Source organism: Macrotis lagotis, chromosome 2 (assembly GCF_037893015.1).
Source record: "Macrotis lagotis isolate mMagLag1 chromosome 2, bilby.v1.9.chrom.fasta, whole genome shotgun sequence".
In the NCBI taxonomy this organism is placed as follows: domain Eukaryota; kingdom Metazoa; phylum Chordata; class Mammalia; order Peramelemorphia; family Peramelidae; genus Macrotis; species Macrotis lagotis.
In genome coordinates, this window is record NC_133659.1 from 258669420 (window position 1) to 258739504 (window position 70085).

Genomic DNA, 70085 nt, shown 5'->3' on the forward strand with positions numbered 1-70085 from the left:
TCTTAAATCGATGAAGAAATTGAGGCTCAATTTGAGCTTGAGGCTCAAAGCTTCTCATAAACCACAGCATAGGATTTCTACTCAAGACTTGTGACCTCCAAATATAGTGTCCTGTTTGCTACCTCACAAGGGGTGGGAGTGGGAGAATTTCCAACCGCTTCCTTCTCTATCACATTAAAGCAGTGGAGAAGTAGCATTATAGGGCAGGTATCTGTTACCAGACTTCTAAATGAAAATCTTAATTTGTCAAGAATCCAGAGGAAAGACTGAGAACAGGACAGCATATGACCTTGGTTGACTTGCAGTCCTGCACCCATCATACATTTCCTTCATTCCCTAGGAACCAAAACTTAATGGGATCCTATGCTTCACTTCTTCCACATACTTAGACCTAAGTCTTTCACAGAGACTAGCATTGCTACATAAATAAAACAGACTTGGGGCAGAGCATACTTTCTTACCTTCTCACTTGCGTTGTAGCATGACCTGGTGGTCAAGGAAATATAAAGTGACCCACTGGTGTCATGGTGGTCAAGGGGAAGACATCTTTCTGGTATAGTCAGGAAGTGATGACTTTCACAAGGGTGCAGATGCATTCCTTCCCCCTCTTACCAACCTTTCTCCCTGGTGAAATCAAGAGAAACCTATTTTTCTAGCTTAGCCTTAGGGATAAGAGCCAGATGTGCTCAGAGCAGTAGATTTAGAGTCAGGAAGCATAGGTCCTCTTCTCAGCTCTGTACTGACTGGCTGTGCAGATTATGTTTGTTATGCAGAATACTTTTTTTACTGTGTTAAACTCATTGCTTCCTATGCCAATAGACAATATTATACATGCATTATTGCTTGGGTGCATATTGTTTGTTTTTATGGGCAGCTTCCTGATTTCAAATCTGGTCTCAGACACTTAATAGCAATGTGATCCTGGACAAATTGCTTCACCCTGTTTGCCTTAGTTTCCTCATTTATAAAATGAACTGGAAAGGGAAATGGCAAAACACTCTAGTGACTTTGCCAAGAAAACTCCAAATGAGGTCATAAAGAGACAGACATGACTGAAAAATAACTGAACAACAACAGCGTGCATAAGTATATGTGTGACAATTTTTATATCATTTTAATACTGTGCTGAGATTAATAATCCTAATTTAATGTCATGTTGTAGATGTCATCATTCATTATATAAATGATAAAATATATATGATATAAATATATTTATTTTATATATACATATATATATAATAGTCATCTATCAATCAGTGTTAGTTGCATACAATTCTAATTAGTGAATACCATGTATTAGGTATCTGTGTAATCATCTCCATTGGGGGTTATTCCTTCTACCAGCTTCAGGACCATATGACTATCTGTGGTTTAGTCTTCTTGGGTATAGTGGATAACTTCTTTCCGATAAGGGTGGGCTGAAAGCAGTCTAATCATAATGGCCAACACCCAGCTAACAAAACTTAAGCAGAATGCCATTCATCCAAGTTTGTTTTTTCTTTTCTACTATTTCTCTTTCTTTTTCAGAGTTAGACATTCTTTGTTTTTTAAGGTTTTTGCAAGGCAGTGGGGTTAAGTGACTTGCCCAAGATCACACAGCTTAGGCAGTTAGTTAAGTGTCTGAAATTAGATTTGAACTCAGGTCCTCCTGACTCCAGGGCTGGTACTCTATCGACTGTGCCACCTAGCTGCCCTCCCCCCCCAGACATTCTTAAGATATTCTTTGTTTTAGTGTGCAAATTAATTTGAAGCAGTGGAAAAAGTAAAAAAAAAAAATGTCAGTTCCCTATCAAATCCATCTAAAAACAATGCTAAACCAGGCTAATTATTTACTGGCAACAGGAGCCCTCCACTCCTCTATCCATCCTCTTTAAGAGTCCCAGCTATTATTGCATCTGCTTGCCACCAGGCTTAGTTGTTCACAAGGATTGTATTTGGTCCCTATGTTTCCATAGAACTTCTCTAATTATAGTGTTAACAATCCCTCTCTTTAGCTTAAGGATATTCTTCCCCCAGAGTGACACACCCCACCTCCCCACTAAGATGTGGGCAATATAATTTCTCATAGCTAAGCATTCAGCTTGCTCTTTTCCTTGGGTATCAACATCTCATACTCAATATGTCCAGAATCAGAATTCATTATCTTTCCCCCAAACATTCCTTTCTCCAAAATTTCCCATTTTCCTGATCCATTCTTGCTGCTTCAGTATCATCCTTGTCTCCTCACTCTTATTTATCCCATAATTTTAGTCTTTTGCTAAGTCTTGTCATTTCCAGTTTCATAGTATCTCTCATGAATTCCCCTCTCTCAGCTCACATCAGCCCCGACCCCACCCCTGTTCAAGTCCTTATCACCTCCCTTCTACACTATTGTAATAGCTTTCTGGTTGATCTTCCTACCTCCCTGATTCCTATCCATCCTCCAGTAAGTTGCTTAAGTGATATTACTTAAGCTTCAGGTCTGACTATGTCACTTTATAACCCAACCCTCTCTTCCACCCTGATTGAGCAAACTATAGCAGCTCCTTATTACCCTTCAGGATAAAATAGAAAATGTTTTGTCTTCCTTTCTTTCCAGCCTTCTTATATACTCTCTCTCTCTCTCTGCCTCCTGGTTCCTCTGACTTTATTCACAATTCAGTTCATATTCTACATTCTACAGAAGTTTTCGAGTTTTCGCAGTGTTTCCTGCTGCTACCTCTGAGATGGCTTTCTATCTACTCTGTGTCTTCTATAGACCTAATTGTTGCATGTGAGGTTCTTGAGGGCAGGGATCAAGTGTTTCTTTTCTTCATATCTCCAAGCTCTTAGTACAAAGCTTTCTAAATATTGAACACTTAATAATTGACTGATTTTGCTTCTCTCCAGCCTCTCCAGCCCTTACTCTTTCCTTCTCAGGTTGCTCTAGGTCTGGAGCAACAAACCGTGCTCAAATCAACTCTGCCATTTTTCCTGAATGTAGTATGTCATCCTGTTTCCCAGTCATTATCCCTATAAATTTCCTGATCAAAATGCCCTTCCTTAATTGTTATTTTCCTGTGGAAAAATTAGAAAATAAGCTTCTTGAAGGTAGCCTGTCTTTATTTTTATATTTATATGCCTAGCACTTCACTAAAATAGATAAAAATTCAATAAAAAGGGGTGGCTAGGTGGTGTAGTGGATAAAGTACTGGCCCTGGAGTCAGGAGTACCTGGGTTCAAATCTGGTCTCAGACACTTAATAATTACCTAGCTGTGTGGCCTTGGGCAAGCCACTTAACCCTATTTGCCTTGCAAAAACCTAAAAAAAAATTCAATAAAAAGTCTTTATATTTTACTTATTCTGCCCATCTAGCTCCCATTCCAGATTTATTATGTATCTCTGTCAGCTGCATCCTTCTATTGCTCTGATAACTGCATCTAGATCTTTTCAAATCTAGAATTCTATGATTCTGGAATTATGTAGAAACCTGGATCAGAGCTTCTCTGTGTTTTAGAGTTGATTGTGAGGTTCTTATTGGCATCAAAACAGCAGTTGCTTCCTATATTGGAATGGAAACTTAATTCTTGAAGAACTCAGTTTTAAATTTTGGGTTTCATATGATGAGGTCCCATAAAACTTCAGAGATCTTTCTCTATTCCATCTATTCTGTTATACATCCATATGTTTCTTGCATCAGTCCTTAATTTGAAGAGTTATTTGCCCATTTTATTTCCATTATCCAGCTATTCCTTAATTTCACTCAGTTGGAAATTTTATTTAACTATTCAGACTCTATAAGTCATAAGTGCTAAGTCAGTTAGCAAGGAGAGAAGCAGAATGGCAAGAGGGAAAGATGCTATCTTCCAGATATAAAAGTTTTGCCTTTTCCAAACTATAGGTGTTAAAGAACAATTAGTACAATATATATTTCCTGTGTTGGAGAAAAGAAATATTACTGCTGTATTCAGTGTTGTTATAAGTTCAATCTGCCTGAAAGTTTTACTAATTTAACATTTTCTAACTTGAAGCATCTCTAACTTAGAGAAATATCCAAACTGACATGGTCCTCCATCCTTTTGAACATCTTTCTACAAGACAATTTGAGGTAACGTTTATAGAAATCTTGGGTAAAGAAAAGGTCATGATAGGTTAAAATACAACTCTGAGGATAATATTCTATTGCATCTATTAGATTAATGGTCATTCAATCTTCTAAGATTTCAGTTCTTTGCAAGCTGGATTGAAAGGGCTTCCTCTCTATGGCCAGTACCATGTCTCCAGTTACTTCACAAGATGGAGAATGCAGTGACCTTAATTAGACAAAAAGTATTTTTTTGTTCTACATTTTATCACCTTTAATCCATTTTCCAGAGGCATTAGTTTTGTTTTGATTTGACCTTTAGTTTTGACCTTCTATTCTTTTTCTAAAAAGGAAAAGTCTGGGAATAGCTAAGTTGGAGAACATTTTTTTCTTAATATTATCCATCGAATTAAAAAGACTCTAAAAATATGCTTCCACACTGATGATTGATTATAATAATAGAATTTTATGAGTTGTTTTGATACCCTAACCATCACATATAATACTGTTCCTATATTTTCTAAGTTCCAAATAGTGGACATTCAGATAAACTTTTCAGTTTAGCAATGGTATGCTTTATGTGTTGCATGTGTGTGTGCATATATGCACGTTGTTTGAGTACCTACTATGTTCAAGGGCCTCTGCCAAGTACTGTTATTCAAAGATAATTTGGTTTGTCCTTGAGGAGTTCACAATCTCTTGGTGTTATCTGGTACTCACAGTAAGTAGAGTATAAAACATGTGTGATAAGTGCCATAAGTACAGTCTAGAGGAAGATCACAGTCATGAAGGAGATATCATTTAAGATGAACCTTGAAGGATGGGTGGAAGGAAGAACTTGATAAAGTTTTATAGAGAAAGCATTGGGCTTGCTTGAGAATTGCAAATAGCACCCTTTGACTGTAGCATCAGGTTTTGGCAGGGAGAGGCTGCTAAAATAGTTTGGAGCCATATTTAAGAAGACTTCAAGGCTGGCTAGGATAGGCAATGGGGAACTGGTGACAAATGGAGCTTTACAATGATTAATCCAGCAACAGGGCATAACTGACTAAATAGATAAAACTGATTTAGAATTTGTGTTGGTAGTAGTGGGAATGGTATAAATTTGGGGACTACCTAAATATAAATATGTAGGGAAAATAAAGGTTGGTTCCAAATGACAAGGAAACCACCCCCCCAGAATGTATGGATAGTATTATTTATGGTAATAATGTATGCCCAACAATTAGGGAAAGGCTGAACAAATTGTACTATATGTTTGTAATAGTCTGTAAGGAATAATTAATATAAAGAATTCAGAGAAACATGAAAAAACTTGTAAGAAGTGAAGGGGATGGGGGCAGCTGGGTGGCACAGTGGATAGAACATTGGCCCTGGAGTCAGGAGGACCTGAATTCTAATTTTGCCTCAAACACTTAATAATTACCTTAATAACTGTGTGACCTCGGGCAAGTCACTTAACCTCATTGTCTTAAGTAAATTTTTTTTTTTAAAAGAAGTGAAAATGAATAAAGGTTCACTAAAAGATCTATGACAACCATATCATAAAGACAACAAAACTTAGGTCAAATACAAGAGAAAATGTTGATGCCCAGTTAATAAAATTAGTGCACATATGCTTTCTGTTAACAGTCAGTTTAGGGGTAGGGACTGAACCCTTAATTTCATTGATACAGGGAATCCCTACTTGAAGAAAATGACAATTAAGAGTTTCTAGTTGACTGAAGGAGACTAGTACTGTTAGGGCACCTAGGATTCTAGGGCCATATGAGACTTTTTTTTTTTAGGTTTTTGCAAGGCAATGGGGTTAGGTGGCTTGCCCGAGGCCACACAACTAGGTAATTATTAAGTGTCTGAGACTGGATTTGAACCCAGGTACTCCTGACTCCAGGGCCAGTGCTCTATCCACTGCGCCACCTAGCCACCCCCATATGAGACTTGTAAAGGAGAGGTCTAATCTGGAACCGAGATTTTTTTGCAGACTTTTTGCAAAGGAATGTAGGCAGAGGTGAAGTTGGGAACTAGAGTTACTTCTGGGATGGAGAAGGTTAGTTTTCAGAAGTTCTGTGACCTAGTATGAATTCTGGAAGTCCAAGGCATAGCCAGCCAGTCATTTTTGACTCCACTTGCTCCTTTCCCTTTTTCTTTCTTACCAAGAAGACCTGACAAGAAAAGGGGGGGAACTAGAGGTGGTGATGGCAGTGCATCAGACCTCTCTAGCCTTTGAAGCTTAGATTATTTGGGCCTTTCTTTGTTGTTAGTGAATGTCTTGGAGAACAGCATGGTGGGTAGAAAAAAACTGTCTTAGAGGCAGAAATCTCTGCTCTATTTTGGTGGAGTGACCTGGGGCAAATTACTAACCCCACTCAGGCAACTTTCCAAGACTCAGACTTGGAAAACTATCAGGCTGCCTTAACAGAGGTGTTTTCCTCATCATTAGTTCCCTGTTCCAGGGAAAAATGGCAGCTTTATGGATCACCTTCTTCCCCTTCCCCTACTCCTATTTCCAAGGTACATTGATGCAAAGTCAAAGGACCCAGGAACAGAAAAGAGGTGGTGTGATCTGTTTTCCATCCAGTCATCATCTCCTAACAGTCTTGAACACTTTTATTTTTTTCAGAGCTCAATGAATCTGCCTCCAGACAAGGCCCGCCTCTTGAGACAATATGACAATGAGAAGAAGTGGGACCTCATCTGTGACCAGGTACTAGGGTCAGGGAAAGAACAGGAAAGAGAGGAAGGGGGGAATTGCATGTGCCAGGTAGGCAAGTTTGCTGCTTTAGTCCTTTGAGGAATTCATTCTTGAGATATCAGACGTTGCTTGACCTAGCTTCAGCAGGCACTTAGGATAGAGATCTAACCAAATGGCAAATTTGCTTTTCAGATTCTGGGTTTTTTGATTTCTCCAGAAAAGTACTGATCTAGGAAACAGTCTTATTAGAGGCAGAGAGTATATAGTCAGCTCTAAACAGATTGGACTTTTTTTAGCTAAAATAGCAGCATTCCGGTTTTTAATTAATACTGAGAATTCCTGGGTCAGAGACAACTCCTGAGTCTTTCTAAAAGTAGGGGATTAGTTTAGGTTCATAACTGACTCCTTAGAATTGATAGGACCTTTCAAAGGATATTTTATTCCTTACTCTGCCAGTAGACAAGTGTTATCCATGACCTGTGCTAGGTCTTATTATTAACCTCTACACTCTAGGGAGTGTTCTATGGCCTGCCCCTGTATCTTAGCACCTTCCAGGTCCAGAAATCTATGACATCTGACCCTCTGCTTTGGTTAAAAATCCATTATTTCTGCTCTGCTTTGAGAAAATGTGGAGAAACCCTGGTCAGGATTCCCTTCATTATTGAAAATGGTTATTCCTCAATGTTATTTTCTCCAGGTCAAATGAGTTCAATTCGCTTACATATTTCTCATGGTTATTTTATTCTATTGCTAATTATTTTCATTGTTCTTTCCCAGTTCTTCACATTGGATGCATTGTTAAGGATTTGACTAGTACTGACTAGAAAGAGATGATTTTGCTGTTGCCTTCTAGGAGGTGTTATTTCTCCCTAGTCATTTGGGATTATTTTGACATACATATACTATATTAAGAGCACAACACCTAGAATCAGGAGACCTGGATGTTAGGTTCCTCTAGACTAGCTGCTCAGGAAGTATTAGGTTCCTGCTGGCTAGTCTATCCTTACCCGGGGTGGAAGACATGGATGACAAGTTCTCCTAGATCTCTGTTTATTGAACCTAATACAAGTGCTTAAATATCTTCCCCAGTCCCATGGCACTCTACAATCAACCAGTAAAACAAGGCTCTAGTACTAGAGGACACCAGGTGATGAAAGTTTACAGTACTCCCACACACAACAGTCCCTCGCACCTGGATCCAAATTCTGGATCTGATATTTACTGCCTATGGGTGACTTGGAACAAATGACTTATTATTGACTTGTAGAAACCTACTGAACAGGAATGTTATATGGAAAGTACTTTCTAAGCCTTGAAGTACTACATAGAGTGAGCTATTGGATACCTAGATAGATTAGATAGGTAGATCATTTGAAACTGAGCAAAAAAGAGATGGTACTAGCAGGTAGTCCTTGGGTTCTCAAAATAAGACCAGGTTGCTAACACAGGTTTCAGAGCCTGGAAGTTTAGTTTAGGAGACAAGATTTTTGTAAACTATGCCCCACTTTTCTCTATCTCTCAGGTCTCTGACTGACCTTGAAAAATGTCAGGAATTCTTAAAAACTCTATTTTAATTCAGTCAGCAGTGTTGATTGAGTTCCCATGTGTGTAGAGAATTGTACTTTACACTTTGAACAATAAGACTGAATGTCCTGATGTTTTTGATTTGGCATCTCAATGTTAGAGGTTAAGGAAGACAAAGACTCTTCTCCTTGAATAGCATAAACATGAACAGTTTGCAATAAAGGGACATATTGATGGGGAAGGGGAAATAACATTTTGGGGAAAAATATGGTATAAGAAGAAGAGATGAAAAAGATCAGAGAATGGTATGGGTGATGTTGGGAGGACTGATTCCCATAAGGAGGACTATGACTGTTGTCCTTTCTGACATTTTCTGTGCAGGAGCGATTTCAGGTGAAAAATCCTCCCCATACTTATATCCAGAAACTACAGAGCTTCCTGGATCCCAGTGTGACTAGAAAGGTAATGTACCTTTTACTTGGGGTTTGGGGTTCTTGTTTTTGTGCCTCCCATGACCTTGCACACTTAAAAAGAACATTTTCATTTGGGCGTTTGGGGGAATTGATTTGAAGGGAGAGGATTTGAAATACTGTTACTTTTTAAGAAATACTTTAAGCCATTGTCCTGGAATGCTGTGCTTCTTGCAATATTCTTGTTCTACAAAATTGGGGTGGGTCCTTTGGGAATGACTGAGAATTTGATGTTTGTAGAAGTTCAGGAGGAGAGTCCAAGAATCGACCAAAGTGCTGAGGGAGCTAGAGATCTCTCTTCGGACTAATTACATTGGGTAAGTTGGACTGCTTCTTAATGTCTACAAATGGGACTGGCTGTTGCAGGTGGGTGAATTCACTTAGAACTGGTTCATGAATCTCTTCTCCAACCTCTGCATAGAGGAATGGGACTGTTCCTGCCATGGCTGTTTGCTCTGAACTCCTTAGTTACAGGCTGTTCATTTTCTGGTTTCTTTCCCCATAAACTCTGCCAGCTAGTGACTAGATAATACTGGCAAGCTGAGGTCTTTCCTAAGGTCTCTTCTTCCTGTATTTTTGTGTCTAAAATATTCCCACAGCAACAGAGCCTGAAGTTTGCCTGTGGGGTGTAGGCAAGGTTTGAGTCAAGAAAATCCAGAGAAGCCTCAAGGGAAGTTCATTTCCATTGAGCTAGAAGCTGGGGCCTGCTTTTAAAGGCCTAGAAACACTAGGGCTACATGTGCTCCAGGATCATTTGAGAAAGATCCTTATTTGGCAGAGCTAATCTTCCTAAAGAGAGGTAATATTTCAGGTCCAGGAAGGCTGTTCTTGCAGATCCTGGAGAGAGGGTCTGGTTTCCAGACTCTGTTCTGCTAACTCATTGAAATGGTACGTTGGCACTGAACAAGTAAGACTAGGGAGCCTGGAAGTAATGAGAATGCATAGAGTGACTGTTTTAGGTGAAGTTAACAAGGAAAAAAGCCTTTACTGTGTCAGAACTAATGAGAGGCTAGACCAGGAAGGATGTAGAACAGTTAGCCCTGAGGTAGAGCTGAACAGAGGAGATAAAGCAAAATAGCCTTAGACTAGAAAGGCCATTTGGTCTGAAGCCATTACTCTAAGGAGAATCTCTCTGTAATATCCTTAATAAAAGATTGTTGGGCCTCCTCCTTAATGACTTTCAGGAAAGAAGGAGCTCACCACTGCCCATGATTCCATTTTAGAACAACTGTTAATTGTTAGGAAGTTTTCTGTTATCAAGTTGAAATTTACCTCTTTACAACTTACACCTTTTACAGCTCCTAGTACTTCTCTCTAGGGATAAATCAAACAAGTCTAATCCTTGTTTTATATGGTAGCTTTTAAAATGCCAAAGATAACAGGTGAAATATTCCACATCCCCCAAACCTTATCTTCCCTGGGCTAAACATTCCTAGTTCTTTCACCAGATCCTCACATATGAATTCCTCTATCAATCATCCTGGTCACCTTCTTTGGATCTTTTCCTGCTTGTCAGTTTACATATATATATATATATATATATATATATATATATATATATATATATATGTATATATATATATTTATATATTATTACCAGCCTTCCAACTTGATTGGCCATCCTATTCCCTCTTTGAATGCACATTTTCTTTGCCTTTCCACAAAGCTAAAAATTCATTTCTATTAGCCTTAGTATTTGTAACAAACCTCGGATCATTCTGGACTTCTCTTCAAATATATGGGGAGAAGGGGCATGCTTTTAGGGCTTAGGTGGAGACCAGAGTAGGACTATTGCCAGCTCTGTATTCCCTGACTTCCTGTGAGTAGCAGTGGAAAACCCAGTGATGTCAGATGCCGACTGTTGGCAGGTAGCCATCCCCTCATTTATTGGCACTCCATATATGTCTGGGTGGCTAATGTTGCCCACAGTTGGCAAGAAAGGAAGCAGGCAGGACACCTGGAGGGAGTCAGCTGCCTCAGGGACAGGAAAGACCATGGAAGAGTTCCTGTTCTTGGTAGCTACAGTCCCTACCTTGGTAATTTCCAACTTACACTGTCAAAACAAATATTGAAAATAGTTTTGGGGAACTTAGTGATCTAATTTATTTGATGAATTTTTTAATGTTAGGTTGGGAAAAGGATCCAGGCAGTGAGTTTGGTGTTAATGTTCCTGATAAAGCCTAATTACCTGAAGAGATGCAGATAACTTTTACAGATCTAAGTGTCCCCTACTCACTCACACCCATGCTCATCCTGTCAAATGCTTAGAGAATTAAGTTGCTTATCACTGCTTGCATTACTCCAAAGAGCTCTTCCTTATCCATGGCTTCACTTGTAGTTCCTATGAAATTCCTATTGCACACAAAGCAAAGACCTTAGCAAGTGATTTTTTTTCCCTTTTTTGAATTCTTATACTAACAACCTTTTAAGCTAGAAAGGAGCTATGATTATCACAGGGTGGCTTTTGAGCCCTTGTGAATCCTCTGCAAGTCATCTGGACTCAGGATTTGTCAGTAGTTGGTGGAAAGGACCATATGATCCAGAAGCCTCTGGGACACTGGGCTCTGATATTAGAGCCTTCTCCTTTTCTTTTCTTTTTTTTTTTAGGTTTTTGCAAGGCAAACAGGGTTAAGTGACTTGCCCAAGGCCACACAGCTAGGTCATTATTAAGTGTCTGAGACCGGATTTGAACCCAGGTACTCTTGACTCCAGGGCCGGTGCTCTATCCACTGCGCCATCTAGCTGCCCCCAGAGCCTTCTCTTTATCCTTTTTCCAAACCATGGCCTGTTTTCTTCTCCTGCCACCAGAATGTGGTTTGCTATTTGGACTCTGGGTTCTGGCAGGTTAATTTTCATCATATTGGCTCAGAACCAGACTGTCACCCCATTTCTCAGACATTTCCAAACCAGGCAACTGTGTGTGTACTCTCCAACTCCCTTCCCCTCCTTTCTAACCCTAGCTTTACTTTATGTATTATCCTCCCCTTTTAGAATATAAATAAGCAATTTGAGGTCTAGGATTGTCTTGTTTCTCTTTGACTTCTCAGGAATTAGCATTGTGCCTAGCACATAGTAAATGTTTCTCCTTTTCAGGACACTGTTCTCTTTCTTGATTTTCTTGCTATTTTTTTTTTGACTGTTCCTTCTCAGTCTCTTTTACTAAAAGATCCTCTTCCACAACATGCCCCCTAACTGTAAATGTCCCCCAGTGCTCTGTCTTGGCACCTCTTCTCTTCTTTCTCTTGGTGACCTCATTCACTCACATGGGTTTAATTATCACCTCTGTGCTGATGATTATCTATATTTATAGCCTGTGGGGGTGGGGTAAGGGGAGACAAGGAAAGAAAAAGAAAGATTGGGGGGGGGGGAGACACTTTTCTGGCAATAGAAGGCCTCTCAGAAAGAGACTAAGCATGGTGACACTTGATATGCTGGTCTTCCCTGAGCCAGGGATGATTCATAGAACTGAAGGAAGAAATTCAAGTTAAAAAGAAGCAACCTCAAAATGTAGAAGATGCTTGTGATGCTAGATTAATCAGTCAATCTATAAACCTGTAGTAAGTGTCTACTGCATACTAGGCACTGTACAAAGGGCTAGGGATCGAGAAGTCATCAAAGATCACCCCTGCTCTCAAGGAGCTTACAATCTAATGCAGGAGACAACCTGCAAACAAATTTATACAAAGCAAACTATATATATGATAAATAGGAAATAATTAACAGAAGGAAACCATTAGAATTAAGAGGAATTGGGGAAGGTTTCCTAGAGAAGATAGGATTTTGGTTTAAGACTTAAAAGAAGCCAGGAAGTCAGAGTGAAGGAGGGAGAACTTTCCAGGCATGGGAGACAGCCAGAGAAAATGCAAAGGAGACAAGTGTCTTGTTCATGGAACAGCCAGAGACCAGAATCACCAAGGAGAAGAATACTCAGTGGAAAGTAAGGTGTAAAAAGACTGGAAAGGTAGGAGGGGGCTAAGTTATGAAGTGCTTTGAATGCTAAGCAAAATGTTTTATATTTGATCCTGGAGGTGAGAGGTCGCCATTAGAATTTATTGAGTAGAGAAGTGGGGGTGACTTGATCAGACTTGATCAGTGGGGGTGACTTGATCAGAAGCTTTAGGAAAATCACTTTAGTGATTGGATTAGAGGCGGGGAGAGACTTGAGGCAGGCAGACCCCAAGCAGGATTTCGCAATAATCCATGAGTTGAGGGGATACAAGCCTGTACTATGGTAGTGGTGATATTAGAGAAGAAAAGCCCTATATGAGAGATGTTGCCAAGATAAAATGATAAACATTAGTGACTGGTTAGATATTGGAGGTGGGAGAAAGAGAAGAATTTAGGATGACTCCTAGGCTGGGGAACTGGGAGGATGGTGGTGTCCTCTCTAGCAATAGGGAAGGGGGGGAGGTGGGAAGGACTCATGGGGAAATTTGAGTTCTGTTTTTAACATACTGAATTTTTTTTTCTTCATTTTTTTTTATGTTTTTGCAAGGCAATGTGTTTAAGTGGTTTGCCCAAGGCCACACAGCTAGGTAATTATTAAATGTCTGAGGTCAGATTTGAACTCAGGTACTCCTGACTTTATCTACTGCACCACCTAGCCACCCTGACATATTGAATTTTAAGAAGGCTACTAGCCATCTAGTTCAAAATGTCTGAAAGATATGAGATAGGAGATCAGCAGAAAAATTGGGGCAGTATTGGAGATATGTGAATCAACACAGAGATGGTAATTAAAATGATAGGAGATGATAAGATCACCAAATAAAGTAATATAGAGGGAGAAGAGAAGAGGATCCAAGACAGGAGGACCTTATGGGATAATGAGAGAGTGTGTCTGTACGTGGGGGAGTATTGAGAGGATTAAGGAGGGATGAAAAAGTTTGGAAGAGCCACCATGGAGAGTGGGATAGTGAATTGGTAAGGGAGGTGTATAGTAGGATTTCCTGGCAGCAGTCGGGGCCCAATTGAAGTTATGTAACAGAAATTTATAGTGAACCCAGTCAGGATGGTTATGTGATTTTCTTCGTCTTCATTCAGCAACACATGTCTAGGAGTGTAGGTGACAAATAGTGGGAGTAATCCAGAGCTGAGGCTTGGCTGAGTATAATCAGAAATGGTAAAGGGGGCAAGGAAGTCAAGAGAGGAGGATGGTGTAAAGTTGATTTTTTTTTCACTAAGAGGTCAAGATGGGGAAAAGAGGAGAAAGTGACTGTTGCAGGGAAGATGGCCTGGGAGAGGACTGAGAATAATAAGGGATTGGAAGTCCCAGTGAAGATAAAAAGCATAGGACTTTGTAAGGGAAGGCAGAGGGAAAGGGAGCAGTTATTGTTGGATAAGGGGATTTCAGAATTCTTGAACATGGATTTATGGGTGATGGCAACATCAATTAATATAACCATCTTTATGTATAGTTGAGGTGGTATGGAGGAGTGCTTTGTGGAAAGTGAGTAAGTTGAGGGACTGTATTGTCTGAGGGAGTCAGTAGGTATGTTGAAGTCCCCTAGAATGATTCTTTAATGATACCACATTAAATTATTGATCTTTTTTATTAAGAATTCTCAAGATGAAATAAAAGAGATGAAATTAAGAAAAACTTGCAAAATGAGATTCAAGAATTAGAATTAAAGCAACTATAAGGGGCGGCTAGGTGGTGCAGTGGATAAAGCACCCGCTCTGGAGTCAGGAGTACCTGGGTTCAAATCTGGTAATAGACACTTAATAATTACCTAGCTGTGTGGCCTTGGGCAAGCCACTTAACCCCATTTGCCTTGCAAAAGAAAAAACCTAAAAAAAAAAGCAACTATAAGAACTTATTTGTTGGGGTGGCTAGATGGCACATTGGATAGAGCACTGGCTCTGGAGTCAGGAGGACCTAAGTTGAAATCTGGCCTCAGACACTTAATAATTACTTAGCTGTGTGGCCTTGGGCAAGCCACTTAACCCCATTGCCTTGCAAAAATTAAAAAAAAAAACTTAATAAAAAAAAGAGGAACTTATTTGTTCTTATAACTCAGTTATAAGCAAAATATAACGTTGGACTTCAGATCCAGTCCTCTTGCCATAAAAGACAGCCCCTGGGATGGTTGGTGCCCAGAGGAGACTCCCTGACTAGCATTTCAGGAGTCTGAGCTGTGACCGCACATCTTGGACTAGGAAGGCATGAGATTGATTTGGTGCTGGTGAGGACAAGAGAACAAAAGCCAGAGATGGAAGGAGAGAGCCGGTGCCCAGGGAAGTGCCCTGCAGGACAGGGGGAGCTGCTGGGTTGGACAGCCAGAGAGCTCTTGAGGCCATGGGGAGGGTGCCACCAGGGACAGAAAATGGCATTTCTGGGCCTCCCTTCTTTGGTGCTCTTTAACCTCTCTTCAACATGTCAAGGGCCTGAAAATAGCAATGGGAACTCAGACAGGAAACGAGATGGGGGTGGGGAGCTGGAGAGCAGACAGACAGGAAATGGGAGGCCTGTCAGCCCCCCGAGAGGAAGCTAACCCAAGCAGCTCTGGTGTTGGCTTGAGCCAGCCGGAGGCCGCTGCCAATGCTCCCAGGCTGGCTTTTTGTAGCACGCCGGGCGTGGCCCGCCTGGTGGTGCCCGGTGTCCAACCTGTCTCCCCCACCCCACCTTCCCACCAGAGAGGAAGCTGGAGCTGGCAGAAAGTTCCACACATCCTGAACGAAGAGAAAGCCCCTAGAGGGGGGAGCTCAATGGGCGCACTGTGTGGGAGCGATTCTGTCCCTCGGCTTTGGGGGTCCAGGCCCCAGGCTTTTGAGGCCTATTAGTGACATATGGTAAGATGCTCTGCTACTGCAGCAGAGAGCATCGAGGGATTATAGACTTGCTGTTTGGGGCCACGATTAGACATTTTAAGTGTCGTGTCTTGAGCCCAGAGAGAGAGAAAGAATAGATTTTCCCATTTCCAGGATATTAAGTAGAACTGAGGGCCAGTGAAATAGGGCTTCTTCTTAAGATCTTGGCTATCAGAAGTTTCCATCATATATAGAAACCATCCCTTCTCCCAGCTGATCCTTCTGGATTGTTCTGACTAGTAAATGTCCCTAATTCAGGTTTCTATGTTGTTGTCCATCCCTGGCCTGGAGAAAGCAGCAATCTGGAGCATAGATATCTGAGTCTGACCTGAACTAAATTAAAATATAATAGGGAAATATTTGTCATAATAAATAAAAATACAGTAGAACATAGATAATGTAAATATATGGTTTTCTAAGTGGGTATGCAGCCAGCAGGGATCCTTTTGAGTTGGATATCATTTTTCTAGAGGCTTCTGGAAAAGGGGCTGGTTCCTTCACTGGGGGCAGTCTCCATGTGGTGACTTCAGGGAGATCCCTTGGAGAGGGTCCTGACTATTATCACTGATGTTCCCTACTCCACCCTCACAGTGCCCCAGCTTATGAAGAAGCACAATGCTGAGTGTCTGCATTTCCTGTCTGCAGGTGGGTCCGAGAGTTTCTGAGCGATGAGAACAAAGGGCTGGATGTGCTGGTGGATTACCTGTCCTTTGCACAATGTTCTGTCATGTGAGTATAGCATTGAAGTTAGGCCGGAGAAAAGGAGAGTCTGGGACAGACACCACCTGGCCTCGAAGTTCTCTCTGACTTAAGCAGGAGATGACTTCTGGGCCTAGAGAAAGACTGGATGGAGAAATGCTTTTGTGGTCAAATTGGGTTTTTTTTTTAAGTGGGAGGAGGAGTGCTATTACTGGAGAAACTCTGTCCTACCATTCAAATCCTAAAAGTTCTTATGGAAATTAGATTATAGAGAACTTAGCAATACAGGTAAGCAACCTTTGTTTCACTTGAAGTGACTGAGTATATAATTTGTTACTTGGACTTCAGAGATCATTGGAACAGTCCTTAGAGGGGGTTAGAAGTATCTCTGATTGAGATGAAAATAATTAATTACTTCCAACAATTGGAATCTTTCCTTTAAAGCTGGCTGGAGGTACTTTGTGACAGTGGGAGAAGAGTTGTTTGTTTTCCTTCCTCCCTATGTATTCTTTTCAGTGGTAATTGAGATAGAAAAGGGCCTGAATCTGATAGTTTATATGGAATTTGATGTTGAATATAGTGACAATTCCTAAGAAGTGAAAACCTACCTGGTAGCTGAGAGAGTATAATGAGAATAAGAATAATGATGATGATAACTAAATTTTTAATAGTACTTTAAAGTTTGAAAATTGCTGTATATGTTAACTCATTTGATCCCACAATATGAGGTAGGTATTGTTGATAGTCCCATTATACTTGAGGCCAAAGAGAGGTTTTGACTTTTAAAGGTCTTTGTTTGTCAACCTAATCTTGGACTTTTACCCTTTACATAGTCCTTCCCTTTATATATGATCAATTTTAGGGGTCTATATTCCAATGTTCCTCCTACTTATCCCTTCAACCTCTCATTTTTCCCACTCACTCTTTATTTTTATTTATTTATTTATTTTTAGGTTTTTGCAAGGCAAATAGGGTTATGTGGCTTGCCCAAGGCCACACAGCTAGGTAATTATTAAGTGTCTGAGGCTGGATTTGAACTCAGGTACTCCTGACTCCAGGGCTGGTGCTCTATCCACTGCACCACCTAGCCGCCCCCCACTCACTCTTAAGAAAAAAAAAAGAACCAGCAGATTAGTTTAACAAAGCATTTGACAGCAATTTTCAAACTAGTGGTTGTCCTTTTCCCCATGAACATTTCAGGATTCAAAAAAATTCAAACTTAATTTGCTTGACTGTCAAGCTTTAGAAATCTACTGTGTCTTAGCCACTCCAGTCCCTGAAGTCTACAATTTTTGTTTTGATATTGGTATTCACCCAACTAGATTCTATATTCCTTGCTCTAAGAAGGCTAGAATTCCCTTATAGATGACCACATTGTGAGAATTTGTTGTTGCCATTCAGACATGACTGAATCTTCATGATCATATTTGGAGTTTTCTTGGGGCCTACTGAAGTGATTCTCTTTTAGCTCATTTTACAGATGAAGAAACTGAGGCATACAGGGTGCAGTGACTTACCCAGGGTCACATAGCTAGGAAGTGTCTTTAGCCAGATTTGACCTCATGTCTACCTGACTCTAAGCTGTCATTCTAACCACTGCATCACCTTATCTGCCCCATTAGTGCCAGGCAAAATCTGCTCTCCTACATAGAGGTAAGTTCAACCATGTGGCTGTCAGTCATGATCACTCTGAGGATTTCCAGCCCCTAGAAGTATGGACAGCAGCTCTGAGATCTCTGGCTTGTCATGGTACCCTCATTCTTCTGCTATGCCCATAGACAGAAGTAGCTCCAAAAGGAGATTCCCAGATCCCCCCCGGAACCGTAGCCCCATGTTCAGACCCAATACTCCACCTTGCTGCCAAGGCAGTTGATTTTACCATAAGGCCATCACTTTGGATTTAGAACAGAAATGGATGTCAGAGGGCACCTAATCCATCCACCTCATTTTACAGATGAGGAAACTAAGGCTCAGAAAGGTAGGGTGACTTGCTCAAGGTTCCACAAGTAATGAGGAGCGGAGCCAAGATTTGACCTCTGCTGTTTGCACCCCTTGATGCTGCCTCACTGTCTAGACTTGCTTGTATGTTGCTATCTGCTCTCCTGGCCTTTGCTCCTTGTTGCTAGGGAGACATGATCGTGGAGGCTGTCTCCCAGAGCCCTGTCTGAGTCTCTTCTCTGTGTGCATGCATATGTGTATCTCCAGGTTTGATTTTGAGGGTCTGGAAAGCAGTGACGAAGGTGCTTTCGAGAAGCTGCGATCCTGGAGCAGATCTATCGAGGATCTGCAGCAGCAGCCCAGTGCCCTGGCAGCGCCTTTTGCCAACAGCCTTGCTCGCTCTGCACGCCAGTCTGTGCTACGGTATGTATAGGTCTTGCTGTGCATTCCAGGCTGCTTTCCTCTTCCTCCTCCTGCCTCTGCTCCTCCTCTCTCTCCCCTGTGAGTCCAGAGCCTCGGGGATGGCAAGGAGCACTCATGGCCTTCCCTTTTCTCTTTCCGTCTCTCTGCTTCCAGGGCTCGGCTCTCTTTCCCTCTGCCTGACAGTCTGTCCTCTGGTTTGTGCTCTCTCTGTCCTCCTGGTTCTGCCTAGCAGTTTTGTCTTGGGTAAGTATTTGTTCCTATGACTGTGCCTGCCCTCCTCTGGAATTCTTCTCCCTCTCATTACATCCCTGGGAATTTGTTTCTTTCCTTGATTCCTTTTTTTTAATCCTTTCATAACCCTATTAGCCATCTTCCATAGAGATTCTTCTTCACATGTACTTGTGAGTTCAGGGCCCCCTTTCTTCCTGGTGTTTTTCTTCTGTTGGCTAGCATATGTCCTTCCTTCATTCTGTTCTCTTTTGGCTTTTCTGTATGTTTTTATACTCCATAAGCTTCTATAAGCCCAACCAACCTTCTTTTAACTTCTTCCTTTGATTTTTCCTCCCTCTTTGGGGGACTTTTCCCTCCAAATTACTACAGATATATACATATATATATATATATATATGTATATATATATATACATATATATATATATATATATATATATATATACTCATGAGTCTGGGATGTTTTAGAGGGCCGTCACATCTAGAGATAGATAGAATGACATAAAGGACAAATCAAATTAGCCTAGTGATTATTTCCCTTGGTTTCTTTTTTTCTCCTTTCTTTGACCTCTGCCCATCTCATGCCCATACTGCTCTCCAATGACCTCAATGCCTCATCATTCTTCCTAAAGCCTCCTGAATCTTTCTCTGAAAGATGCTATATATACTGCCAAATATTTTTTTTTGGAATACTTTGTAAGAAATTGAATTTCTGGCCTTGAAGCTGAAGTTTTGCTAAGGAGGTATATGGACATCCAGAAAGTAAAGGTCAGATGATGTATAATCACTGGGATGCCTGCTTCTGGTACCTTGAATTGATGTTTAGCTCTGCCTTTCCTGGGATATCAGAACCAGAGTGATAAGCAAGAGATTCAAACTCTAAAGACTATGTATAATGTGTGGTAATGGTGAGTTTTCCTATAGATTAAGACCTGGGAAGCTAATCTCACTAGATTAAGCAAATTGGTCTTTGGGAATGAAAAAGTAGTAAACTGAGAAATGAGATTATTCCATAGATTTAAGAACATTGCCCTCACCAGCACTTGAAGCTGTCTTGGGACTCAGTATTCTTAATCCTTCAGAGATGGCTGGTTAAGAAGTCATTAGGAATTGAAATACCTTGGTACTTGGGCCTAGACTCTAAATTGGAAATTAGGATAATTATCTGTTAGGGAGAAATTGGAAACTGGAGGAGTTAGTTGCCTCATTCTCATTCACAAATGGCTTGGAAGATTAATTTACTGTCATTGATGTAGTTTGAGGTTCCTTGGAGTAACATGGAGTAACACCTGCCAATAATGTCAACACTAAATGTTTAAGGACTAGACTTATGCTGTTTGATTCCAGAGAGTACAAACAGAGGCCCTGGCCATGAGTTGCAAAGGACTAAAGACAGGTTTGATGACAGAAAGCACTTCTGACAATTAGAACTATAAAAAATTGGAATGGTCTGCCTTCAGAGGGGGTGACAGTGGGGGTGGGGTTCCTCCAGCAGAGACTGGACAACCACTTGTTGATCAGGTACACTATAATGGGGTTTCCTATTGCGTGTGAGTTGAATTACTGGATGGCTACTGAGGTCCCTTTCAACTTTCAGATTTTGTTATTTTGTAAAGTCTCCTCTCCTCCCCAGGTACAGCACACTTCCTGGGAGAAGGGCCCTGAAGAACTCTCGCCTTGTCAGCCAGAAGGATGATGTCCATGTCTGTATCCTCTGCCTCAGGGCTATTATGAACTACCAGGTAAAAAAAGCAGCTCTGACCTGCTTGGCCTTTGGTCCCCTTTGTGGTGGGGGTAAAGTAAAAGTGACTTTAACTTAGTGAATGCATTTGTCAAACCAAAATTCTCCTTTGAATCCACTTCTTTCCTTAGTTATTTGAAAAGATCTGGTAGTTGCTAAAGTGGTATGATCTCTACCCGAAGTGCACTGCTCTATGAACATCGTTAATGAGCCAACCCTTTCCTACCTTAAAAAAAAAAACAACTCCACATTTGGCTATAGCTTTATATCCTTCCTCATTTGAAATGGAGGGGAAATAGCAGAGATCATTTTTCCCCTTAGTCCTGATTGAGCATTCACTTTGTGAGCTACTCATCCTTCTTTTCTTTTTCCCTGCAGTATGGATTCAACCTGGTCATGTCCCACCCCCATGCTGTCAATGAGATTGCCCTCAGTCTCAACAACAAGAACCCTAGGTGAGGGCCCTCATCAGCACAACATTGTGGAGACCTCTATGTCCTTGTCCCTAATAAGAAGCTCCACTAGATGTCTACTCTAACCTCACCAAGGAGCAACGACTAATTTAGAGGAACTTTCTTCTAGTCTGGGGCAAAAACAGGAGCTATCTCTTCCTGCCTAAGCTACAGAAGCTTAGTGTGAGAAAACCTTCTCCCACAGCTGCTGCAGTAGTGCATCATCTCTGGGTTCCCCTGCTCTGAACTGCTAGTGGTTTACATGAGCCTTTGATGGTGAGGCCCAGAGGAAGGGGGGGTAGGACCAGAGTATATCTGTCTCTCATCCCCAGAACCAAAGCCCTTGTTCTGGAGCTGCTAGCCGCTGTGTGTTTGGTGAGAGGAGGCCATGAGATCATCCTTGCTGCCTTTGACAACTTCAAAGAGGTCAGCCTCCTACTTCTGCCTGTGGGTGGGAGAGAGGGAACCAGACGTCCCCTGGGGGGGGGGCGGTACAATTTGACTGCTGGAGCTCTTGTGTAAGCTGTGGCTGCCACCTGGAAAATGGACCTTGCCCTCTAGGAGGACCCAGAAGTTCTGGGCCTCCTGTCCTAAGGGTTTAGAAGTCGACCTTTCTCAGGTCTTGGCCAGAGAAGTGCACAGCCACCTGGGCCATCCATCCCAGCAAGGTGAAATAAGAGAACAAACCTTTAGAACTTGGGTTTCCTTATCCTAAACTGCTTCCCCTCAGCCAGTGGGAGTATCCTCGCACCAAGACTTGTATGTTCCCTGCAGGTGTGCAAAGAGCTCTACCGCTTTGAGAAGCTGATGGAGTACTTCCGGAACGAGGACAGCAACATTGACTTTATGGTGAGGACCAACGCTGGCTTGGTAGGGCCAGCACCAGCGTACATATGCCTCTATGTCCCAAGCATTTGGAAGAGTCCAGACAGCCTTCAATTTTTAGAAATTCCTCTGGCAGCCCTTATTGTAGCCCTCAATGCAGTCCGAGCTCCTTGAGGGCTGCCAGACTGCCTCCTCCATGGGGCTTTCAGAAACCCAAGGATGACAGGACCGGGTCTCCCAGCTTGGTCCCTCTGTTCCTGTAGCTGTGTTTTCTGTGCTTCTGCTCCCAGCTAAGTAAGGTATTTTCACTTACTTAGCTTTCTCTTCTCTAGGCATTCTTTTTTTTTCTTTTTCTTTTTCTTTTTAGCTTTTGCAAAGCAGTGGGATTAAGTGGCTTGCCCAAGGCCATACAGCTAGGTAATTATTAACTGTCTGAGGCCAGATTTGAACTCAGGTACTCCTGACTCCAGGGCCGGTGCTCTACCCACTGTGCCACCTAGCCGCCCCTTCTAGGCCTTCTCTTTAAACCAGTTTTTTCACCAGTTACATTATAAAGATGGCACATATTTGTTTGCATACATTTTACATGCCATTTATGTGTTTTAATATGCTATTTAATCTCCCAAGGATTTCAAGTTTTCAAGTTAAAACATTTACTCTTCAGAATAAGATGTGTGTGTGTGTGTGTGTGTGTGTGTGTGTGTGAGAGAGAGAGAGAGAGAGAGAGAGAGAGAGAGAGAGAGAGATTTCTTATTCATTTATATTCACTGACCCAGATTCCTATAATATATGTAATGAAATACAGAGCTGAGAACATTTGGGTCCCATTTTACATACCACTTTTCAACCAGTTTTAAATATCATTGATATTAGTTATCTTCTTTCTCGCTGTTTTGACTTTCTTCTATCCTCATATCCTTTCATTTTTTAGGCCGCCATCAGTATTCCCATCAGTATTCCTGTCTTCATTTCTCTAGACCTCCCTCACCAGTTTTCCATTTATTTAGCTCAAATTAACCTCTTCTTGTGAGCCTCCTTTCTGCCTCTCAGTTCTTCTGAAAACTTTCCTTGATGAAAGAAGAATAAGGAAAGACTGGGCTCTCAGCCACACCGAGAGTCAAACATTATCTCATTTGACCCTCACAACAACCCTGGGAGAAAGTTGCTCTTGTTATTCCCATTTTACAGAAGAGAAAAAATGGCCTTTGTTAGTGAGAACACATTAAAACTACATTAATATGAACCATAAATAGCAGAGTACCTCTTGGATTCTCTCCTCTCCACTTTGTTTCTCTGGTTTTCTCCTTCATCTGCTGTCTTTTCCCCCTTCTCCAGGTGGCCTGTATGCAGTTCATTAACATTGTGGTACATTCAGTGGAAGATATGAATTTCCGAGTCCACCTACAATATGAGTTCACCAAGCTTGGACTGGAGGAGTTCCTGCAGGTGAGTCTCCAGCCAGTGTTCTTCTATTGCTTCTTGTGAGAACATCAGGCTGCAGGATCTGCTCCAGCTTTTTGACTGACCCTGTAGACAATTTGAGGCTATGATCAGTCTGCTATAGAAGGTTCCCCTACCCAAATAGTTCTTCAATATGACCTCAGTTTTTAGGGATGGGAAAGAAAAGAAGGAAGGAAAGAAACATTTCTTAAATGCTTGATGTGTGATTACAAATGTTATCTCTTTTGTCTTTTGCCACCACCAGATTTTATGAGGCCTTTCATAACGAACAAATTCCTCTTCTTACCTCTCTTCCTTTCCTATTCTTTCCATCTTCCAACACTCACAGAGACCTGGTTACAGGTCTACCTAGCCTTTTTTTTTAGATCTTCTCTCATAGTCCCTGACTTGATGGCCCCTGAGAAGGAATTATTATACTCCTTGTTCCCTGTTGCTTTTCTACTGTCATCACTCACCGACCTCTCCTCTTTTCACCCAATATAGATCCTAGGGGATCTAAAAACAATCCTCTGACATTTTCATTTCTTTCTAAGTCAGTTCAGTGCCCCAGCTCACAGCCTTCCTCTACTGCCACTCTCCTAAGGGACTTCAACATAAACATTAATATTTCCTTGAGCATCTCAATCTACTCAATTCCCATGATCTCTCCCTTTGCCTCTGTCATACTTAGGTATGGCTCTGTCCTTGATTTTTGTACGTTATACACAAATGTTCCAGTTCCATGATCTGACATACTCTTATCCAGTCATAGTCATAATACCTTGTTTGTCACCTTCATGGTAACCCCTTATCCTTCCACCCCTCAGGACTTTCCAAGGTCATCATCTGTGCTCTTGGACAAACTCTTGTCCCTGTCCTTTACCCTTCAACCATTTAATTTCTGCACTGTCCTATATTCTCAGATCTGTTACTCCTTTTCCTTTTTGATACTTATGCTTTACCACACCTCACTCTACTTCTCATGTGCTACTGAAGAGCTGGAGAAAGTCATTCAGTGATGTTGACTTAGCACAACTCAACTGAACTTTCACTTCTTTTATTACTCTTTCACCATAAAAGCCCCCCCCAAAACAACATAAAAAAACAAAACCTATATGTTCCTCCCCTCAAGAAACTTGTATTCTAATGAGTGAGACAGCCCATAAATAACTAGGTATAGATTCACGATATTCAAAATAAATCAGAAAGAGGGGAAGATTTAATAGCTGTTTAGACCAGAAAAAGTCTGCAGAAGTATCACTGGAGCTTATTCTGGAAGGAAGCCAAAGATACTTAGAGGTGACATTTATATATGGCAGAGCCTTCTAGGAATGGAAGATAGAAAACTCAAAACAATTACAGAGAATAGATATGGAGTATTGGATTCAAGGAACAAGCTTCCCATACCTCCCCTTCTCCAATTCTTGTCAAATGAAGATCTTGCCTCATCCTTTGTAGAAAAAAATTGAAACCATTTGCCATGAGTTCACCTTTTAACTCCTTGACATCCTCCTGCACTATTTCCTTTACTCCAGATTCTGATCAACAGGTGGGACTTCTCCACAGCAAGATGAAACTTTATACCTGTGCCCTTGATTGTATTCCCTCTCATCTTTTCCAGCAGATAGCTTCCACTGTTATCCCCCTTTTCTATAATCTTCAATTTCTCCCTATCAATTGGTTTCTTCCTTGCATGCTCGAGGTTCCCCCATCCTTAAAACCCATCACTAGACCCTATCATTTCTACAAGCTGTTGTCCTGTATCCTCTCTTTTCTCAGCCATCCTCCTTGAAAAGTGTCAACATTAATTGCTTCCATTTCCTTTCCTCTCACTTTTCTCTGAAATTTGACTTCCAACTTGATCCCTCAACTGAAACTATCTAAAGTTACCAGATTTTTTAATTGCAATATCAAATGGCCTTTTCTAAATCCTAATCCTTTATCAAGATTCCTTGTCATCCAGCCATGTCTAGTAGTCCTCTCTATTTCAACATCTGTTATTCCATTTATCTCCATTTATCTTTCAGAACTTTCTTGTCATTCCTCAACTCTGTGCCTAACTCTCTATCTCATATTTCCTGTTTCTTTCCCAGAAATCAAGGCATACAGAGAGTGAGAAGTTGCAAGTGCAGATTCAGGCATACCTAGATAATGTATTTGATGTTGGTGGACTGCTAGAGGATGCTGAAACCAAGAATGTGGCACTGGAAAAGGTGGAGGAATTAGAGGAGCACATTTCCCAAGTAAGTGTCATATCCTTTGGCTGCCTGAGACTAAGTGTAGGAAGGTTTGAATTTCAGTAGAGTAAACTATAACCTACCACCATCTTAGAATGGATTTAAAGCCCAAGGGCTAGCCCTCTGGTCTCTCTCCCACATCTTCTACACTGGGAAAAAAACTGAGACCAGTCTTGATCTCCTTAAACTATCTCAGACCACAGCAGATGATGTGGAAATGAACCAGCCATTGGGTGCTAAAGGTGCTCAGTTCTAGTAATCAAATGACCAGTCATACCAAGATCACCCATAGAGTTGTGTCAGGGCTGTTGGCCACAAAGAAAGACCTTTGGGGATGCCCAAGGATTTTAGTCCTGTGGAGACTTTTCTCTCATGCTTGTGTTTTGGGGGAGTGACCTGTATTTGGCACTGAAAGATGGATTCAGGATTGAAGCTCAGTTTTAGCTTGGGGATGGCAGGGGCTCTGGGGAGTACTTTTCAATCCAAGTTCTTTTGAATTCCTAGATCTACTTTTTTCTTTCCTTTAGTTATCTGAGAAGTTGCTGGATCTCGAAAATGAAAATATGATGCGGGTGGCTGAGTTGGAGAAACAGCTACTCCAACGGGAGAAGGAGCTGGAGAACATCAAGGTATTGGGAGGTGGTCAGAATGATGACCCTTTTACTTCCCCCACAGTAGATAGAATCACCAGGCCCAGAGTGGGTCATTGTGTGATTGTTAAATGAGGAGTCAGTGATGATCAAGTTATCTGCCAACCTAGGACCCTCCTCACCATGCCATATGGTCACCTTATTCTCCCTAAGCACTACCTAGAGCTGCTTGATGATCTGGGGGAAAGGGGGAATGGAGGCCACTGAGTCCAGGTGTCATAGAGAAGGAGTGGCCTTGTCATTCCATTTCAAAATACATCTTTTCTGGCCTGCTGTCTGTATTTATCTGATTCGGTTTGCATTAATTTTCATAAAACTATGTATGAAGTCAGTTCCACTCTTTCAGAGTGTAGCTTTTGTTCTTTTTATCCCCTTCTTTCCCCTTATCGTGCTCTAGACTTTTCCTGTTCATCTTTTAGCAGCTTTGCTCCTCTGAGCACCCTGAGACTGATTAAGAATCTCTCAGGTAGAAAATCCCTGAACTGGGGCCTACCTTGCCCTAATGCTGGTCCCAGAGGCAACTTCTCCCCATGCTCTGCTCTATCTCTTTCACCTGTCTGCTCTGCAGGAGACCTACGAAAACACAAATCATCAGGTACACACACTTAGAAGACTTATCAAGGAGAAGGAGGAAGCATTTCAGCATAGGTGCCACCTAGATCCACATGCTCAGTCCTTGGCATCAATGGGCAATGATCTCAACAGAGTGGGCCCTACCGAACTCAGTGAGAATGTGTTTCCATCAGACCTCGACCTAGTAATTCCACCGTCACCCCCAGAAGAGACACTGCCCTTGCCCCCACCTCCAGCTCCACCCCTCCCACCTCCAGCACCCCCACTGCCAGGTAACCATGTCCTTGAGATGCAGTGAGTTCCATTATTTAGGAGGGTACCTAGGGTAGAAACCAAGTCAGTAATGAGGAATGGGGGGGGAGACTTATTAATTACATTTTTAAACAAAGTAGACATTGCAAAAATGATGATAGAGCTATGAGGTTAGATAACAGACCTATGAGGAAAGGGTGAAGAACTAGAAGTCAAACAGTTGAGTGGAAGATGTCAGGATTGTCTTCAAAGAGACTGACCCATTACCAGTTTTGTCTCCATGGACAGAAAAAGAGGGAAAGGAGAATTTCAGTTAGAGACAAGGAAAAACTTCTACATTATCCTAGTGGGAATCAATCAGTAGAATTTAGATTAGCTAAAATTGCTATAGTGTCTATTTATCTTTAAATCTTAAACAATTATAGTAAAGGACCCTTTCTATGGTATGGGCTGGGTTAGGAGGGAGGGAAGGCCTCGGAAACATCTTCCCCATTGTTCTATTCTTCCATTTCTTTCCTTAGAAAAATGTCCTCCTGCTCCACCACTTCCTGGAGCTGCTCCCTCTGTGGTCTTGACTGTAGGCCTTTCTGGTAAGAATCATCATGACTTTTGGTGGTGGGACAGAAAAGGACATTGGGTAGAATTGGGGGCAACAGGAAAAGTGGCTTTTTTTTGTTTTTCATTTATCCAGTTCTTTCTGACCCCGTGAACCATTTTGCCTATGGGATTTTTTTCTTTTTTTTCTTTTTAGTTTTTTTTAAAAGATTTTTTTAGAAAGATTTTATTTATTTTGAGTTTTATAATTTTTCCCCTAATCTTGCTTCCCTCCCCTCATCCCCCACAGAAGGCAGTCTATTAGTCTTTACATTGTTTTTATGCTATGCATTGTTCTAAATTGAATATGATGAGAGAGAAACCATATCCTTAAGGAAAAAATAAACTATAAGAGATAGCAAAATTACATAATAAGATAATGTTTTTTTTAATTAAAGGTAATAGTCTTTGGTCTTTGTTCAAATTCCACAATTCTTTCTCTGGATACAGATGGTATTCTCCATCGCAGATATCCCAAAATTGTGCCTGATTGTTGCACTGATGGAATGAGCAAGTCCATTAAGGTTGATCATCATCCCTTGGGATTTTCTTGGTAAAGATACTGGAGTGGCTTTGCCATTTTCTTCTCCAGTATATTAAGGCATGCTGTGGTTAAATGACTCCCCAAAGTCACATAGTGAGTAAGCATCTGAGACTGGATTTGCATTCAGGTCTTCCTGACTCTAAGTCCAAGGCTCTAACTACTGAGCCATCTGGCCACCCCTAAAAATGACTTTAAATTCATCCAATGATTTTCACTGCTTCTCATCCATGCCAGCTATCCGTATCAAAAAACCAATCAAGACCAAGTTCCGCTTGCCTGTATTTAATTGGACAGCACTGAAGCCCAACCAGATCAGTGGCACTGTCTTCAGTGAACTTGATGATGAGAAGATCTTAGAAGTGAGAGGGAGCTTGGGTTCAGAGGGAGGCTTTATTAAGGGCTCTGTCATACTAACCTTGCTTCAACTAATTCCATCCATCCATTCATCCAGTCCATTGGGCTGGGATGGTCATCAACTGGGGATTGTGCTTGTGACCTAAAACTGCATTGAAACTGGTGGGGCAGTGGTGGGGCCAGGACAGCCAGGCATCTTGGGGAAATAGCATCTCTCTTGTTCCACAGGATCTGGACCTGGACAAGTTTGAGGAATTGTTCAAGACGAAGGCGCAGGGTCCTGCTCTTGATCTCGTCTGCTCTAAGAGCAAAACCTCACAAAAGGCAGCCAGCAAGGTGACCCTGCTGGAGGCCAACCGAGCCAAGAACCTGGCGATAACTCTACGAAAGGCAGGCCGCTCAGCCGAGGAAATCTGCAGAGCAATCCATACGTAGGCCACCACCTTGCTTTGTTCCTCTCCCCACTCCTCTCCCCAGGGCCCTTGGGACCTTGTGACTAATTCTCCTCCACATGCTGTTGCAGATAAGTCAGATTGGGCAGTTTAGAGCAATCCCAGGATGCCCAGAAGCCAACCCCCAGCTTGCTCCTTGGGCACTTTCACTGCCTCCCAGACAGGCTCCTTTGGGAACTGCAGCCCCCGTTCTTAATGATCCCAGATCTTGCTTTGCCCATTTCCTGATGGAATTTACCTGGGTCTTCTCCTTGCAGGGTTATGGCTCACATACCACTACTGAAGTACAGTAGGAGTGGGGGGAGGGGGACAGATAGGAGTCCCGCCTGAGAAGATGGCAAAAATGGTGGACATGACCTCTTCTTTGGCATCAGGTTTGACCTGCAGACGCTGCCAGTGGATTTTGTGGAGTGTCTCATGCGTTTTCTGCCAACGGAGGCCGAAGTGAAGCTCTTGCGGCAGTATGAGCGAGAACGGCAGCCCCTGGAAGAGCTGGCAGCTGAGGACCGGTTCATGCTGCTCTTCAGTAAAGTGGAGCGGCTGACCCAGCGCATGGCTGGCATGGCCTTTCTGGGCAACTTCCAGGACAACCTTCAGATGCTCACCCCGGTACCTTTTCCTTCCCCAGCTTCCGCTTTCATCCCACGTTAAGCAGCTTCAAACCCTCTGGCCATCCCACAGCATCCTGGGTTGCCTGTCCACTCCCTCACTCCCCACAAGTAACTCAACAGCTCTGTCCTTCCTTCCAGCAACTCAATGCCATCATCGCAGCATCTGCCTCCGTCAAGTCTTCTCAGAGGCTGAAGCAGATGCTTGAGGTAGGTGAGGCCCATGGGCTGATGGGCAAGGGGCACTTGGGCTAGGCTGGGGCCTACCTGGGGGCTTGGGTAAAGTAGGGGGACAGACAGAACAGAAGCCCACTCTGAGACTGACTGGAGCCTCAGAACAAATAGTTAAGTGCTCCTAAGTCTCCAGCACATGTGCATCAGGAAAATGAAGTGCATCCTCTGAAGTTCAAATGTAATTTTCTCGTGCCTGGCTTAGCCATGTTGTGAATTGTTATGTTTTATCCCATCCCTTTCTTACCAATAGTAACCATTTGCCTCAGTCAAACATTGGGACCTGGGAAAGACTTAGCTTTTAAAAGGCCAAGGTCTCCCACTGCATCAAGGGCCATCTCCAGTCATCCTGATTCCTATCTGGCCACTGGACCCAGATGGCTCTGGAGGAAAAAGTGAGGCTGGTGACTTTGCCCATTGTCCCTCCTTCCCCCGGAGCATCATGGCATCATCTCTCTGATGTCTTGGTCTTTTTCGAGTATGAAGGACAAACATTGTCAGGAAGAGGTCTTGCTTGAGCTAGGCTTCCTATCTTCTCTCTATGACTTCTTGGCAGATAATACTTGCTCTGGGAAACTACATGAACAGTAGCAAGAGGGGTGCAGTGTATGGCTTCAAGCTGCAGAGCCTGGACCTGGTAAGGATGGGGCTAGAGGGGGAGGGAGGCTCCAGAGAGTCCATGATTGGAGGAGGTCAGGGTTCAGTGATTAGCAAACATGCAAAGGAAGGCTATTGCCCCTTCTGTTCTCATCTCCATCTATAGCTATTGGACACCAAATCTACTGACCGGAAGCTGACCTTGCTGCACTTCATTGCATTGACTGTGAAAGAGAAGTACCCCGACCTGGCTGGCTTCTGGCATGAGCTGCACTTTGTGGAGAAGGCTGCAGCAGGTGAGAGGAACCTGGGCTTCCCTGGAGCTCTGTGATGCCTCCCCTGCTGTCTCAGCCCCAGGACAATCCTAGGAAGTGGAGAGGAGGGGGATCAGGGGGTACTTGTGGCTCCTTTGTTCTCTTTCTTTTATCTTTTCCTTTTGACTACTTCAAAGTTTTCTATGGGGCCATGACTGGGGTTGCTTGAGGGGGAGCCTTCCTCCAAGAACAGGGCCCTGGCCCAGCCCTTCCTAGTTTTGTGAAAGGGGGAGGGCAAAGAGAAGAGCTGCCCTTTTACTCCTTGCTCCTTTAGGCTAGCAGGGTTTGTTTTTCTAATGACTTATGTGAAAGTGCTTTAGAAAGGTTTCAAGTGCTGTTCCAAAAGTTTTTTAAAAAACTGTCTTTCCTTACCTTTTGTTCAGATTGAACTTGGACTGAAGAGTTGGCAGGTGTTCACTCCTAGAAAAGGTGTTAGGTTTGGAAATTTGAGGGTGTGGGTCCACATCCTATCTTTTCCACTTCTCATCTTGGTGACCCTCGACAAGTTGTTTAACTTCTTGGCCTCAGTTCCCTTATTGGAAAATAGACCTAAATCTCTGAAGATATGATCCTATTCCCTCCTCAGAAGATATTCTTTCAGAATTATAGATGGGACCAGGGGAGGTCACTACCTCCATATCATTTCTTGCTTAGTTGGTAGACTTGTCCTCAGTTAGAGTCTGGTGGCTTAGCTCTCTCATTGACCAGTGGATGGTGGTTCCTAAGGTTTGGCTGCAGAGGCAAATGTCCAGGATGAATGGAAACCTGGGAAACCCAGCATTGATGCCTCACTGCTTCCTTTGACTAGATTCTTCAGTTGGTCAAACAAAGCAATGTGCCATGTGCCGGGCCCTCTACTTTAAGTTGGGGGTACAAAGACAAATGAAACATTCTTTGTCCTCAAAGAACTTAAATTCTTTTGAGGAGACAGCATATACACATATAAGTATATGCAAAATAAATATGTGTGTGTGTGTGTGTGTGCACACGCACGCGTGTGTGTATGTGTAATCAGGAAAGAGTCCTATAGTTATTGATCTTTAGATCAATAGAACTTTATATGGCATTATCTCATACTCCCCCATCAAACTAGTTAGATGCTTCTGAATGCTCTCTAACTTGCTGATGTTCTTAAATATAGTGCCCCAAACACTCCAGATGCTTTCACGGTACAGCAGGCTGATCTCTTCCCTTGTTCTGGACACCCTTCTTTTTAAAATATTTTTTCATTCTTTTGGTTTTGTTTCTTGACTTCTCATAAAGTCATTTTGGGGGGGTCGTGGTTAGGTGGTGTAGTGGATAAAGCACCAGCTCTGGAGTCAGAAGTACCTGGGTTCAAATCCAGTCTCAGACACTTAATAATTGCCTAGCTGTGTGGCCTTGGACAAGCCACTTAACCCCATTTGCCTTGCAAAAAACCCTAAAAAATAAAATAAATAAAAAGGTAGTTTAAAAAAAGCAAAAAAAAAAAATAAAGTCATTAGGGATACCTTTCTTAATGTAGCCTGAGCATAGGGATTTGGGGGGGAGGTTGTTTTATCTATCTGTTTATACATTTTGAATTTTATAATCAGTCCATTTAAAAACCTTTTCTTTCCTCGATTTTTCTTAAAGCCAACTGTAAGATTTTGCCATGATTTATGACTATTACATTTTACCTTATTTTAGTCCACTGAGATTATATCTTACGTTGCTTGCTCTTTATAGGTCAATGTGATCTAGAGATAAGTATATCATCCTTGTCTTTACCCAAATGAACCTCCTTATGGAATCAGTTCTGATTCCACTAATGTCCTTTCCTCTAGCCTACCTGTTTGCAAGAATAGTATGAATTCAAAAGGATTTATCTGCCAGGGATTCTAAAGACAACAGTGAAGCTCCTTCCCATAGAAGTTTACATTCTCTTGTGGGGGAGACAGTGTGTACACACAGAAATATAAACAGTATATATAAACAGTGATTTGGGGAGGGAGGTGGGCCTGGGGCATCCTAAAGTTGGGGGGATGAGAGATTCTGAGAGGTGAGATTGGGGAAGGAGTGTTCTAGGATTGGGCTCCCCCAGCACAGGCGGATGGCAGGTGCAACGAGAGGGATAGGGAGACTGGTATAGGATAAGGCTGTGGAGATAGGATGGGATCAGACTGAAGACCTTGAAATGCCAGATGTTTATATTTGATTCTGTAGACAATAGGGAGCCCCTGGAATTCTTGTGTAATGTCAGCATGGTCAGACCTGTGCTCAAGAAAAATCATTTTGCAGGCAATTTGGAGGATGAATTGGAGAGGCAAGAGACTTGAGAGGTACCAAGTAGGAGGCTATTTGGGCTAGAAGCTAGAAATCAGGAAGAAGACTTATGAGATCATCTGCATGTATATGAGGATTAAACCCAAGGAACTGATGTGATCACTGAGTGAGAGCATAGGGAAAGAAGAGAAGAGGGCTCAGAATAGTGTCTGGGGGCATACTCACAGTTATCAGGGGTGAGATATAAGTGATGAACCAGCAACGAAACCTGAGGGGAGGAGACAGGTATGAAGAGAACCCAGAAAGAGCAGTGTATTGAAGAAGAAAGGGCAGTCAACAGTGTACAGGCCTGCCGAGAAGTCAGGAAGGAGGAGCATGAGAAAAGGCCATTCTCTCTAGAAGTCAAGGTAACTTTAGAGAGAATAATTCAGGTGAGTGAAATTGCAGGGGCCTAGAAAGATGAGGAAAGTGAAGGCAGCACATTTTGTTTCAAGTTGGTCCCATAGGCTGAGTGGAGAGGTAGGAGTGCTGGTCCATGTACATCCTCAGCCTGGGGTTCTGATGTCCACAGTGTCCTTGGAGAACGTGTTGCTGGATGTAAAGGAGCTGGGCCGAGGAATGGAGCTGATCCGACGGGAATGTAGCCTTCATGACCACAGCGTCCTCCGCAACTTCCTCAGTGCGAATGAGGGCAAGTTGGACAAGCTTCAGCGAGATGCCAGGACAGCAGAGGTGGGAACTGGGGTCAGGGAAAACAAGATGGCAGAGGGGAGAGGTGCTTATTTCTCAGTTCAGGTGCCTGAGGAGCATCATCATCATCATCATCAGAATTTTATCATTTATCAACCACTTGGTCCAAGTTTTTTTTTTTTTCATTTTGTTGGGGTGGGGAGGTGATGGGGGGGTAGAACTCTGCTAAGTGTACAAAGTACAGGGCCCATTCTTGCAGAACAGACCCAAAAGTACAAAGTAAAAAGAAGAAAAAAAAGAACAAATATTTATATGGCACTATATTAAGCACTTCTGTTATAAGCTGATTTGATGCTCACAAAAATCCTGGGAGATGGGTGCCTTTATCCCCATTTTGTAGATGAGGATACTGAAACAAATAGCTGAAATGACTTGCCCAGAGTCATCGAGCTATGTCTGAGGCTAGATTTGAACTTGGTTCTTCCTGAATCCTGCCACCTAGCTGTCCTAATAGGATCCTTCTGTTCTATTGGTGTTGCTTTCCATATCTTGAGATCCTGGTTCTCCTGTATTTGCAGTGACTTCCTCGTTGACCTGCTCTGTACTGACCCCTTGTTTTGTCCTCTTCCTTTGTCCAGGAAGCTTACAATGCAGTTGTACGTTACTTTGGTGAAAGCCCCAAGACAACTCCTCCGTCTGTATTCTTTCCAGTATTTGTTCGGTTTATCCGCTCCTACAAGGTGTGGAGGATGAAGGCTCATTAGTGAGGGGGGAGCCCCAGTTTGTGGGGCAGGGGTGCTATACTTCAGCTCTAGCTCTTCCTTCATCCGTGGGGTTGGAGGTGGCAGCTCCCTATAGTCAAAGGGCCCTCGGCTAGGGAGTGGTGGGCAGGGCGGGGACCCAAGCCCTTCCTGTAATTGTTTGGGGCAGGAAGTGCCCCTTAGTGGGTGGCCACCTGGGGTTAACGGGGCCCAGCCTTCATCACCAGCGGCCTCCACTCCAGCCCTCCCTTCCTAAGCTTCCCTCACCCCCTCAATCCTATTGGTTCCCAGGAAGCTGAGCAGGAAAATGAGGCACGAAAAAAGCAGGAAGAGGTAATGCGGGAGAAGTTGCTGGCTCAGGAGGCCAAGAAACTGGATGCCAAGGTAGGTGGGGCAGAGAAGTAGAGGGAGGGGAGTGGGGTTGGTTTAAGGGAGGAAAGATCAGGAACAGAGTGGGAGTGAAGGTGGTTGGCTAAGACCAGGATGTAGAGTGGACACCCCTCTCCCCCTCCAGCATAGTCTTAAGGGCAGGGAGAGGGAGACCTGAGCTCCAAGAGGCTTCTCCTTCAGGTGGGTTACGTGACCTATCTCGGGTCACACTGGGACTAGAGAAAGAGATTCCTGCTCTGGATACCTGAGGACAGAGCACAAAGACAAAAGGGAGTCCAGGCTACTTCTTGGACTTGAGTTTTGGGCAGGTCCCTGAACCAGGTCGGGAGGATGACTCTGATGTGTTTCCTTAATTTCTTCTCCCAGACCCCATCCCAGCGCAACAAGTGGCAGCAGCAAGAATTGATTGCAGAACTACGGCGGCGCCAGGCAAAGGAACACCGGCCTGTCTATGAGGGCAAGGATGGCACCATAGAGGATATTATCACAGGTGAGACTCCTGCCCAGGCTCCACAGAGAGCCCAGAGCTCCGGGAGCCAGCACTGACCTCTGCTGTGCTGAGCTGCCCAGAGGCCGGGTCTTCCCCTGCCTTGTCCCCCAGAGTCTGATCGGTGTCTCTCTCTCCTGCCGGCTGCAGTGCTGAAGAGTGTCCCCTTCACAGCCCGCACTGCCAAGCGGGGCTCACGCTTCTTCTGCGATGCAGCCCATCATGATGAGTCAAACTGTTAGCCCCCAAGGCTGGGAGCCCCTGACAGGTACCAGGCACCTGAGCCACCCACCTCTGCATGACTATCCCCCAGAGGTGTCTACTGCATGACTGGTCCATTCCCAGCTCTTAGGTTCCCTCTGTCCTTGCATGTCTCTGCTCGGGCACCACTTCCCCCGTATGCTTCCTCAGCATTGGGCCCCAGGTGGAGCAGCAGCACCTCTTCTACCAGTGCTGTTGTGGTTCATTTGAAATTCTGAGGGAAGAGTCTTGAATTCGAGGACTGGGGTTTGGGAGCTATGCCAGAGGAGATAATATCAGGAAGTTCCTCTTGAGAGGTGTGACAGAGGGGCCTGGTGGTCAAAGGCAAGCATTGTGTTGGGGCAATGTAAGGGACCCATGCTTTAACATAATACAATAACTCCTAACAGAAAAAGATACCTTCCTGCTATCGTGTTCCCTGGCATTGATTCTGTGCCTGGGATTTTCTTGCTAATTCTGTCTCTTAATTATTCTCTTATTTCTGTCCAGCTCTCTCCCTAGTTTCACTATTCTTTAACCCTAAAAATTCCTCAGTAAATTATTTTTTTTATTCTGCTTCTTCTAACACTGGTCCATCCTGGCTTGCTAGTATACCTAGCAAAGCAACAGCAGCCTGAACCCCCACAAGGTCTAGTGAGACCCATCTTTGGGGGAGCGAGGACTAAATGTATGTTTCTGAAGATACAGTTTTGCCCTGCCCTACTTAGATCCTTCTCTTCATTCACAGGCCTGCATCACTGGGCCTGGAGCCACGTCCTGGCCCGAGCCCCAGGTCCCCACTGAGGCATCAGTCATGGAGAAGGAAGCACTTCAGGCCCTCGAGCTCGTCTCTGCAAGTTGAAGGGGTTTAATCCGGAGCCTTGGAACTGGCAGTGGCTCCCAAGCTGGGACTGCCACATTTATCCCCTCACTTCCTGTTCCCATCCCAGGCCTTGAGACTGGCTCTCCATTGGCTTCTGGTCCAGAAGGGGAGACAGTGGTCATCTTCCCTGGGTGAATCAGATTCCCCAGGCCAAGTTCCTGCCTAGGACCCAGGCATTATCTTTTGCTGCACTTTGCTCTTAAGGCCTCTGACCACCTGCTCTGCTAGGGCATTTTTAATCCCTTCAAGGCAGCTCAGCCCCTTGTGAGGAGTGGGCACAGCCCCCAGCAGGATCAGGGTGGAGATGTCAGTTTTAGCACTTCCTGAGAGCTTAGACCCAGGGCCCTAAGCCTCAACCCAAAGGGCGTGAAAAAGGAACAAGAATGATGGTTAGATCCTGATTGGAGGAAGGGCAGAGAGACAAATCCCAGAATTTACCTGGTAGGGAGAAAAGTCCTAGAGTTATTTTCTTATAAACCCTTGGGTTTTAGGTGGTTTGCCAGAGCACTGGGGGGGGGGGGGGGGCTGAGAAAAATAGTATTCTTCCAGTGCCTGGGGCCCTTCCCTACTAATAAGCAGGGTAGTCAGTAGGTCAACCTCTGGGCTCATCAATATTGATGGTGGAGGCTTTTCTATCTGTCCAAATCTGGTAACTGCCAAGCCTCTGAGCTAAGGAAGGAGGAAGTAATTGGAATTGTCTGACCTGTTACAGAAAGTAAACAGGGGGCATCTACAATAGCAGGCCAGAAAAGCCTGTGATTTTCTAGTGAAGAAATTGCTAATTCAGGTCAGCATCAATTTTGCAACTTAGGCCCCGGGAAGGTAAATGATTTTTTTGTCACAGTGACACAAGCCAGTAAAGAGGACAGATAGACACAGGGCTTGCCATACTGCCTCCTTTGGTTGAGTATTAAGGGAAGAAAACAACAGAAAAGCCTATGCACTGCTTTGCCAGGGTAGGGCTTTCTATTTGAGCCAAATCTCTCCTAAGTGTCCTAGCTCCTTCCCCTTTTCTGTCCCTGTAAGGGAATGTAGGTTATCCATCTCATTTTGTATATGGGAAGCATCCCATCCCTACTTGTCCTGTGTGTCTATGTGTGTATATATCTTTTATCTATATGCTCCTCAAATGCCAACAAAAGCTTAGAGCATCACTGTGTCGGAGTTCTTTTCCCCCTTGGGATCATGGGGTTGGTTGGCCCAGGAATGTGGCGTTAGGACTCATATTAGATTCTTCGGAGCATGAGCCTGTTGGCAACAAGGAACGGAGGTTATGGATGGCAGACTCCAGATGGTGCCTTGGATTGGCCATAGGGTTTGAGATGCAAAGTTGCACGTTAGGTTGATCCATGATGCAATACTCCCCCTGCTGGCTTTAAAGGGTAATAGGATTCACTGAGTCTATTAGGTCTTATTCTAGACCTGCTGACCAAACCCTTCTCTTCCTCTCCCCTGCCACCCCGCTTTAACCATTTAAAGACAGGAGTCTGTAGCCATGTTATAAATATTATCATTATTAATCATTAAAAAAAACACTGAGTTCCCAGGTTGGAGAGAGGAAGAGGTAGTGCCATTGGGCCCGGGTAGGAAGGATAAGGGGCAGAGAGCTACTCTGAATGGCCTAGAATGCCTCCCTCCTCCCCATCCCCAGCTGACTCAGTACCCATTGGCAGACTGCAGTTCTCTCCCACAATGACCCTTCCTAGGGAAAGAGGTAACGACAGGTACTAGTGACACGACTCCCCCATGCCATACCTCTTCACTCTCATATGGGCACTACCTAACCTAACCCCATCAAGCCTGGACGAGGGACTAGGAATGATGCCAGGGACTATAGTGGATGAGCCTCTGAAGAGCAGCTGGGGCAACCTTATAGTGCTGATGCTGGCCTTTGGAGGGATATTGTCAAACAGGAATGGGGTGCTTTAGGGACAATGGGCATTGACCAGACTGAGGAAGGAGGCCTGGACTGGGGAGCTTGGCTAACAAGGGTGGTACTAAGAACACAGGCTTCACACAGTCCCACAAGGGGAGAGTGAGTATCGGGATCACTGCTGATCATCCAGCTGCTGCAGAAGTGTCCGGCGACGCCGTTCCAGTTCCCCTTCACTCAGCTCACTCTCTGATGTGTCCCAGCCTGTCTGTAAGGGCAAAGGTACTGACTGACTGGTGACTCTAAGCTGTTAGGGCACAAACTGACCACAAGCAGAGAAAGCACCATATGGTTCCAATGGCAAAAATACAGAGCCCTGACGGGGGATCCCTGCCCCCTCACCTTCTCTTTCTTAAGTCCAAGGCCAGGGGACCGATTCCGGGGCTCTGGCCTCCGGGCCTCCCTCTCTTTGTCCCGTTCTCGTTCTTTCTCTTCCATTTCCTTGCTTCCTTTCTCTTTCTCTCGCTCTATTTCACTCTCAGGACTGTTCTGTAAGATCACACCACATAACTGCTCAGTTCCTAGTGAAGGGGCAGGAATGAAGGGAAAGCCAGAGGCCCAAAGAGAAGACACAAACTGAGTCTAGGGTGAGAAAGGTAGTCTGGTTCAAGGGGGAAGAACCTGGAGGCACAAAGGAACTCCTACTGCTCTCTGGTAAAATGAACTGAGAACCACTGCCCCTGAGCCTGTAGTACCCCTTCCCCCATTTACCGACTTGTGCCTCTTCTTCTTGCCTTTCTTCTTCGGCTTCTTAGACTTCCGGAAGCCATGATCTAGATTTAGAAGAGGGTGGCTCAGTATCCCCAGCCTCTCTTAGGGAAGAGTGGAAGTCTAAATCTAGCTTCAAGCCATCTCATCCTTCTCCCAGTCTCCTAGAAGAATGTTCCTCCAGACATTTCAAAGTGATGGGTCCTACTTCTAAATCATCTTTAGTGAAATCTAGAGCCTTCAGCCTCTCACTCCCATTTCTTTCCCATTTGTTTCATTCACAGTAGTAATTTCTGCCTTCTAACCTCAGATTCTCCTATGTAGTTTTGGCCCATCCTCCCTTTTCAACCCTCAATAAGAACAAACTCACATTTAAATAGTGTTTTAAGGTTTACAATGTGCTCTACCCTCAAGAGAGCTAAAAAAACAAAAAACCCAAACAAACAAAAACAAACAAAAACAAAAAAAACCAAACCAGTGAGCCTTCTCCCCTGAATGAATTCCACAGCATGGAACCCTGTCATTGATTCCCTCCTTCAGCTTTCTCTTTCACTGACAAACATCTTTTTTATTCCCCCTTTTATTTCATACAACTATTCCTAGGGTTGTCTACTCCCCCACAATAGGCTCTATTAAGTGACTTTGCCTGCTCCAAGAGGGGGGCGGCTGGAGGGAGAGCCCCGGCCTCCAAGAGGGCCACCCCCACTCTCAGCTGAATCAAGTGAAGATGAGGGTTCAGAGCCTGACTCAGAGGGATTCCATTTTCTGCGTTTGGAGGGCCGAAGAAGGGGTAGTTGCTCATCTTCCTCAGATTCAGAGCCCTGGAGAGTGAGATAAGGGAAAGAAAAGGCCTTCAGAAAACCTGCAGCATGAAAGAAGGGTGGTGAAGAAATGAGGATATCTGTCCTATTTTCTAAACAATCCTTATCCCATCCCATACACGTTTTCCAATAACTCACCGAGGGTGAATGAGACCGCTTTCGATGATGTTTCTTGCCCTTTTTGCCATGTTTTCTACCTTTGATGTGAAAGTGTTGGCACTCACTCTGATGAGGAAGGAGGAAGAAGAGAGAAGCTCCAGAAATACCTCTCCTCTGCCTCATAATGACCTTTCAGCTTTAGGACATATTCCCTCAGCTCCTATCCACCCATCTTCCTGACCCCTTAGCTCCCCCGAAAGGCTTTAAGCGTGAGAAATTACTCAGGTTAGCTTCGGAAGTCAGGGATAGGGGCAAAGCCAAAGAACCAGAGAAAGATAACAAAGCGGCACTACTTTTCACCTCCCGCACCTGTAAGAACTCTCGGAAGAGGCGTATCCTCTCTGACTCCAACGTGATCTGTTCAAAGGCGGAGTCACACACAAAGCGTTCTCGGACCTAGTTGGGGGAAACAACAGTGGGAGCATGTGCATGAGAACACAAATTCAAGATCAAGCAAAACTGGGTGGAGGCAAGGAACCAGAAATGAGAGGTCTGAAGATCAGAACAATACACTATCTTTGGAGCAAAAAAGAATCTTGGAAATCACATAATGCAACCTCCCAGAAAATGTGGTGTGCAGGTTAAGTTTCCTCACCTCCTCCCAGCTAGTGCCAGGCTCAAGGGCAGGGGCAGCTTGCCTCAGCATACTCCTAAAGGCAGCTTCCCTACGTCGAAGCCTTCGTGCTTCCTCCTTCTCCCTTTCCCGCTCTCGTGCCTCTGCCTTTTCCAGGAGCTAAAGGAATAAAAGATAGCAAATAGGGTCAAGCCAGGAAAAGCCTGAATGGGCAGGCAGAGGCATCACCTGGGCAGAGAAACAGGAGGGGGTGGGGGTGGGAAAAGGTCTCTCGGGGTATTAAAGCAGGGTCTCCTTACGACTCAGGAGAGGGAACCTGAGGGGCCTGGGCTCACCTCTGGGAATCTGGGCTCCTCCCACTCGCTCAAGCTACTGGGTACCACAAGCCCTGAAATGCAGCTGCCTCAAAGATGAGTATTAAGAAAATGGGCAATAGGAAGGAAAAGAACTAAAAGTATTTGACAACTGTGTAAGGCACAATGCCCTGAGAAAACACCTCTTCCTCATTGCATCTTTCACATCCTAATTCACTCTCTCCTTGTACCCTATTCTGCCCCTACCCCAACCCTGCCCCCTCACGCTATTGAAGGTCAGCTTGATATTGCCAGCATCCAGTGCAGCAGCCCTCTTGTCAAAGCTGATGACGTGTGCAAAGTCCTCAAAGGCTGTGTTCACTTCCACACTGAAACCCCGATCCTAGGATTAAGCAGACAGAGGGCATGACATTAAAAATGAGGTTTTTCTGATATGCTAGTCCAAGGCTGGCCAGACTGCTGAGAAGACCCCTCTCCCCACCAAAATACCTCCTCTGCCCAATTTGTGAAATTCCAACAATTAAGCTTATTCCTTTGTCTTAAGACTTTGCTGCCCTGCCAAAAAAAAAAAATGCCCCCAAGAAGGATCCTTGCTTAAAGCATTTAAGCTAAAACTGGGTCACTCCCAAGTTCCTCTTACCTTAAGGATGTCCTTAATGATCTTCTTCTCATCATGGAATCTGGCCTTCAGATCCTCTACATAAAACTTGAAGAGATCCAGAGGGGTGGAGCCTGCAGAGGAGGCAGGGAGGGGGGAGGGGGCCTGGCTGGTGGCACCTTCCTGAGGTCTAGGGAATGAAGTTAAAGGGCAGGGCAAGGGAAAGGTGGTGCAGAGAACCGGTCAGGGGCAGGGAGCCGGGGAGGGAAAGCCCGGCTGCCTTACCCGGCTGGCCCAGCATGTTGGCAAAGCGGGCATCGGTGCTGACCGCTGGGTACAGCTCCATCCACGTAGACATGGAGTGCAGCTGCCCTGTCTCGTGCAGCTCGTCCAGGAAGGTCTGAGCAGGGAAAGGCCAGTTATGGGGACAGGGACAGAGAGAGAGAGATGAGGAGATTGAGAGAAATGGAAAGAGAGAAGGGCTAAGGAGAGAAAGGTGGAAAAACAGGTAGAGATACCTAGATGGTGAAATGCAAAGGCAGAATAAGAGGGAAGAAAATTTGAAACAGACAAGGGAACAAAGACATAGAAACCTGTCTGAACACCCCACCAGGTCTCTGGAAGCACATCCCCCACCTTGCCATCCCAGAGATTAGGAGCAGCCCATTAAAGACTTCCACTGCCTATAAAAATGCTCTTCTCCTACCAAGCCTGCAGTCTGTGTTGCTTATGTGGTACTCTCTGCTTCTGGAGAAGCTGAGACAGCAAAAGCAAGGTTGGGGGTACAATGGGACCCAAAGAGCAGAAGCAGCAGCAAAGCAGGAAGCAAAGCGGTGGCTAGAGGGTTCCTATGGGTCAGATCTAAGATCCATGCTCAGTGTGAGGCCAAGAATGCTACCTGGAAGGCTTCACGGTTCTTGCGATGCTGACGTCTCTCCCGAAGTCGGGCCCGCTCACGCTCTTCCTCTTCTTCTCGCTCCAGGGCTCGGATATGCTCCTCAAAGCAGATCAGCGCATCCTCCTTGTCCATGTCTGCCCGCAGGGAGCAGGCTCAGCAGACATTGCAGGGAGGTAGAGGGCACCCTCTTAGAACCCATCACCCCCAGCACTACAAGGATGTCTCCCAAGGGCACCCAGGGTGGGGGAGAAGTGAGACCCCAAAAGGTAGTAGTGACAAGAGGGAAGGGTCTGGTGGGAAAGGCCACTGGGATTGGGAAGGAACTATTAATATATGAAAAAAAAAAAGTCCAGGTATTTGACCCTATAAGAGGGGCTAGAGCAAAACAGTGATTGAAGGGCTTTGCATAACTTAGGATATTTTTGTGGAATTGGTTTTATGGAATAAGGCTTTGCCACTCCAGAACATGGTACTTCTCCTATCATCAGAAGATTTGCCAACAGCAGTTTGGCTTAGGTGTGGCCAATAGGGTCCATATTGTTATGCCAAGTTAAGATTATATTCATCTGAGCTACATTATCATTCAAGTCTTCTTGAATGTCCCAGCCTAAGCTCTTCCTACTAGGCCACATTGCCTCCAGGGCCATAGTGGTTCTCAGTGGAAGAGAGAGGGATGTCCCAGGGTGTCTTGGAAAGGATCTAGGAGCCCGAGAGTCCAGATAAATACGGGGAATCTCAGAGGGTCTGCAAGGACTAAGAATATAGAGGGTGCTGGGAGTCCCAGGTAGTTCAGGACATTAGGGGCTCCTGAGAAGTCCAAGATAATATATGGTTCAAGGAAAAGAGGGCCCGGTGGGTTCCAGGGGGTCCCAGGAGGTCCTTGGGGAAGGGGAAGGGATATGTAGGGGTGTCGAGGCCCTGGGCTCACTCTGCAGCTGGTGGTCCTGGGCAAAGCTGGGGTTGTCCATGAGGTGCTGTTGAGCTTGGGACCAGGTAGTTTGGAAGCTGACACTGCTCATTCCATCCAGAATACTCTTTAGAGCCTGGATATTGCGGCGACGCAGTTGTTTAGCCTGTTCCTGAGATGGTAAGAGAAGAGGGAACAGCTAGGAAATATCTCTAGGAGAAAGGAAAAGGGGCTATGTCCTAGACAGAGAGATGAGAGGCCACGTCTCTATGGGCTGGAAGTCAGAAGACACGGGGATAGAGCCCAATAACTCATTTTCAAAGACGAATAGCAGGCCTGCTTGGGACCAAATAGGAGGGAAACTATATATTACCTTCTCCTTCTTGGCAAGGAAGAAGAGGACATCATCATATATTTCTTTACGGTCCCGCTCAGGTACTACAGCCCAAACTTCCAGTTCCCCAAATGTTTGCTCTGCTCGCCTAGGGTTATACAGGTAGACCATGAGAATGGCAGAAGACACTGACCCCTGAAAAGTATGTTGCTTCCCTGAGGATGCTCCAGCAGTCCACCCCTGGATCCTTACCGGTATCGAGTGGTAGAGGTCATACGGTCATGCTGTTCCAGAAAGTGCTGAAGGGTCTGTTTGGCCTCTTTGGCCCTCAAACGGGCCTCTTCCTTTTCTTCTTTCTCCCGCTGTGCTTTGTAGGCATTGAATGCCTGCTTTTTCTCACTTAGTTTTGGCAGAGCACTGCGATGGAGAAGATAGGTTTGGGGTAAATCAACCCAAACCACCTGCACTACAACTCACAATTCAGGAAGCACTGGCAGTCAACCTAGTAGTATGCAATCCGAGAAACAGTAGCAGATAAGAGCACAGTGGAGACCATGGCAGGAAGGGGAAGTGAAAAGGGCTGGGGGTACTGTGTGTAGGGATGCCCATTCACTTCAGTGATGTCTCAATCACTGATGACTATCCCTGGATAGTCAGCCCATGTTTTCTTTTTATCATGGTCATCTCCTGGCTGCCTCGGTCTTTACTTTTATCCCCTCTCCCTCCCATCCCAGGCTCTTGCCCAACCCAATCCCTGAAGAGAATTAGGATCACTCTGAGTTTCCCCAGCCCTGTTGTTCCCATAGATAGGGTTGAGGGGATGTCTTGGCTTCCCCTCCCCAGCCTTACCTGTAGCGGGGGTCAGTGACCACCATCTTCATGGCTTGTTCCCATGAAGCATTGGAGGGGACAGCCTGGAATTGAGCAGATAGAAGATTAAGGGTTGCAAGCTTCCACAAATTCTCCCCAGCCCTTATCTGAGAAATCATCCATGTTCAGTGGTAGTACCTTGTCCCTTAGCAATTCCTTGAATGCCTGCTTTGCCTTTTCTCGGTTGCTCCAGCTAAAGTTTGACCTCTCTGGCTCGAGCTTTGGTTCTTCCTCCTCCTGCCGCCTAGCAGCACTGGGAGCCAGATAGGATTCAGCCAAAGTGCCCTCCTCATACCCCTACCCTCCAGCCTCTGGGTGTCCTGCTCCCCTCCTCCAGGGCACACCCTGGGATCCAGGTACTGTTCTAGATCCAGGGCAGAGGCACCAAAGTTGAGGATGCTGGACACACAGAAGAAGGTAGAGGATGGCAGCTATGCCTCAAGGGACTAGATATAGCTGGCCTAAACTCAAGGGTTGCAGCCTTTACCTGCTGGTGCTTTCCTCCTGATGCACAAGCCCCTGATCCAGAGGCTGGGTAGGTTCTGAGAGTTCACAATCTTCCTGCCCACCTGGCTCAGGTTCGATGAGGCCCGTAGGGACTGGGGCTGGTCCAGGAGTAGCAGGTGGTGGCTCAGGCTGTGGCTGTGGCTGTGGCTGTGGCTGCTGCTTCCTGCAAAGACCCCAGCAGATAGTAGAGCAGGGTATAAGACAGGTATGAATGAGGTCAAGGGTTGGGCTGGCCCTTCTACCAAAGGGCAAGGCTGGAAATGGACTGTCCTAAGGTGATACAGGGAGTTCTTTTCACACACATAACAAGAGGTGGGGGTTCATTTCAATACTTCACACCCAAGGCTCCCACCAAGCCCATCGGCCCTGAGAACAGGTGGCCTCACTCACCCTGCAGCCTCCTGTTTGACCAAAGCTGCAATTAGGGAAGAGAGTGTGTGGGTCAGAGCACAGAGAGGACAGGGGCTCCTGGTGCCCCCTACACCAGAGCCCCCAACCCGGCCCCCACCCTGCCCCTCAGACCCCTCACCCTCCAGTTCATCCAGGTCCTTAGGCCGGGTCCACCGGGACTCCTTACTCTGGTTGTTGTAGTAGTAGGGTTTGCCAGTGTCTGACTTGTATTCTTTCCAGGGGCACTGAGACAACAGCAACTGTAAGAGTATGGTAGGAAGTAAGTCTCAGAGAATCATCAGAATGGAAACAGAGCAAATAGCAGAAAGTGGGCCAGGTCAGGAGAGCAGACTTCCCAGTTGGTGGTTAATTGAACTAGGGGCATAATCTGCATGTTCAAGGAAAAGAAGGAATATATGTTCAGAGAGCCATAATGAAGTGTCACACATAGGAATGGGGACAGGTGATTAAAACCCAGCACGAAGATCCCAGGGGCTGTGGGGGAGCCTAAGGTTCAAGGATTCTTCACCTCAGCTTTGGACTTGAGGACACTGGGCTTCTCCCACACAGACTGCTTGTCATCTGCATTGTAGTAGTAGATTCGCCCATCGGGAGCCACGTGTTCACTCCACAAAACCCTCTAGGAAGCAAGACAATGTGTTTTTCAGGCTCTACTGCCTCTTCTCTGTGCCTACCACTCTCCCCACTTCCTTCAATCCTTCCTGGTGCACTCACCGTAGGATCTGCCCCAGTCACAACAGCTAGAAAAGAAATTGAAAAAAAGAATCTTAAGGCCAAGTTCTGACCCTGGCCCAATACCCCCCAGATACCTGGGCACCCATCATCCCACCCCTACCAATGCCCACCCTGGCCCAATCAACACCCCAAATTCCCTGGCACCCCAACAGGCATGATCCACGGCAGGTTCCAGACCACCGTCCCCCTCCCCCTATGCCCCCAACCTCCGAGCCTGGGGGGGCCAAGGCCCCAGAAGACTCACAGCTGGCGGTGTCCACACCTGGGGCCGTCTGCCGAAGAAAGAGGGGGAAGGGTCGGGGCCAAGCCCAGTAGTCCCCAGGACCCTAGGTCCTGGGGGAAGGGGAAGCAGGCCGGGCCAGGACCCAGGTGTCTTGGCTTTTAAGTGTTTGTGCTTCTTAACCAGCTACCCCCACCCTCCATAGCTGGAACCTTGGGAATACCGGGGCAAATCCCACAGATGCTTCTTTCTTCTCTTTCCATGGATGGAAATGCTTTGAACAATCAAATCCCACGTCTCATTTCCCTCACTGGCAGACACAAACCCTACATCCTGCCCTGGCAGCTTGACTTCCCACAGGCACTGATAGGCACCAAAAGAATGAGTAGGATGCCACCTCCTTCAGTGGCATTAACATGTATCCAAGTGGGTGTTTGTGAACGTGAAAAGTGATGTGTATTAAGCATGTATACATCTTAGTGAAATAGGAGAGCAGAAGAAAAATCTGCGTGACTTCAAGGTACAATAGGGAATTTATGGAACTAAATTTGCAGCTAGAAAGTATACATGAGGTAACTGAAAGGGAAAGTGGATGGGTTTAGAATGTGAATAGAAAGAAGGTAAGAGAGACAAAGTGAAGAGAGAGGGTAAGGGGAATTACCCCTTGCTTTGAGTCAGACCCACAAGGCTGCAGGACAAAGCTCAGATGCCTAGGGGGCCCCCCAACGCTTACCGCTGCAGTGACAGGCACCGCGGGCATCAGCATCCCTGGCATCATGGGTGGTACCATCCCTGGTATCTGAGCACAAACAAGGCAAGAACTAGCCACGGATGTTGGGGTAGACATGGAGTGAGTCTCAGATGAGGCAGGGGAGCAGGAAGACAGACCATCACTTAGAACAGGGAGTCTTGGTCCTTGAGCTCTTGGCCCAAGCTGGCAGTTCTAACCAATCACTCAGCAGGAAAAACTACAGGTGTGCCCCACCCTCTCCCAATTCCTGAGATACGTTTGTCTTACAGTTTGCTAGAGAAACCAGTGTATGCAGTCCACACTCTAAGGGTTATCCCCAGAAACAGCCCCCAAAAAACCCAGCAGAGAATGTTCCAAGAGACTGGGTATGCCCAATTTCCATTAGACTCATTGTCTAATTTCCATAAGATTTAGGCCTATTAATTTCAACTAAGATTCCTTTTGCCTTTCTCCCATTCTCATCCCCTTCAAGTAAACTCATGGACTTAAGAACACTTAATAGCTCCCTAGGATGAAAGGAGATGAGTATTACCTGTGTAATTGGTGGTGGTCCCCCCATTGGTGGGAGCATCGGGGGCATCATGCCAGGGGGGATGGGAGGGATGGCAGGTGGTCTCTGGTTCATGGGAGGCAGCCCCATTGGGGGGAAGGGTGGAGGGATTCCTGGAGGGGGCATCTGGAAATGAGGGGAAGGGGCACTGAGCAGAGAAGATATTGTCTTAGTCATGACTACCTGCTCCAATCTCTGGAGTCAGGTGAGGCAGGTAGGAGCCTGGATGCCAACCCCAAACTCAGAGTACTTGAGGATGATATATAGTAGGTAGCACCCTCCCTTTTCCTGTTCTGGAAGAACACCAGCAACAATGACTGTGACCCATAAAGGGCAACGATGGGATTAACATGAGATATTGCTGGAGTAAAAGGCTCTAAATCATGCTCTGGGACTAGGCCCTCAATTCTAAAACCCTTTTCTAATAAACACTGTAGCCTCTCAGCGGACATGGGGAAGCAAAGTGAATCCCAATGGAGTGGTCTAAACCATACTAAGATCCTCTTCCCCAGTCTCCCTGAGAAATGGGGAAAATTAAGAGCTGTAACCAGTTTCTCCTAATCTGCCTTCTCCCCTAGAACCTTTGAGGTCTGATTCAGTGACAATTCAGAGGTTATACCAAATTAGAAAAGAATAGAAAGCTCGGCTCCCTTCAGTTCTCCTGAATGTGCTTGACCTTGTTCACCCTTAAACCCCAACCATAACCTGTATCAAAAAACATATACTTAGAATGGGGACTTTTTCCCTCACCTTTTTCTTTCCTCCCACCCACAATGTCTCACTTGGAAGGGGGAAATTCAGACAAATTTTAGATATAGGATTTGTCTGTCAACCAGTTCCATCTCCCATAAACATAAGAGGACCCTCCCCTTCTTGACCCTGGGCCAAGGGGTATAATGATGCCATAGGAAGACCAAGCCCAGGAGGCAACAATAGCTAGGGGAGCACAGAGTTGGGGGTTGAAGACTGGAAGGGCCATCCACAGGGAAAGACATTAAACTTACGAAGGGTGGTGGCATCATGGGGGGCCCCGGTGGGAAAGGGGCAGGTGTTGCCAAGGGCCTGGGGCCAGAATCGGGAACCGACTGTTGAGGGAGAAAAAAATGGTCATAGGACCTAGGATAGGCACAGAGATGGAATAAGGCAATAAGACAAAGAGGGGGTGAAGATGGAGAAGCAAAATAATAATTTGGGGAGAATGGACTTCAAGTCAAACATCCTTCCCTACCCCAAGCTGGTCTTTCTTTCAAACTAGCCTCATTTCTCCCACGGCCATATTGGAAGTGCTATTCCAATACCAATTCAAATCCAACCAAACAGTTTCCACTACATCAAAAGCCATAGGGGGTTTGTTAAACTGAAGGAACATAGCTGCAAGGTCTTGTATCTACACTTGTTATGGGAGGAGAGAGGAAAAAACTGAGATTCAGAGGTTGATGTGGTTTCAGGGTAGAAATGGAGGGACCAGGCAACCCACCAAGACCCTGATGCTGCCCAAGTTTCCATTTTCACAATCTGACTACTATTGCTTTCTTCTGATCCCATTACCTAGAGAATTCACTAGAGACTAAAAACATCATCTTCATTCCAGAATCATCCTTTGATCTACACCTTGTCCAAATTCTGTTTTCCATTTTCCAAGATTCTTCATGTTGAAACTCAAGTCTCAGGCAAGAACCTACCAAAATTGTAGTGAGGCCTATCATACATTTAGACTTTTCTGTTATTCCGCTATGTGATCTCTTCTGAATCTACTCAGGTCCTTCTCCTTAACCCTAGCACCTGCCAATGTTTCCTTTTGAACTCTCAATCTTGACAGACCCTTCATAATTTAGGAGGGTATTAGGGCACCCCTATTATTATTCACCAAGACAATCTTCTTTGAGACAAGTCTTCAATATTCTTTCACCCCACCCCCAAGTAGCCAGTGGGAAAGAGTGCTCTATTTTTCACTCTAGAATGCCATCTGTTTCCCTGTCCTCAATTAATTCATGTTATTCCATCCTTACCCCTAAAATCTGAAGTGGGAGAAAAGACTAGAAAAAGAAAGCTACCTTTATTTTGTAGGTCCTTGCCCCTACTTATCCTCATGCCCTAACCTTGTCCCCTTATTAAATATATAATCTAGAACAAGCATTCCCTCATCATCTCTCTTCTTTCCAAAGCATCAGTGAGAAGGAAGAAATCACAAACTTCAGACATGGTGGCTTGTTACCAATTCCAAGCTACCCAACTCCCTAAGAATGTCTCTAAGGGGCAGGATGTTGTTACAGGAAGACCATACCCAGAAGGCAGCAATGGCAGCAACTGGAGGCTGCAGATGGAAGGGTTTTATGTCCTTGATAAAACAGGATCACAGAGGCCATCTATTAACAGGAATCTTTTCTACCAATGGAAATGGTAGAGTCTAGACTATAAATTGAAGAGAAGGTGCTGATTTGCATTAGAAGAGGCACTTTCTCACCAAGATCTCACCAATGAAATTATACATATGTATATGAATATATATTTGCCATTTATATCTGGTTAACTACATATGTATGTATATATTTATCTACTAATCCCTTCCATATCAATTCTATAAACCCTCCTATATTATTGCTCCTTATAGCTTCATCACCTCCTTTGAAATGCAAATTAACTTACCTCCTCCAAGGCTTCTTTTTCCTCATTAATTCCATTTCATCCCCATTCCTCTAATTTATGATGTGCCACTCAGCATTTACTATTTACACACTATATTGTATTTTTTGTACTTTAAAAACAACAGTTAGTTACTTCACATGTCTTCCAACAGAAAAATTTCTAAAAGATACAAACTATTATATTCTTTTTAATCCCACAAATTAAGGGCCGGCCTACTACAATGCTCTATAGATAGGTGCTTTATATATATATATATATATGTATATATATATGTATATATATATACATATATATATACATATATATATATATATATATATATACAGATATATATATATATATATATATGTATATATATATGTATATTAAAATTCGGCCCAGCCTCTGTTGGAGAGCAAGTTCCCCAGGGTTTAAACAATTTTATCTCTGATAGAGAACTTAGAATGATTTAGCCCCACTTTCTATCACTCATGAGGCTAGAGCATCAACATATAAAACTTTTCTTCCCTCAACATAAAGAAGAGGGCCAGGAGAAAAAGGGCAGTCACTCCTATCTACGTAGATTCTTACATCAGTTCTAAAATAGGTTTAGAGAAAGAGGGGAAAGCAATATGTTTGGTGTGATATTATGGATTACTTCTAGATTTCCATTATCCAGAGACCTCATTCCAGGTTGCCAAAATGAGGACTCCCTGGGAAATAAACACAGATAAGCCTTATTAGCACTGTTATATCCATGATCAACACTCGATTCTCTGAACTAATGGAAGACAACAGAGGCACAGATTAAACAAAAGAAATGATAATTCACAAGTCTTTGCATTTGACTAAGGAATACAGTGTGATACTTTATATATATAAAATATAAATATAAATATATATATAATATATATATAAAATATCACACAGTATTCACACATATACACACACATAAAATAACACACACACACGCACATACAGACCCACACACATACATATATTATGGCAACCTTGCTTTTCTAATTATTTTTCTTGGCCCGGTATATTTGGTTGCAGCTGTGCCCACCTGGGATATCTAAGCAGTTGTAATTCAGAAGAGGTACTGAAATACAACCATGCATTAATGGGATTAGAAAGGGAAGGAATGAAGGCCCAGGGATCAGAACATAGAAATTAATCTGTTTAATGATGTATTCACAAACACTAACCACCAACAGCATCATCTTATACAAAGGATGGCACGTATATGTATATGTACATATAATATATATGCTTCCACTTTACACAAAGGATGTGTCCTTAGTTTTGAAAACTGAATTTAAAAAAAAATCAAGGCATACCTTTAAATGCACCAGGAAAAGTCATTATTTAAATGAATCCTTTTGTAAAGTGAAGGAAAAAATCCTAATTTAGCAGTTTCATAAATTTAAACTTCCATAAGTTATTTTCTTAGACACACTTTAAAAACATGCGTACTTATTTGTTTTTGTTCAAATTTTTGAGCACATTGATTGGGTAGGATAGTAGAAGGTAATATATGGTTGGTTGGGAAAAGTTATTTTAAGATCAAATATGGCAATCATATCTTGGGCATCAAGATAAGTAATTCTGAAAAGGGCATTCAACTCAGCAAGCATTTATGAAGGGCCTACTATGTGCTAAGGATTGACATTGGCTAAAGTCTGTTTTGGATCCCTCCTGAATGGGGTAAGAAAAATGTATAGCAAATTCCAGCAAAATTTTCAGTTCTTCCATTTCACATTCTCCTATACCATATACCTACATGGCCCTTCTACTTTCTAACTTATAAACAATATAGAGGTTATACTGGAATGTTGAACCGTGCCAGGTGACACAGTTATTAAGCTAAGAATACAAGATGCTGGAGTTTCCATAAAATAGATCTTGGGTACAGAAGAGGAAAAAGGACAACTGAGCATTATCCATTTCAAACACTGTGTTTATAAGGGAAGCTGTCAGGAACAGTCCTAAAATAACAAAATCATCACAAATCCCATAGCTAAGGGACAAAGCTAGGGATTTCAGAAGATGAAAGGGAGAAAGTAAATTGAGGAGGGAACTCCAACAGTCCTGCCACAGAGGGTTTTGCAAAGACCATAGCCTTCCCCCCCCCCCCCATCTTACTCCTATGACCTGAGGGAAAGTCAATCTTAAAATTTCTGCAGATCTCTAAAGAACTTGAGAGTCTTCTTCAGATGGGTAAATAGGTTAAGTAATAAGGACCAGACTAGAAGGTTTCTAGGTGCCTCTAGTCCTATTGTGCCATCTTTCTGGGTTTGACAGAGAATGGAAATTTGAGGAATATTCTACAAATGAATATCTGCTTCAAAAGCAAGCAGAATGAAAGAATGCAGGACTCCAAAGTCAACTGCTTTCCATTTTTACCTAGTTTCTAATCTCTTCCTAGGCTACTCTCCACTCAGCAATCAAAGTCATCTTCCTAAAGCCCAAATCTGTTACCCCGCTCCCCAATTTAATCAACTCCAGTGGCTCCTTATCCAGGATCCAATAGAAGACCTTTTGACTTTTAGAGCCCTTCCTACCTTTCCAGTATTGTACCCCCTTTCCCCTCACCTCCTGGGTGTTTTATGCAGAAGTCTCTGGAATTCTCTCCCTCCCCTTCCCTGCCTACTGGCTTCCTTCAAGTCCCAGGTAAGACAGGCCCTCCTCTGAGGACACCCCATTCCGGGTGTGCGGATGCCCAGGGGCCCTGGCACCGGGCAGGCTCTCCGTGAAGGCTCGCTGCCCGGCGGCTGCGGCTCCGGCCTGGCCCCTCTCATTCTGCCACTTGACTCGCCCCTTCCATCCCCAAGGAGGGGGAGGGGGATCCTCCATCACCCGCCAGGCCCCAGCCCCAATCTGCACCCATTTCCTTCCCTCCTTCAAAGGCCCCGGGTGCTCGGCCCCTTGCCCCTGGCAGCCCTGGCTCTGCTCGCCCTCTCACCCGCTCTTCGGGGGGTGCTCCTGCTGGCGCGGCCCGCAAAGCCTGGGGGGTCCGGGGGGTGGGGGCGGGGCGGGGGCTGTCGGCGCCCCCCGCCCCCACGGCCTCGGCCTCGCTCCCGGCCCGGCCGCCCCCCCCCCCAGCCCCGCGGCCGCCCCTCCCCCGTCCCACCCCGGCCTCGGCCGCTCCCCTCGGGAGGCCCGCCCGGGCCTCGGCGCCCCCCAGCCCCTCTCCCCCCGCCCCCACCGCCGCCCCGGGCCGCAGGGGGCGCTGCGGGACCGGCCCGACCCCCCCCCACCCCCCCACCCCCGCACGGGGACGTTACCATGCCAGAGGCTCCGAGCAGCTGGGCCGGCCCGGCCCACCCACCAGTAAAAGCCTCTCTGATTGGCCGGGCCGCGGGCAGGAGGGTGGGCCCGGCCGGGAGAGCACTCTTTCTGTGCCGGCGCGGAGGCCGCTCCCCCGAGGCCCGCCTCCATCCCGCCCCCCGGCCCCGCCTCCGCCCCCGCCCAGGACGCCGGCTCGTGCGGGCGGCGCGCGCAGCGAGCTCCAGACGGCCACGCCCACCGCTCCGGCGCGCAGCGTCCTGGCGCCCCGCCCCCTGCCGCGCCCAGGCGGAAGTCGCCCCTCCCTCCGCAGCGCCGGCCGGAAGCCCGCCCTCCGCTCCCGCCCCGGCCCCCGGGCCCGCCTCGGCCTCCGCCGCTGAGGCTGCTGCTGAGGCTCGGCGCGGGGCAGAGCGGGCAGGGGCGCTTACCCGGCCCCAGGGGGGGCCTGGCCGGCGGGGAGGGACCGGGGACCTGCCCCAAGCAGGGGAATGTTGTGATCCCCGAAGCCGTTCACGGCCCCCGGACCCGGCTGCGCGCTGGGCCCAGGACGGGCCCGCCTGCCCACTGGTCTCCACTATCCCAGAGGCAATGCAGATAGCAACTGTTTGTTCCGACCACACACCCTGAAGTCTTCCCTTCCCTTCCCAGATGGATTGGGTTATTTTTGTTGCATTAGGTTTCGAGTGTCCAGCCTTAGCGCTTCTGGACCACATTACCCAACAAAAATTTGTCAAGGGCCGCATGTACCATTTAATACTTATTTCGGACTATAATGTAACCATCACCAATGAATATGATAATTAAATGTAATATAATAATATGCATATGTAACATACATATTGCCCGAGTTCCTCCTTTGTAAAAACAATCTAGAGAGGGAAACGGCAAAACATTCCAGTATCTTTGCCAACAAAACCCCAAATGGGGTCGTAAAAGTAAATTGATTTAAAATCATTTATTACGTAAATTAATATATCATAATATAACATTTAATATATTGTTAAATTATTTTTAAATAATAAAAGTAATGAATATGATAAAACAGTTACTTTTTAAACAAAAAATGCCATTTTTTTAAGAAAGATTTTATTTTTTTAGTGTTAAAATTTTCCCCCATTCTTACTTTCCTCCCCCCACCCCCCCACAGAAAGCAATTTGTCAGTCTTTACACTGTTTCTATGATACACATTAATCCAAATTGAATGTAATGAGAAACATCATATCCTTAAGGAAGAAACAAAGTATAAGCGATAGCAACATCAGACAATATGATAACAATTTTTTTTTTTCTAAGTTACAGGTAATAATCCTTGGTCTGTTCAAACTCCACGGCTCTTTCTCTGGATACAGATGGTATTCTCCAATGCAGACAGCCCCAAATTGTCCTTGATTGTTGCACTGTTGGAATGAGTGAGTCCATCAAGGTTGATCATCACTCCCATGTTGCTGTTAGGGTGTACAGTGTTTTTCTGGTTCTGCTCATCTCACTCAGCATCAGTTCATGCAAATCCCTCCAGGCTTCCCTGAATTCCCATCCCTCCTGGTTTCTAATAGAACAATAGTGTTCCATGACATACATATACCACAATTTGCTAAGCCATTCCCCAAATGAAGGACATTCACTTAATTTCCAATTTTTTTTGCTACCGCAAACAGGGTTGCTATAAATATTTTTGTACAAGTGATGTTTTTACTCTTTTTCATCATCTCTTCAGGGTATAAACCCAGTAGTGGTATCGCTGGATCAAAGGGTATACACATTTTTGTGGCCTTTTGGGCATAATCCCAAATTGCTCTCCAGAAAGGTTGGGTGAGTTTCCAGCTCCACCAACAATGTATTAGTGTCTCAAATTTCCCACATTCCTTCCAACACGGATCATTGTCCTTTCTGGTAATACTGGCTAGTCTGAGAGGTGTGAGGTGGTATCTCAGAGATGCTTTAATTTGCATTGCTCTAATAAGTACTGATTTGGTGCAATTTTTCATATGACTATGGATTGATTTGATTTCCTTATCTGTAATTGTCTTTGCATATCCTTTGACTATTTGTCAGTTGGGTAATGGTTTGTTTTTTTGAAAATTTCATTCTGTTCTCTATATTTTAGAAATGAGTCCTTTGTCAGAAATACTAGTTGCAAAAATTGTTTCCAATTTACTGCATTTCTTTTGATCTTGTTTACAATGGTTTTGTCTGTTCAAAAGCTTTTTAATTTAATGTAGTCAAAATTATCTAGTTTGTTTTGAATGAAGAACATGCCATTTTTAATGTGAACACTGAGCCTGCTTTTTTTTAGTTGGTTTTTTTTTTTGCAAGGCAATGGGGTTAAGTGACTCACCCAAGGCCGCACAGCTAGGTAGTCATTAAATGTCTGAGGTCTGATTTGAACTCAGGTACTCCTGACTCCGGGGCCAGTGCTCTATCCACTGCATCACCTAGCTGCTTCTCTCAGCCTGCTTTTTTGGTACCATTGATACCAATGTATCTATATCGGGTTTGATTAGAGGTTGTAGCAATGTGGAACAAATTTTCAAGATGCTCATCTGAAATTTTTGTTCTATTTTTACTTTTTATATACTTCACAGGAGAAAAGTTCACAAATAAACAGAATATCAAAAAAGATTTAGGGTATGTTTGTGAAATGCCAAATATTTCCAATGAAGACATGAATACATTTTTCTTTAAGTTGCCTATCTGATTGCAACTCTCTACATTCTATTTGCAAGTTTGCAAGCAATGTATTGATATCACTGGAGAATGAAGTAGCAAATATAATTGTCCTTTGCAATTAATAAATCATTTAACAGTTTAAAAATAAAGGTCGTAATTCCTATATGCATATCTTTAAAACAAAAAACACTGAACAAATTGTGGTATATGTATGTCATGGGACACTATTGTTCTATTAGAAACCAGAAGGGATGGGAATTCACGGAAGCCTGGAAGGGTATACATGAACTGATGCTGAGTGAGATGAACAGAACCAGAAGAACACTGTACACCATAACAGCACTATGGGAGTGATAATCAACCTTAATGGACTTGCTCATTCCATCAGTGCACCAATCAGGGACAATTTTGGGCTATCTGCAATGGAGAATACTATCTGTATTCAGAGAAAGAATTGTGGAGTTTGAACAAAGACCAAAGACTATTACCTCTAGTTTAGGGGAAAAAAAAGTTATTATGTAATTTTGCTATCCTTATATTTTTTTCCCTTAAGGATATGATTTCTCTCTCTCAACACATTCAACTTAGGTCAATGTATAGCATGGAAACAATTTAAAGACTGCCTTCTGTGGGGTGTGGGGGGAGGGAAGCGAGATTAGGGAAAAAATTGTAAACTTCAAAAATAAATGAATTAAAAAAAACAAAAAAAACAAAAAATTCCACTTTCTGTGAAACAGCACAGTTAAGTGAAAAAGTTGAGTAGTGTTAGTTAAGGGCAGTGGTGGGATTCAACCAGTTGGCACTGGTTTGGCAGAATCGATCCCCAATTTTATGTTGAGTTCCGCCAACCAATTGTTAAAATGGTATTTTTTGCTTAGTGGATAAAGCACCGGCCCTGGAGTCAGGAGGTACCTGGGTTCAAATCCAGTCTCAGACACCTAATAATTACCTAGCTGTGTGGCCTTGGCCGAGCCACTTAACCCCGTTTGCCTTGCAAAAACCTAAAAAAAAAAATGGTACTTTTTAATCTCTAAAGTGGATACCTGGGCAGCCGTCCAGTGTGGAAATCAAACATTTACATTCCTTACTCTTTTTTAACATTCATTTGCTGCAATAGTGTTATCTAAGCACCTGTAGTAGTGTTCATTCTGTCCATAGGTGAGAAAAAATTGACAGAATTATACTTGTAATATTTATTTATTCATTCCTTAAAACTCATTATATCTTTGATGAAATACTGCATTTTAATTCCCTCATTTTTGTTACTTCAGTAAACAATCATATAACATAAAGAGAAAAAGTGCCAAACAACCAGCAGGTGACATTGTCTTTTGTTTTTGCTTTATATTACACCCCAGAATTCCCCCGAGACATTATGAGTGTGCTGATGTTTCCTGAATGGTGAAACCAATAGGAAACTGGGACATAGTGAACCAGTATAAAGATAGATTTCAAGGGTTATCATCACCTTTTGGAGAAACCATAGAAGTAGAAGAAAAAAAGTTAAAATAGGTAGAATGAGTTTTGGTTCTGCATAAGTTCCAACATGGGTTGCTGAGGTCACATGATTGCTTTCCCACCATAAGAATATGCTTGCTTACTGTGAGTAATCTAACATAATCTAGTTTGGTGTACCTCTTTTATTCTTCTTTGAGTATTAAATGCATGAAATATTAAACTACATTTTGGTATATCTTTTTGTATACATAAAATGGTCATTAGGGTGGAGAGCCAGTTGTTAATGTATTTGAATCCCACCATTGGTTAAAAGCTAAGCTGATCTGTGATGGTACAATGTTGGGCATGTAATCATCTGTTCCTTCATTTTCCAGTTCCATAAAGGTGGGTTTTGAGGGCCATGGACTGGACTAGGTTAAAGAGGTATATCTCTGCTTCATTTCTTTTTTACCTAACCTTAATCACTGAATGGGTGTTGTCTCAGTCAAACTGAAACCTAGAAAAGGCCTGAGCTTAAAAAGCCAAGTTCTCTGACTGCATCCAGGGCTAGCTGCAGTTGTCCTGATCCAAATGTGGCCACTGGACCCAGATAACACTGGAGGAGAAAGTGAGACTGGTGAACTTTGCATGGCACCCCCTCACTTAAATCTAATTCACTTGCATGGCATGGCATCACCTCCCTGATGTCATAATCCTCTTCGAGAACAACAATATAAGAAAGTAAAACATAGAGAAGGGTGGGCCATCACTTGCCCAAATTCACAGGGTAGTTAAGTGGAAGAACTATCAGACTCCCCAGTCTAATGCTTTTTTGCCAATAGAATGTAAGGTCTTGGAGGACAGTAATTACTGTTTTTTTTTTTCATATTCTCATTGTTCTTGCCCATAGTAGTCACTTAAATGTGTATTGAATTGAATTCCACTAAACCATATTAAACCGTATTTTAAATCTAGATTTATCCTCTGGCTCTGCATAATGAGAATTTAGGATGGATAGATTATTAATGGTTAGTAAATGTTCTTACTTATTTAATAATGATATCAACTAACATATAGTGCTTTAAGGTTTGCAAAACATCTCATTTTTATCCGCATCAATCTGGGGTGTAGTTACTATTATTAGCCTCATATTTTTGGTGTTGTTGTTTGTCTTGTCTGACTCCTCATGACCCCATTTGGGGTTTTCTTGGCAAGGATACTGGAATGCCTTGCCCTTTCCTTCTTTAGATTATTTTTACAAAGGAGAAACTCAGGCAAACAAGGTTAAGTGACTTGCCCAGGGTCACACAGCTAGGAAGTATCTAAGGCTTGATTTGAACTTGGGAAAGACAAGTCTTCTTGACTCTGGTTTGGCATACTGGTTTGGCACACAGCTATACATTAGCTGTACCATAATGTATAGGCAAACCACACTGGTTACTGTGTAAAAAAAAATGAATAAAGTACTTTTTTTTTAACTGGATCTATGTTGGTATAAGTAACTTCTGGTGAAAAAATTAATTTGTAGTATAGGAAGGTTCCTGGTTGTGGGATTGTGGGGGAGAGGTGAGGGGTAGTACAGAGAGGTTAAATGACTTGGATGTCAGAGGGAAGACTTGAACACAGATCCAGTCTTTCATCCTGCCTATGAATAGTCTGTTTAATACTCAGTCTCATTGCTTCCTCCCACCCCCATCCCAAATCCTCCTGATGACTTCCTCCCCTACTGGAGACAAAGGGAAAAGAACTGGAGGAGAAATTGTTTGGAATCTGCTAGGAACAGCTCAACAAACAGAAAAGTTGGGGGGGGGTGGTTATAGAATGGAAGGGAAGTTATCAGTTTCCTAGTCCAAGTTCACCAGCAGCTAGGGTTTCCCAGCAGCTGCCAGCCCAGCCCTGCACCACTTCTGTCTTTGGTGACAGATCTCTCTTGTCACCTTAATGTGCTGGTCATATTTCCACTCCCAACCACCTCAGTTCTCTGGCATCTGCCTCAGCTCCAACCTCATTGGGCAGTACCTCAACACCATAAATATGTCTACCAAATGTTCTCAGCATCTGCTTCTCTACAAGGAACAGGTTAAGAATGGTAGACTGGCAGTTCAAATAGGAAGAACTTCAGCCTGGTAAATGTTCCCAAGGGAAAGCCAATAAACAGCTAAATGAGAAAGAAACTGACTTGGTCATACACATTGGCACCAGCAAAATCTTATTGTTTCTCAAGTTCTCTTGATGTTTTATTCCTATCTTGAGCTTCCTTTAGACAATTGCTGCTTTCCATAGCCTGCTGAAAAGGTGCTTCACGTTGCCACAGAGAAGAAATGCAAGGCAAAAACTGTTACAGAGGTTAAAAACCTGTCATATGGCTAGGATCCCCACTCTTCGTAGCTACCTACTCAAAACCTATTAAATCAAATGTTCCTTGGTGAGCAAGGGTCTGAGCAAAAGGAATCACATGTCTTTTAAGGAATTTTTCCATCAATTTACAAAACTTGGCAAAACTTCACCACTTCAGAAATAATTTTGACTAAAGTTGTCCATGTTGCTCTCTTCCCTTAGAAAGTGTTAGATAAAATGCTCACAAACTTAATCTTTGGTTTATGGAGGTCAAGGAGTAGTGTGGTGAAGAGAAAAAGAAGCTTTTCTCCATAGTAGAAGGAGAAAACAAACTTGTAATACCTGGGCAAATTAGCCCCCAGAAACAAGAACATTTGAGAGGCTAAAAGTAACTCTTCCAAGGAGCCCAAGGTAGCTGTTGCTTTAGGAAAATCTTAAATGCAATTCAACAAGCTTTTACTAGTAAGTTATTACTAGAACAGCACCTGTAATAATATCTGTGAGAGATATAAAGTTTATATCATATATGGTCCCTACTTTCATGGAGATGATAGTGCAGAAGGGGTTTTGATATATAAACAAATAATTATAAAATAAAATACAATGAATATAAAATAAAAATATTACTTCATAGAAGTGCAAAATAAAATGAAAGATAAATAAAGTAAGGTGGGTAGAAGGCAAGGCTTAGTCTCATTGACCTCATCCCTAGCTTCACCCCCTGCACCATTTTACAGAAATCCTTTCCAAAGCTTTCATTTAAAGAGTGCTCCCAGACTAGCTATCTCTTCCTATCCTACCTGACTGTACTCTTGAGACTCCATCATGCCCCTTTGAGGGTGCTTTTCTAGCCATCCCTCTTTTCATCTCTCTTTTGTATTTTGTCTTCCCCTATTAAATTGTAAGCTATCTAAAGATATGGACTATCCTTTTTCATGTTTGACTCCCCAGCATTAAAGACATATTAAGCACTTAATAAATAAATAGGTGAAGAAATATTGAAGTCAAAGCAGGTTAGGTTGTGACTTTAAACTTCTAAAGTTTGGGAAATTCTAGCCCCTTCTTTAGATTAATTAATAAGTAAAGCACTTAATCTGTGTTTCTCAAAATGAAGCACATGCATGTTAGAGAGATAGCTAGCTAGAGTCAACATCCTACAAAACTGATGATGTCACCCTGGGTTTGAGGGTCAGTTCTCAGAACCCTGTGATCTGGCAGTTACAGCAGAAACTGTGGTAGAACAGGGAGCATTTTTATGAGTGACCCTACAGAATCAGTCACTGGTCATATTGTTTTTTCTCTTTTGGTTTGTTTGTGTATTCATTTACATAAGCAAAGCTTCCCAGTTCTTCCTCCCTGAGATCTAAGTCTTTACCATGACAGAAGGTTGGTCCATCAGAGACCCTCGTAGACTTCACCATCTGGTGACCCCTTCAGCTGTGAAGGCAATCCTCTCAAAGATTGAAGCAGCCCAGCTGAAGCGAGCCCAAGAGGTGAGTGGCATGAAATAGGAAGATGAAAGAAGCTACAGATTCCCTCACATGACAGAGGTTGGGGGTGACCCCAGAGTCTGACAGGTGGGCTGAAAGCACTGGTTAGGGTAGATCCAGAGATCTTAGATCTGAACTCTCAGGTTAGTCTTGGCATGACCTAAACACTCAAAACCTAGATAGGACATTGGAAGGTTTAGTCAGAGTAGATACCTTTCCCAGATTTATTTCACAGTGGATAAGATGGAACTAACTTGGCCTCCTGAGAGAGGAGGAGCAAGAGTGGAACAAGAGGTCTGACAAATTCTTGGGAAGAGGACTACGAAGGGGGTATAAAAACTGAAGAAAATGCTGAGCTTCTGAGGAAAGGACTACAAAATGATTTTAATGAAGAATTTTCATGGAAGAAAGGAGGGGCACAGAATCCTGGTGAAGTGTTACATCTATTTCAGTTTTGTGTTCAGGATTCCCTAAGCTGATTCAGATCAGAGTAAAACATAAACCTATAGACAGAACCTCTGGGACCTTCCCTGATAGGGTTGCCCAGGATGTATGTATATGTTTGTGTCTGGGTGTTGTGTTGGTGCTCATAGGATCTCATTTCCTCCAAAGGGAAATGAATTTCTAATTATTCATTCTCTCAGAGATCTTGGGAGGAGTGACATCCAGAGCCCCACACCAACCCCAAATGTGAAGAATTGGTTGTTGTGAGTCCCAGTGTGAATCCTCTCCCTTCCTGCCCTGGCCTATAGGACATTTCTATCCAGCTCTCTGACATCTTGGTCAATGTCAATGGTGTCCTCAGACGCTTCCAAGAAGATTTAGGATCAAATATGAAAAAAAAGAAAATTAGTCGAAAGGAACAAGAGAAGGGCAAGAAGAGGTTTGTCTTACTGGAGAAAATAGCCTCCTTCTCAAAGGCTGCTGAGACAAAGGAAAGGAACCTCTTTGAAATCCTCAACTGGATGAGTGATTGGGGTAAGGTTCTGGTTTTACTGGGTTTAGGGTCTTAAGGATAGCATCCCCATTATCCTTGGAATAATCCTTGCAATCAAATGAGGCTAGTGTCCCAAGAGAGCTCTCATCCAGTTTTTATTGATGCCAATTATTCCCCTTCACTTCCTTCTCCATGGACTAAAATCCTGTGGAACTCTGTACCCCCTAGATCCTGCAGCCTCATCTCCAACAGTGGACAAAACAGAAGACTAAGCCTGGAAATCCCTAACTCTTTACCTCTTCTTCAGGTGACAGTTTGTCCCATGAGATCAAACCTAAGGAAAGTGAAAAGGAATGTGAAAAGCAAGATGAATGGATGGAAGTCATGGAGAGGGTGCTGCCACTTTCTCTCATTGCCACAGAGGGTGGCATTGAGTCTTTGATTTCTCTTTGTTACAATCTGATTGAAGAACAAAAGAAAAGAACCCTAAGTGAGTCACACACACACACACACACACACACACACACACACACACACACACACTGGGAATGGATGGTTTGGGATACTTAGGGGATCCTGACGGAGACTAAAGATTTCCTTGTTTGGATTGAGTTGGTAGGGATGACCAGCCAGAAAGACTATGGATGCCCATCTGGGGTTCTTTCTGATGTATAGAAGGCTGAGATGTTTTTAGGGTGGGGTACTCCAGGAAGATGCTCTCATTATCCCTGGAAACAAGGGAGCAGGGAGAAGAAAAACAAGGGAAAGAGAAAATGGGCTGATAATTTTTTCCCTTGCTATCTAGGGGAGAGGAAGGTAGGAAGGGATAAATATTTATTATTATGATACATGCAAGTGTTTATGGAATTTGAAGGGCTCTCCCTGAGTTGTAATTAAGCATAACAAAGTTTTCTTCCTGAACATAGTACCCACCTTACCCCAACTCTCTTTTGGAATAAAATCCCAACAGAGTTAGATAGTAATTGGGCCCATAGAAATATTAGGGAATTATGTCAATTCTAGGTCACAACAAGAACTAATTTCTTTTATTTTTCTGTTATCTTTAGGGCCCAAGGGTAGTTTTTGGAAAGCCTGGAGAGAGAAGATTCTATATAAATCTTCCTCCTCACTTCAGCCTCTGAGCCCAGAGCAAATACTTAAAGATAAAAATACCACAAAGGTAAAGGTAGGTGAGATCCAGGCCATGCTTCAGGAATTCTTAGACTCTGTCATATTCAACAAGGGAGAGATCAAAGCCATCAAGTACATATCTACTATGGTAGAAAACCTTAATCATGCCTTGATCCTTCAGTTTCAAGAAAACCACAAGCTAGAAACCCAATATAAAGTCCTAGAAGTAGAGATATTAAAAGAGATAAAGAATCAAAAACTCCTCTTCCAGAAGGAGTTCCATGCCCTTGAGGTCATGCAGCATGCTTTAGAGATTCGAGTCCAAGAATCAGAGCAGAAATATCAACAACTTCTCAAGGAAGCACCAACTGAGAAGGACCAGTTGCAGATGGGTGGAGGTGACGGAGATAGAAGGGATTTGACCAAGCATATTTCTAGACCCCTAAAATCTCAGGCCTCTAAAAAGATGAGCCTCCCCCCAATTGAAGAAGCATTAGACACAGAAATGGAGCAAAAACCTGAAAAAAAGAAGGAACAATCATTTCTGGAAGCAACTCAGTTCTTTCCAAACACCAAGACAAAAGATCTAAATGTCGATATGAGGGACAATGATACAGCCCTCTTGAAACAGTTGCCTCCAAGAATCTTTTCCTCTGAAGACTCTGAGGACATGGGCATCCATGCTGAAAATACCATTGACTCCAAGTACAAGGTCACTGCCTCGAAACCCACAGGCTACCAATGCATAGATTACATAGCTTCTGAAGAAGTGGTAGCTCCAAGTGCAATCTGGCTTGATGAAGACTTCCCCAGAGAAACATGGGGAGACTTGCTAGCTGAGAAGCCCCCTAAAGAGAAGACAGGCCTTTCACAAGAACAACAAGTAGAGGAAGAGAGGCATTGGCAGGAGAGAAGGAAGCAGTGGCAGGCAGAAGAGAAGCAGTGGCAAGAACAGCAGAAAAAATGGCAACACCTGGAAAGGGAACACAAGGAGAAACAACAACAGTGGAAGCAGGAGGAGGAGGAGCTAAAAAAGAAGAGGCAAGAGTATATTAACTTCAAGTTGCTAATGAAGCTTGAGGAGCAGAAGTTGGAGCAGAACAGAGAGACTTATATGTCCTTGTCACCATATGCATGTAAGAGGAAAGAGAAAGGAGCAAACCTCATGAGCAGGGCCTACCATAGCCAGTCATCACAGAGCAAGTTCCAAACACCTTGGATTTATGAATCCCAACTGTCCTCCTTTGGATCCCAGGAGTCCCATCAAGGATCCATGAAATTGGGGGTCTTTTCCTACAATGAAATGCCAGTCAAATCCTTCCCCAGTATTTCTAGCATTCTACAGAAGAAAAGGTACAGTGTGGATGTGCAGGGCCAGAGAAAGAACGTGTTGCTATTGAATAATGCTACTGAGTCCTTGGGGCTTCCTATTCACCTGCACAGCCAAGCCACAAAGCTGATCATGGAAATGCTCTACACAAACATCACCAGGTTTCAGTACCTAATCCAGAAATATAATACTTACAAGATGTTCCAGGACATAAGGTAAGTGTGGTCATTCAGTTCCATGAGCTGAGCTGGGGAGAGGATTCTTCAGAGGAAAAGAGAAGTTGGAGAAAGGAGTCAGTTAGATAACCCAGTGGCCTTGAGAAAAAGAAGCTTTGAGAGGAATCTAGCTTTGAGAGACCTGGGGAAAAGCTCTGGAGTCTCCGGAGTAGATGTCATTCATTCATTCATTTGTATTCATTCTTTTGAAATTCTGAATTTCAAATTCTCTCCTTTCCTCCAACCCCACCCCATTCATAAACTATCAGCTGTACATGTGAGATTATGCAAAACATCTGAGACTTTAGAGGAGGCACCTTTTACTATAGTTCCTACTCTGGGCAACCAAGTTAATTTCCTAGGGGGATTATCAGATTCTCCTTAGAACTCGCTAGAGAAATTTTGCATTTGGACTGGGCTAGAGTGGGAATGAAACTTCTCTTTCAGGAATGTCTTTTTTTCTGTAAATCTTTTTTTTAAAAAAAACAAACAAACATCACTTTAAAAATAATTGCAAGGGAATCCCAAGAAATCCAAACCCCTACCTTTCCTACTCTGTCACTTTTTATTATTATATTTTTCCCCTCTTCACCCCACAAAATATCAAGTGTCTATGGCTAGATTTGAACTGAGGTCTCCTAACTCCAGGGCTGTAACTACTTGTTACCCCCAAGCTGGCTCTGAAAGAAACCTAGAGAAAGCCCTCTATCCACTGAACAACTTGCTGTTTTCTCTTCCCAGGCAGGATATAATCAGCCATATAAAAACTAGCCTAAAAACTGGGAATATTGATGATGGCCCCAAATTTTACAACCTCCTAGAAAAAATAGACAAGTATCAGAACTGCAGACTGCAGATCTGGACAGAAAAGCAGAAAGTTTTGGACCAGAACCGAGGAGACTATTTGCAGCAAATGATGTCCTTATTCTCCCAGGTGGGTTCTGATTTTCTGTTACTTCCCCTGAGCTTCAGGAGCAAGAAATATCAAATAATGCTAAGGCCAAGAAAACATTCAGCTGGGAAAATGAATTGCAACTAGATCTGATGGATCAGGAGCCACCTGATCTTGAAGGGAGGCGGTACAGTTGAAGAAGGATTCTGACAAATTGGATCATATCCAGAAGAGAGTGAACAGGTGTTGAGAGGTCTAAAGACCTTGCCTATTTAAAACTAGTTCAGATGGAAATAACAAAACCAAAAAATGGCTAATAGAAAGTTGAAATCCAAGCTAAGAAAAAAGATAACATTTCACTGTCACTGAGTTCAAGTCATCAGACCCATGCAAATTACATTCCATAAAGAACTAGAAGATTTTAGTGCTGAGCCACAGTGTTCTTTGAAAGATTATGGAGAATGAGAGGAGAGAAGTAAATTTGAAGAGCAAATGCCATCATCTGAATTTTCAAAAAAAGAGAAGGAAATAGCCCTGGAGTCAGGAGTACCTCAGTTCAAATTCGGCCTCAGACACATAATAATTACCTAGCTGTGTGGCCTTGGGCAAGCCACCTAACCCCATTGCCTTGCAAAAAGAGAAGGAAATGGAGGTCACAAATTTTAGACTAGTGAGTTTTAACAAGTCTAAAAAAATGTCTACAAATGTCTCACCAAGGACATAAGAAAACATTTAGGAAAGAAAAGAATGACTTTAGAAGCTGGAAGAGTTTCATTAATAACTGATCATACCAGACTAGCTCCATTTCTTTTTTTGAGAGGATTATTAAAATAAAAGTTAAGGAAAATGCTGTGGAAATATCTTAACTAGACTTCAGAAGGGCATTTGAATAACTCTCTCATGCGCTCACTTTTAGCCCTTTGCAATTCGACTTCTGATCTCATTATTAAACAGAAATTGTCTCTCCAAATTGTCAAACCTAACCAGTCTTTTCTTGATGTTTATCCTTGAATTCTCTCAAGGCTTTAACAATTTTGAACACCTTCTCTTTATGAATGTTGCCATTTGGAGGGGCAAGGTAATTGGAGTTAAGGGTCATACAGTTAGTAAGGGTCAAGATTTGAACTTGGCTGCTCCTGACACAGGGACCAGTGTTCTATCACAGTGAATAGCCACCTAGCTTTCCTCCTTCATGAATGTTTTCAAGATTCTGTTCTCTCTTGGCTCTCCTCTCACCTGTCTGATCACTCTATCTCAGCCTCCATTACTGATTCATCAATCATGTCATGCCCAATAAATGAAATTGTACAGCCAGGTTCTTGACATTCTTCTTTCTTTATATTCTCTCACATGGTAACTTCATCATCTCCTAAGGGTTAAATTAATGCAAATGACTCCTAGATTAAATATATAGATGATTCTCATCTCTATTTCCAGCCCTAGTCTCTCTCAGACAATGATATCTGTTTTTTTTTCTAAATTAAAGGGAATAGTCCTTGAACTTTGTTCAAACTCCACAGCTCCTTATCTGGATACAGATGGCACTCTCCTTTGCAGACAGCCCAAAATTGTTCCCAGTTGTTACACTGATGAAATGAGTGAGTCCTTCAAGGTTGAACATCACCCCCATGTTGCTGTTAGGGTATACAGTGTTTTTCTGGTTCTGCTCATCTCACTCAGCATCAGTTCATGCAAATCCCTCCAGGCTTCCTTGAAATCCCGTCCCTCCTGGTTTCTAATAGAACAATAGTGTTCCATGACATACATATACCACAGTTTGCTAAGCCATTCCCCAAATGAAGGACATTTACTTGATTTCCAATACTTTGCCACCACAAACAGGGCTGCTATAAATATTTTTGTACAAGTGATGTTTTTACCCTTTTTCATCATCTCTTCAGGATATAGACCCAGTAGTGGTATTGCTGGGTCAAAGGGTATGCACATTTTTGTTGCCCTTTGGGCATAGTTCCAAATAGCTCTCCAGAAAGGTTGGATGAGTTCACAGCTCCACCAACAGTGTAATAGTGTTCTAGATTTCCCACAACCCTTCCAACAATGATCATTATCCTTTCTGGTCATATTGGCCAATCTGAGAGGTGTGAGGTAGTATCTCAGAGAAGCTTTAATTTGCATTTCTCTAATAATGATTAATTAAATTAATAATAATTTAACAAATTAAATAAAAAACAAATAAAATAAATATTAATTAATAATTAATAATAATTAATGATTAATGATTAATCCATAGCCATATGAAAAAATGCAGCTATGGATTGCTTTGATCTCCTCATCTGTAAATTGCCTTTGCATATCCTTTGACCATTTGTCAATTGGGGAATGGCTTTTTGTTTTAAAAATAAGACTCAGTTCTCTGTATATTTTAGAAATGAGTCCTTTGTCAGAATCATTAGTTGTAAAGATTGTTTCCCAATTTACTACATTTCTTTTGATCTTGGTTACAGTGGTTTTATCTGTGCAAAAGCTTTTTAATTTAATGTAATCGAAATCATCTAATTGGTTTTTGGTGATGTTCTCCAACTCTTCCTTAGACATAAACTGCTCCCCTTTCCATAGATCTGACAGGTAAACTGGTCCTTGATCTTCTAATTTGCTTATAGTATTGTTTTTTTATGTCTAAGTCCTGTAACCATTTGGATCTTATCTTGGTAAAGGGTGTTAGGTGTTGGTCTAATCTAAGTTTCTTCCATACTAGCTTCCAATTATCCCAGCAGTTTTTATCAAAGAGGGAGTTTTTATCCCAATGGCTGGACTCTTATCTCCCGCTTTTACACCTAGTCTATTCCACTGGTCCACCACTCTATTTCTTAGCCAATACCAAACATCAGAATACAAACTCAAACATTCTTTTTTTTTATAAGTAAGATTGGGGAGAAAATTGTACACAAACATATTCTTTACAAACCTCTTAATTCAATTTACATGTATTTTTAGATTAGTACATTATAGGATCAATAATAACATAATAAAATCAACATTTACCAAGCAGTTGCTTTCATATCAAACTTTTCACTTTATGGGGTTTATTATTTTTCTAATCAATTCATTGCCAAACATTGCAAAAAGTACCAATTTAATGCAATGTTAAATCATCCCAACCTCATATAAACACGTATCTCCCTATAGACTTATAGTTCTATATTTTCTTCTTTTCTTACAATGATTTGTAAACCATTTTCCAAAGTTCCCAAAATCCATCTTTGGTATACAAAGTCAACCCTACTGAAACCTTCTGTCTACATACTTTTACCACTTTCCACACTTAACAAATGGTTCAAAAGAAACTCCAATTGTCTCTATGTCTGGATTTTCTTTCCAGTACTTTCAGAATCTCTTACTCAAACTATACAATTCACATTTTCCACCATTCCTTTTCATTAGCTCTTCTTGACCTTAATTCATATTATTCGTAACTAGAATCATATAGCTTATACAGCTATATAAACCACAGATATGATTCCTCTTTTCACAATACATTTTCCATTCCAAGGTTTTAATATTTAACATTTCCTTCTTATAGCTGATAAAATCCTGGAGAAGGCCAACAGCCATTCAAAAATCCCTTACCTAATTAGAATATTCCCTGGCCCCCTTTTTCAAATAGAGTAAACTGAATAACTTTTATAGACAGACCATCCTAGATTCTTTCTGGGAGGCTGGTCTTCTATTCTTCAACCCTTACATGTCCCATAATTTTCTGTAATAACTAACAATATCTGAATCTATATTGATAAACTCCTGAAGCTCTAATGATGCCATATCATTCTGGAAAAAGATTAATTATTTAGTTTCCCCTATACAGGTATATCTTGGTAACCACATTATACACTTTAGGATCAACCTGACTCTTGTCTTTCTGAAATTTATTTTCCCTATTTTCAAATTAAAATAGCATTCCTTTCTATGATTTCTTTAACATATTTGGTAATATTTGCTGTTTCTTTAACTTCAAAATAAGGTCCCTTTTAACATTTACTTTACTAATTCTTCCTAAAGGAACTCTCACACCTGAAAAGGGGAGGGAGGGGAAACACTC

At 43.4% G+C, this 70085-nt stretch overlaps 3 protein-coding genes across 20 annotated transcripts in view; 2 read left to right on the top strand and 1 right to left on the bottom strand.

Annotated features, from left to right (window-relative positions):
- The first annotated feature begins 4565 nt into the window (after positions 1-4565).
- On the top strand, positions 4566-37536 carry FMNL3 (formin like 3). Of its 4 annotated transcripts, XM_074225967.1 has the most exons (26): positions 4566-6747; positions 8641-8721; positions 8970-9046; positions 16185-16268; positions 18444-18599; positions 20463-20571; positions 20949-21025; positions 21355-21448; positions 21797-21871; positions 23183-23293; positions 25381-25530; positions 26052-26153; positions 26743-27019; positions 27521-27589; positions 28372-28496; positions 28720-28922; positions 29318-29552; positions 29693-29761; positions 30339-30419; positions 30546-30675; positions 33509-33669; positions 34266-34367; positions 34680-34772; positions 35145-35268; positions 35416-35533; positions 36254-37536. In XM_074225967.1, exons 1-25 carry the CDS (start codon positions 6514-6516, stop codon positions 35505-35507), a joined length of 3111 nt encoding a protein of 1036 aa, XP_074082068.1. In that variant the 5' UTR covers positions 4566-6513; the 3' UTR covers positions 35508-35533; positions 36254-37536. The 4 variants fall into 4 exon arrangements, with proteins under 4 accessions (XP_074082068.1, XP_074082069.1, XP_074082070.1 ...); XM_074225968.1 differs by lacking the exon at positions 35416-35533 and having other exon boundaries at positions 4567-6747; XM_074225969.1 differs by lacking the exon at positions 18444-18599 and having other exon boundaries at positions 4569-6747.
- A 345-nt stretch (positions 37537-37881) lies between these two features.
- PRPF40B (pre-mRNA processing factor 40 homolog B) lies at positions 37882-53771 on the bottom strand. Of its 11 annotated transcripts, none has more exons than XM_074225978.1 (26): positions 53591-53675; positions 48683-48763; positions 47661-47804; positions 47111-47176; positions 46402-46429; positions 46137-46162; positions 45931-46041; positions 45541-45661; positions 45402-45426; positions 44992-45174; positions 44643-44757; positions 44484-44548; positions 43887-44051; positions 43674-43782; positions 43322-43472; positions 42394-42527; positions 41781-41895; positions 41538-41629; positions 41163-41279; positions 40605-40742; positions 40319-40405; positions 39989-40075; positions 39676-39850; positions 39033-39094; positions 38664-38810; positions 37882-38529 (listed from the first exon to the last, which is right to left on the bottom strand). In XM_074225978.1, the coding sequence occupies exons 1-26, from the start codon at positions 53591-53593 to the stop codon at positions 38437-38439; spliced, it is 2640 nt and encodes an 879-aa protein (XP_074082079.1). In that variant the 5' UTR covers positions 53594-53675; the 3' UTR covers positions 37882-38436. The 11 variants fall into 11 exon arrangements, with proteins under 11 accessions (XP_074082079.1, XP_074082078.1, XP_074082082.1 ...); XM_074225977.1 differs by having other exon boundaries at positions 42394-42545; XM_074225981.1 differs by lacking the exon at positions 53591-53675 and adding an exon at positions 53269-53346 and having other exon boundaries at positions 42394-42545.
- Positions 53772-61236: 7465 nt separating this feature from the next.
- The window catches only part of FAM186B (family with sequence similarity 186 member B), a 15002-nt gene continuing 6153 nt past the window's right edge, over positions 61237-70085 (top strand). For all 5 annotated transcript variants that reach the window (XR_012476132.1, XM_074225984.1, XM_074225982.1 and 2 more), the window contains exons 1-5: positions 61237-61526; positions 62276-62501; positions 62768-62950; positions 63528-65136; positions 65878-66070. Coding sequence is in view for 4 of the 5 variants with exons in the window: in XM_074225984.1 (XP_074082085.1) it covers positions 61410-61526; positions 62276-62501; positions 62768-62950; positions 63528-65136; positions 65878-66070 (2328 nt within the window). In the remaining variant the exon portion in view is untranslated. The remainder of the gene's footprint in view (positions 61527-62275; positions 62502-62767; positions 62951-63527; positions 65137-65877; positions 66071-70085) is intronic.

Coding starts and splice junctions, on each gene's coding strand:
- FMNL3 (XM_074225967.1), top strand. CDS start 6,514: ATGGATCACCTTCTTCCCCTTCCCCTACTCCTATTTCCAAGGTACATT. Junction 20,572..20,948: donor GGGCTATTATGAACTACCAG/GTAAAAAAAGCA, acceptor TTTTCCCTGCAG/TATGGATTCAACCTGGTCAT. Junction 30,676..33,508: donor TGTGGAGAAGGCTGCAGCAG/GTGAGAGGAACC, acceptor TGATGTCCACAG/TGTCCTTGGAGAACGTGTTG.
- PRPF40B (XM_074225971.1), bottom strand. CDS start 53,744: ATGGAGGCGGGCCTCGGGGGAGCGGCCTCCGCGCCGGCACAGAAAGAG. Junction 46,163..47,110: donor CGGTGCCTGTCACTGCAGCG/GTAAGCGTTGGG, acceptor TTTCTTTTCTAG/CTGTTGTGACTGGGGCAGAT. Junction 39,851..39,988: donor AGCGGTCTCATTCACCCTCG/GTGAGTTATTGG, acceptor CTCACTCTCCAG/GGCTCTGAATCTGAGGAAGA.